At 27.9% G+C, this 72089-nt stretch overlaps 2 protein-coding genes and 1 long non-coding RNA gene across 4 annotated transcripts; 1 reads left to right on the top strand and 2 right to left on the bottom strand.

The window, feature by feature from the left end:
- Positions 1 to 29232: 29232 nt before the first annotated feature.
- LOC136091375 (uncharacterized) lies at positions 29233 to 47856 on the bottom strand. Of its 2 annotated transcripts, none has more exons than XM_065818848.1 (3): positions 47731 to 47856; positions 47403 to 47464; positions 29233 to 31521 (listed from the first exon to the last, which is right to left on the bottom strand). In XM_065818848.1, exons 2-3 carry the CDS (start codon positions 47440 to 47442, stop codon positions 29336 to 29338), a joined length of 2226 nt encoding a protein of 741 aa, XP_065674920.1. In that variant the 5' UTR covers positions 47443 to 47464; positions 47731 to 47856; the 3' UTR covers positions 29233 to 29335. The 2 variants fall into 2 exon arrangements, with proteins under 2 accessions (XP_065674920.1, XP_065674919.1); XM_065818847.1 differs by lacking the exon at positions 47731 to 47856 and adding an exon at positions 47562 to 47716.
- LOC136092254 (uncharacterized) lies at positions 34211 to 35357 on the top strand. The gene is made up of 2 exons (XM_065820058.1): positions 34211 to 34662; positions 34742 to 35357. The coding sequence occupies exon 1, from the start codon at positions 34213 to 34215 to the stop codon at positions 34603 to 34605; it is 393 nt and encodes a 130-aa protein (XP_065676130.1). The 5' UTR covers positions 34211 to 34212; the 3' UTR covers positions 34606 to 34662; positions 34742 to 35357.
- Positions 47857 to 66706: 18850 nt separating the features above from the next.
- LOC136092266 (uncharacterized) lies at positions 66707 to 68439 on the bottom strand. The gene is made up of 3 exons (XR_010644307.1): positions 68311 to 68439; positions 67512 to 67610; positions 66707 to 66859 (listed from the first exon to the last, which is right to left on the bottom strand). It is a non-coding gene; the product is annotated as an uncharacterized LOC136092266 (long non-coding RNA).
- Between the last annotated feature and the right edge of the window lie 3650 nt (positions 68440 to 72089).

The raw sequence follows: 72089 nt of genomic DNA, 5'->3' as shown, positions 1-72089 counted from the left end.
ACACTAATTTTAGCAGATATTCCTGTAAAAAAAGGATTTTACTAAGCAGAAAGATATAAAAGTAAGAAAAAAGTAAGAGAAAAAAGACTAAGCAGAATTGCAAAAAACACTTACTGCTAAAAATTGCAGCCAAAAAAGCTTGTAAAAAGATAACTTTTGTAAGTTTATTTAAGGTGGCAGGTGATGCAACTTTCTTGAGTCATAACTTAACAGGTGGTAAAATGAATGGTACCAGTGGTTTCACAAATTAAACCTTGTTTCAAAACCAAAACAAATTGATTACCAGTGATTAGATTTTAGTCTACTTAAACTTACTTCTAAAAAAAGTTTACTTTCTTATGTTATTAAAATTATTTATAAGATTATAAGACGTGGGATAAGAATTTTTTTATTGTTTTTTCAACGAAAAAGGCCTTCATTTTCTTTTATTTTTCCAACAACTGATAATACTTCTGAAGTGTCACAATAAGATATTCTTAGAAAATAACCTGGACCAATACTACATGGAAGGACTACCAGAGTTCTTCATCATTTTATCTTTCCTGAAGACTTATGATGCTTTTAACGCAGCTTAAGATGATGCTTGTGATAATGTGTTTCTTAAATAAAATTGTTGCTATTTTATATGGTTGAATAAACTTTGTTATCAACACAAAAATAAAAATTTCCTTTCTCAATTATTAAATTGTCTATTTTTTTTTATTTTAAACTAATATAATTACCAAGAATATGCCTACAAGTATAGTGTACAGGGTCTTAACTCCTTCAGCCTCAAAATTATTTGGTCATGCCCCTAATGACTACTATTAATTCATAGCAGTGTTCATTGATTCACTGTGTCCCAGGTAGAGATTCACTGTACCCCAGGCCTGGGGTACAGCCAATCACTTAACACAACTATCTTTACACCTTTCTGTGAGCTGTTAGATAATAAACATTTGGGTTTTAGTGATCGCAAAGCAAATAGAAAAAAATGTATCTCAATCATTTCGCCTTAAAAAAGATAAAATACATATTTTAACTTTTGATCAATGTAAAAATAAATCCAATCCACTGTGCCCCAACTTTCCTTATTCATATTTTATTTGATTTAAAAATTTTTAAAATATTTGTATTCGTATTTTATTGAAATATCTTTGTGAATCCTCAAACTAGGTTGACTAGTCTTTTTTTAGTAAAAACCATTTGTTTTATCTAATTTTTAACTTAAAATTTTAAATTAACTTTTAAAATTAACTTTTAATTTTTAAGTTAAAAATTCATTTTAATAGAAATTAGTTTTTAATTTATTTATTTAGTATTTTAACCTAAACTATTGTATTGAAAAAATCTGCGTTTTTTTTCATAACCTAAAATACAAATTCTTGTGTTTGTATTTAGAAAATGCTGATTACCTATATATTTTTTGAATTTTTTATTTGGAATTTGTATTATGGAAATTGTATATGGAATTAGTTTTTGGAAATTCTATTTGGGAATCTACAATTACAGCATTTGTATTTGTATTTGATCAAATGTACTTGACCCCTATCCTGCCCTAATATGACAACAGTATTCAATATAGGGACAAATAAGAGATTTGTAAAGTGAATAGAATATGGAGTAAGATAATGGTGAGCACGATATAAAGAGATGCAATCTAAAAATAAAACAGATGCTAACTTTGCAATCAATGGTTTCCATGAGAAGTCAGTAGTTAAAGAAAATCCAAGAAAAAGTAAAAAAGAGGACTTAGTAAGAGGGATGCCATTCATTAATATAGAAATGTCAATAGTGTTGTGATAGTTGTTTGCATTAAATAAATGAGTTTTGTTGGAGTTAAAATTCACAAGCCACAAGCTTAGATGTAAGGTTGTCAGGAAGATCATTTATGTAAATAAAATAAAAGCAGTACTAAGGATAAAACCTGGAAGTTCCCCAGAAGATACGGGAAATGAAGAAAAGTGACAGCCTTTGAGGATTACTATTTTATCATAAACTTGCAACACAACAATTTCAAAATTTAAATATAGAACACATTTACATTTACAAAAACAGAATAAATACACATACTCTTTTAAAAAAAAAAAACCTTATGTATTTGCTGAATTCTAGCATAAATTATTTTGCTATAACATTTTAAACATCTACAGTGATCTCGAAGCCATAAATAGTGACTATTAAACAAAATTTCTTAATTAAAAACTAATCATTAAACAAAAATTGATTAAAAAATTAACCAAAATAAATCTTAGTACAATAAAACACAACACGAAAAAATACTAAAACAACAATCATGATCATCTGCATGATCATGACTGTTGATCATGATCATGTAACACAATAAATATTTGATTTACTTAAAGGGATCCCAAACCTCAGACACATGTTGTGTTTATATTAAAGAGGATGATTAAAAAAAAAGTTGGGGCTAAATTTTTTTCATTAAAATAAAAGAACAAATGCATACTAAGAATAATATACGCCGCAATCTACAGACTAGATAATTTATTCATGCCTGCTTTATTCGTAAGAGTTTTAGTATATGACACCAGAATTTTTGTTTGTTTGTTTACATTATCGATCTTTTGCACAAATAAAAAAATCTATAACATCATGTACTAAATTAGGAATGAAACGCGGAAGAATAAACTATAAAGTTTTAGCGGCATATTGCGCTTGATTATTCATTTCTGTCCAGACTAGCTAAACCTCTGAAAATTTTGACATTAATGTAGTGCCAATAAATGCGCGTGTTAAAATTGTTTACAGGGCCTAAGAAATAAGGGGGGAGGACAAAGTGAAGCTTTGAAACTTTCAGCATTTGTGTAGTCCTGATAAACGCATTTTAAAACTTCCACGGCAGGTCCATGGCCAGGGGAACAGGGGACATGCACCACTTATTTTCTGAAAAAATATTTTAAAAATTTATTTCGCATTTTCAATAATGTAAAGATAACTTCGGCATTATTGAAAATGCGAAAACATTGTTCTGCTCTAGATGACCTGAAAATTTTTTTAAAAGGATCGTGTTAGTGAATAATCATTACCATTATATCTTGCTCATTATTGTCAGTTAATTTATCATACTAAGCCAATAAAAAATATCATATGACCCAGTCCCCACTGGTGTCTTGAACGCTTAAAATAACTTAAACATGCAAGTTCACCGGCACTACAGAGATGACAAAAATTTCAGAGCTTCAGCTAGTTTGGAAGGTAGTGAAATTTTAATTGCAATACTCTGCTTCAAAAAATCTATATACTTGCAGATCAAAATCTTTATATTTTTTGAAAGATCAATGAATATAGAATGATGTTTAATATTTATATTTTTAATATCATCAAGGTCACATGGCCTGTTTGAGAATCAAAATCAGGTACATAAAAAATTGGCTAAATTTATTTAAATTGATAAATACAGGTACTTAAAAATAACCTTTTACGTTTTTGATCAATTCGTTGGTTTCACCATCCATGAAAACAGTCAGGTATAAATTTTTAAATATAAAGATTTATTATTTTCAGAGTTATATAACTTGAAACCTCTAAATAAAGGTTGCATTTTTAAGGGGATATAAGGGGTCTGGCCAACATCTGTAAAAAGTAAAATGGTCAAATTTCAAGACCTTCTTGTAGCCAGAGGCTAAAATTCTCTGGTGTAAAAGTAATTCTTATTTTACTAAGTACTACTAACTGTTTATAAAAATCAGCAAAATCTGAGATATAGGGTGACATTTTTAAAGTTCTCTAGGTCATTTGAAATGGGATTACCCTTATGGATTTCTGATTTTTTACTTTTCTTTATTAAAACAGATCAGCTGTTTCTACCATTTAAAAAATATGTTTTAGCCAAACTAAAAGATAATTGAACCCGTCATTTCGAAAAGGACATAAGTCCAAAACTTTTAACAATTAGTTTATGAGTTTGAATTAAAAATTTCTGTATGATTTGTGTTTTTTCTATAAAAAATAAAAAATACATAAGTTATATATGTTCTTTATTTATCTACTTCTATGTTTAGTTTCTTTAGCAACCTAGACATTATTTTAATAAAGATCATATTTTTGTTCATTTTGAAAAGTTTTAGTAAATGGACGTGTGCCCTTTTCGAAATGACAGGCTCAATTCTGAGATAAACTTTAACAAAACTTAGGTAAAAAATAATTCTAGATAAACTAAAAGATAATTACTGAATTTTAATACAAATACATTTATTTGCACTAGCAGAGTTTAAGTTTATCCATTTTCTTTTTTCTCTAATAAATTAAAAGCAATTGTCTGAGCCTTTCTATCTTAATGTGCATTGTAGTTTATTATTTACATTAAAAACTATAAAATTATAAATAATTGTGTCCTAATAATTAAATCCTTTTTTCGAATAAAATAGAAAGGTAGCTCTTATTGCACTCTTTTAACTAAATGGCAGGTAAGCATCTACTTTAATAATAATAATAATAATAATAATAATAATAATAATAATAATAATAATAATAATAATAATAATAGCAGGTAAGCATCTACTTTAACAATAATAATAGCAGTTAAGCATCTATTTTAATAATGAAACTTTATAAAAACATGAAGCATTTTTCATAAGAAACTGATACTGTAGCTAATTATATTAATTTCTAACCACTAAGCAATAGGGTTGGCTATCTTTAGTAAGACTCAAAATCAGGTTTGCGGTTTTATAGTAAACACAGACCTCGAATGCTTTTGTTTGCTATTACGCATGCGACAACAATAACAAATTTTTACCCGACACCAATAGTATCTTCCCCCAAAAAAAGACACATACTGTCTACCAATAGTTAAAAATATTTAAGGTAATTTAAAGAAAGTAAGTGTGATTTTTTTCAATTTATAAAAAATGTAATATTGTATGTAATATTGTAATGTATGTAAAATGTAATAACAAGTAAAATCAGGCGCTACTGCACTTTTGCACCTACCTTTTTTTATTGCTGATTAAGATAGAGAATTTTATGCTGATAAAGAATCGTATAAAAACGAAGGTCTGAAAATCAACAAAAAGTGCTTTAATTCGATGTTAAAATTTAAAAAAATACACTAAAAAACGCTAATATTCGCTATGTTTTCATTTTCGGTTATAATTAAAATCCTTTTCAAATAAAAATATAAAGAAAGTCTGGTTTCTATCAACAATTTAAAGCCAAACTGATTAAAAAATGATGAGCGTATCATTTTCTGATTCATCTCTGGCCTAAAGCAAAATCATTAACGTTTAATCGCGCCAATCCCTATTTGTCTGTCGATGTATGTGAATTTAGTTGTGCCAATCCCTATTTCTCAGTCGATGTATGTACATGTATGTGCAATTGCACCAATGCCAAAAACATTCATTTTAATTATAATTTAATTTTGACGACAACAAAAACCGGGTTGCATAATTAAAAAAAGATTTTCTAGACGATTGATTTCAAAATGTTAACTTTGATGTAACACGAATTTAAAAAATGGCGAATACTAGGGTTTTTTAGTGTATTCTTTAAAACTTCAACATCGAATTAGAGCACTTTCTGTTGATTTTCAGACCTTAGTTTTTATGAGATTCCTAATCTGCATAAAATTCTTTATCATAACTAGCAATAAAAAAAGGGAGGTGCAAAAGTGCGCCTCGCTTTCAGCGCCGTAAAATCAATCAATTAAATGTACCACTTTCATGTTAAAGTTAATAAGGCCAAGAATGCCAGTGGCAAGGGACATTACTCTAGCCCATCCCATTTTGACTTTCATGAACAAACGCGAAGTGTCATAATACGCGAAGTGTCATAAAATTTTTCCAAGGTAATGTTTTCCTAATAAAATTTTTTATTTTGGATGACTATTTATACTCGCGCCGCTCTTTTAAAGTTTAACATTTTTTGAGTTTTTAAGAGCATTTTCAAACAATTGGTGCGAATAGAAATTTACAAATCATCAACTATATAACAACGTCATTGCAAATAACGGAAGGTCTGTTATCTATACCGATTGTGCGCATTTTTATTTCTATTTTTTTTTATAACTAGTGATATTTTAAAAACACAACTTCGTTATAAAATTAAAAAAAAACGTGTTTTTTAAACACGATAGCGTTGAGGCCTAATACACAGCAATTAAAAGTTTGTTAGATGCTTTTAATCTCATACAGTTCACCCATTTTAAGCCCTGGCTGTTTAAAAGGGGTTCGTACAAGATTAGCTAAGTTTCCTAATCGACCATTTTTCTTGTTATTTTCTTGCCTTCATGTCGACGAACTTCATGCAGCCGTAGTCGTAATTAAATTTGTTAAGGCGGAGAATAAAACATTTATATCCTAAAACCATAAAAGGTTAAAAAATAGTAAAGTAAGAGAACTGCAGCGACTATTGTAAACTTGCAGAAAAAAAAACTCATATGGAGCTTTTTCACACGCCTTAATTTTCATGAAATTTAAGTTGCTTTTTTTAAAATCAGTAAGGTTTTTTATTCTAAATAATATAATACTCAAAGGGAACAATAATATGGCTGACTAGATTTCTCTCATCAGGGCATCGGCGTTTTTGACTTGCGACCTTTCTGATTATGCAATTTTCAAAGTAAAACTTATTTTCTTAAGTTTTTATATTTTTGCCTTATTATTTAAGAATAATATTTGTCATAAAGTAAAAAATTGTCTACAAGACTACTGTAGCAACAAGATTATTGGCAGATGTATAGCCATAACGATGTTTGGTGCTAATGTTAGCATCTTTTGATCGAGATTAAAATATATGAATGGTAAAAAGTTCAGGATTTAAAAACAAAGGGAGGTCCGTTACAAAAGATGTAAAAAGCGATAGAATCAAAGCTGAAATACTTCTGAAAGCAGTTTTATTGATAAAGACCAGCATCTAGGTCTTGAGTTGTATATTTCACCAGACTACTGGTTCATTTTTGATACTCGAGGTCATAGTTTGAAAAAATGATTACGGATAAGACTCCCTCAGAATTTTTGGATACAATAAAATCCGAAACTTTTAAAATCTTTTAAAGTTGCCAACAACTCATCAGAACTCAAAGCAAAATCGTAAATCTATTGACCTTAATTAAGAAACTCATTTCTCAAAACAAGAAATATATTTCTTGTTTTTAAATAAAAATTGCAGGGTAAGATATTTATTTTTTAAAACAAGAAACGTATATCTTGTTTTAGGAAAAATATTTCTTACTAAAATTTCAATTTTGCTATGCTTGCAGTAAATTTATTCAAGATAATGTAGTGCGTGTGATCTTTCAGCAATCTGTGTTTCGATGCCTTCTCTTGGCTTTTTTTCGACATAAAGCAAGCGTAAACTACCAAGTTAAATGGGCTTCTGTGATGCGACCATTAAGTCTTCTTAGAGCACCTAAAGTGACAACAGAAAAAATGTGTATATATATTTTTGAATCACATTGATAGGTTTTGATCTAGTTTAGTTTACAACAAAAAAATCGAAAATCCATTACCCAATCTTTTAAGTAAACCAATTTGGATTTGGATTTGTTTAATCCAAGACTCCAGGTACTACTATAGCTACTTTTAACTTGTCCGGTAAGGACAAGTTAAAAGTAGCTAAAGTAGTTCAAATATTTAAAACAGATGAATCAAACTTAATTATTAACTGTAGACCTATATCGGTACTCCCTTCCTTTTCTAAGCTTCTCGGAAGAATAATCTTTATCAGATGTTATGAGTACTTATTACAATATTAAAACCTAAATAAAAAGTAATTCGGTTTCCAAAAACAATGCTCAATTGAACACGCAATCCTAGATTTTGTTAACAATATAAGTGAATCTTTTGATTAAAATACAGTATATTCTAGGCATATTTATAGACCTGTCAAAAGCGTTTGATACTGATCATAATATCATAATAATGATCATAATATCTTAATTAAAAAAATGGAGAGCTATAAGATGAAAAACATAACTTTTGACTGGTTCAATAACTATCAAAGCAACAGACAACAATGTGTTTTTTCAGATAATTTTAAACACTCAAAACTACTAAGAGTTGACTGCAGGATCCCCCGAGGTTCCATTCTTGTACCTCCTCTGATTCTTCTATAGATTAACGATCTAACAAAAGCCTTGGAAAAACATGATGTATGATGCATTTATGTTTGCTGATGACATAAACTTTTTTTATTCCTCGAACTCAATCAAAGACCTTATGAATGTATGAACAAAGAGCTTAAAAGATTAAAGATGTGATTGAAATTAAATAAGTTATTATTAAATACATAAAAAACAAAATATATAATGTTTCATTCCAAAAAACAAAAAACTATTTTTCCCTCACTAAAAATCGTCCATAAAGTACGTACGCTCGGAGAGGGAAGAGGGAGTCAGGAAATGGCGTATATGAGATGGGAGGGCAGTGGTTTAATTATAAAAGAAAGGAGAAAATAAATTAAAAAAAAATCATAAAATTTTAGATAAATAGTTTAAAAGCGTAGGTACTTTTAAGGAGAAAAACGGTATTCAAAAGAGCGTATTACAAAATGCAGGGGAAGGGGGGGGGTGAACGAAAAAAAAGCGTACGTACTTTATGGACGACTCCTAATTGAAAACATTAAAAAAACAGAAATAATTAAATTTCTTGGGATACTTATTGACAAAAGTATATCTTAAAAAGCTCATATAAGTACAATATACACCAAAATATTAAAAAATATTGGGATACTCTGCAATGTTATCCCAACATAATTGGGATACTCTGCAATGTTATCCTATACTCTGCTATGTTGTCCCAACATAATTTTAATCGATTAATTTTTCTTTCATCAAAAGTTATCTTACGTACGCTAATATTACATGGGTAAATACACACAAATCCAGATTGAGTACTATTTTTATAAGTCAAAAGCATGCATCAAGATTAGTTTATAATAACGATAAACTCACTCATGCTGAACCCTTAATAAAAACATTGAATGCACTAAATGTTTACCAAATCAACATCTATCAAAATGTACTATTCATGCTTAAATACAAACTTGGACTATTCCCATTGCATTTTTTAGATAACTTCTTTCAAGTTAGCTCTAATAGATATATAACAAAAGCAACAAGCAACTTCACACTTGCTAAAAGCAGACAAAGTTGTAACGGTTTTTTTTTCCTACCGGGGTCCGTACCTTTATAACACAATAATATCCAAAAATATAGAACTTAAAGTATTAAGTAATCCTGCGAACTTGAAAAATAAATTAAAACACCTCATACTTAATACCAACAATTATATTGACATGTATTAAACTTAACAACAAAATTTATACTAAAATATATTTATGTGTATCACTAAATGCATATCGTTTAACCACTTTTAACTATATATAAATGAAATATGCTTTATTTAACCATTTAAAGAGGTACTCGATGATCGACGAGGATTAACCACTTTTAACTATATATAAATGAAATATGCTTTATTTAACCATTTAAAGAGGACTCGAAGTCTTCATAGACTTCTACGAGATTTTCTTTTACACCAACATGTATATATCTGAATAACAACATGTGTATATCTGAACAACAACAACATTGTTTTAAAACAAATTCTATAAGTTAACATTTGTTATCAATTTAATTGTTAAATATGGCAGTTACCATTAGCGAAATAAGAAATATGTTCTAAGAAATGTTTAATGAGTACATGAAAGACATTGAGTTACTAATAAAACAACAAGAAGAAAACCTTCTTAAACTCATTAGGGCAAATGCAAAGATAACGAGTGACAGAAAACAAAAAACAGCATTAAGTATTATTGACAGTATGGAAAAAATTAAAAGACTCAAAAAGGATATAGTTGATATAAAAGAAAGCTTAAATTTTCACGAAGATTTTATTGAAAAAAAGATTAAAAATAATATTTAATCTATCGAGAAAGAAAGAGTTTCTAAAAATGTAGCACATAAAAATATTGAGATTACCGACCTTAAAAAAAAGGAAAAATTGATAAGAAATTAAAGATCGGTCAGGAAGAAATAATCTTAGGATAGATGGACTGAAAGAAAACGGTTGTGAAACATGGATGCAAAGTGAAACAAAGGTGATCAATTCAAAAACAGTCTATCTAATTTTTATTAAACAAATGTTCTTCCTAATTTCTATCCTACTCTACTGCTAACTACATACTATCCATCTTAACCTTATTTCCTTCAATGCTGGTCTATAACAACTAATACTTGATCTTTTCTAAAATTATTTTCTACTACTTTCTTCATTTCAAAGCTGATTTATTACTAAGGCTGTCAAAATTTGCAAAAATGCTTGCCCGGATACCCGTTGAACGAACGGGCGGTAATATAAAAATAAGGTATATGAACGGGTACCCGGTACCCGGGTACCCGTTCATATACCTTATTTTTTATAAAAATTTTTATAAAACTTAATATGTTTTTAAAAGTAAAGCATAAATAAGAAAGAACAACAACTAGCTTTTACAAAACTTTAATTGGTTATAAATTGATAAAATTTTATTAAAACATTTTATTTATCTACAATAAATTTACAACGCGCACTTAAAAAAACTTCTTTTTATAAAAAATTATTATTATTTTTCGAAAACTTTATACCTTTATAATAAGAAACTGAAAACATTTTAATTTAATGTATAATTTCCTTAACTGAAACTTGGGTTAATTTGAAAGATCTTTGAGATAATTCTACTCTCCATCTTCTACTCTTCATCTTTCATAAAAATTTTTCCTAGAGACATACTAATAATAATAACAAGTTGGAGGAGTTCTGCTTTACGTAAAAGAAAACATTGCACTTTAAGTTAAGAATAAAAGGTGGGTATTCGAATCAGAAACTCAAATAACTTTCCGAACGTTTTTGTTCAATTTTTCAGAAACAGTGATAAAGAAATCGGAACTATTTCTTCAAAATCTTATTTTACATACCAATTTCATATTGTTAAATTGTTTTATTTTAATTAATGATTGAAAACTTAAAAAAAAATTAGAATTGATAATTTGTAAATTGAAACATTTTGTTTTTTTGCATTAACAACGGTTACCCGTCATTTGATAATGCTACCCGGGCAGTAACCAACGGGCGGGTACCCGGTTGCCCGGGTACCTGTTGACAGCTTTATTTATTACTACTAATACTTGCTCTTTCTTAACTTTTTCTCAAATTAATACCACTATTCTATTTCCAACTCTCACTATTATAAATATTGCTATTTTTTATAATTGTTATTATTATTATTGTTGCTATTGTTGTTATTATTACTATTAATATTATTCTTACCAGTATTATTATTATTATTATTATTATTATTATTATTATTATTATTATTATTATTATTATTATTGTTATTATTATTATTATTATTATTAATAGAATTGTTTTCTTTATTGTTAGTATTAATATTGTTTCGATTATTATTACCAATAACTGGAGTTTTTATTATAATTATTGCCTATTATTATTACTGATACTTATAATACTATATTATTTACCATGTGGTTACTGTATATTATTATAATCTACTTCTCTTAATTGCTATATTTTAATTAGATATATAAAAGTCTTTTATTCTAGATAGTTGTATAAAAGTAATTTGAATTTTGTCCTAAATTTATCAAACTTCTTTCTTAATTATTATTCCAAAAGTTTTTCGTTTAAGTATTGTACTGTTTTACGTTTTATGTAAATATTCCATGAAATGTAAAATCTATATCAGAATACATTTGATTTGATTTGATTTGACTTGATCAAACTGTTTGATCAGACTTTAGGGGGTAAAAAATATTAAAATTGAATGAGCGCATCGCTGTGGACACAAAGATGCAAAAAAGCCATGTACAATCATGATAAAACTTTTAGATAACAAAGATAAAGTAGAAGTTTTAAAAAATTCTTTAAAATTGAAGGGTGAAAGTATTTTCATTAATGAAGATTTTTGCTATGAAACTAACGTAATAAGAAAAGACTTGAGAAAAAAAATGAAAACTGAAAGTCAGCTGGGAAACTTTTCATATATATCGTTTGATAAGTTGTACGCGATTTGGTATCAAAAAAACCCTGCCAAGAAAGCAAGAATTAAGCTTTATTGTTTTATTTGCAATTTTGTTTTTATACCAATGTCCTTTTTATTTTCAATTACTATCATTATTATTTTTTTGTTAAACAAAAACAAATAAACAAAAAAATGGCGGGAAACCTAATAGGTAAATTTTTTGATGAAAATTCGGGACGAAAATGACTTTGATAATTTTAATCAACAAATATTTGAAAGTCAATACTATATAGTTTTCGAATCTCTCAATAGATAAAAAGGAAACTTTTTTTTCAATTTCAAACATTAATATTTGAAGTTTAAAAAAAAGTTTGAAAGCTTTTAGTTTTTTTTGGATGAATTAAAACATGATTTTAAAATTATTTGTCTAACGGAAACTTGGTGTAAGTGTTGTGAAACAAATGCGCAATTTGAACCAATTCAATAAAACGCGAGATCGTGTCTTTTTGGGTAGAGATCTAAATATTGACCTTAAAAAACATGCTTCAAATAATAATGTCAAAAATTTTATAAACACTTTCCTACAAAATAATTTAATTCCAACAATAAACAAGCCAACTAGAGTGACTAAAAACTCTTCTATACTTCTTGATAATATAATAACTAATAACTTTCATAATAACCGTCTTTACACAGGAATAATCAAAACTGACTTATCGGATCATTTCCCAACATTCATAGTTACTAATAACATAATAAATAACAACACTCTTTCTAAATTTACCGAATTTAGGCGACAGATCAATGAAAAGTTTGATATTGCAATCAAACAATGCTAACAATAACAATAATACTAATAAACAATGTCATATAATCTATTTCTAAGTCAATTCTGGAAGCAATACGAAATAGCGTTCCCTGAAAAAAAAAAGATTGCGAACACAAAAACAGTTGTGACTTCATGGATGTCTGATAGGTTACTAAAATCTTCAAAAAGAAAACAAAAATTTCATGATAAATACTTAAAAAAAACTTATAAAAACGAAATGACATACCAAAACTAGAAAAATATATTCGAAAAAACAAAAAGAAACTCTAAAAAGCTTTATTATGCAAAGCTTTGAGATAAACCGAGCGGAAACAACAAAAAACCTGGAATTGCAATTAAAGAAGTAATTGGCACAAATAATTAAGTGAGAAACACTCTGCCAAAAAAATAACAATCGATGAAACAAAAATTTATGATAAAACAAGTATTGCAGAAAAAATAAACAGTTTTTTTATTAATGCTGGTCCAAAATAGGCATCAAAAATTCGTCTGAATTCCACTTCATTTGAGTCTTATTTAAAAAATCGTGATGAAGTTATGGATAAACCTAATCTTAAATTAATTGAATTGCGAACCACCTTTTATATTCTTTAAACTAACAAAAGTACTTGATTTGAGAAAATTAACGTTAATGTTGTAAAATCTCTTTATGATATAATCGAACCTCTTTGGTTTCACATTTTTGATCTTTCTTTTAAAACAGGTAATGTCCCGGAAAAAATTAAAAATTGCACGAATAACACTGGTTTATAAAACTGGCGATGACTCTAATATTTCTAATTATAGACCTATATCTATATTACCGTGTTTCTCAAAATTGCATGAAAGAATAATGCACAACAGGCTATTTAATTATTTATCAGAAAACAATATGATGTATTCAAAACAGTTTGGTTTCAAAAAAAAATGTTCCACTGAACATGCAGTGGTTGAAATAGTCAATCAAATAACAAACGCATTATGTACTAACTACTTAACATCAGGAGTTTTAGTTGATCTGTCAAAGGCTTTTGATACTATAAACCATAACATACTAATAAAAAAACTTGAATATTATGGAGTAAAAAATAATAACTTGCTTTGGTTCAAAAGCTATTTGACCAATAGAAAGCAATTCATCCAATATGAGCAAAAACAAACAACTCCATATGTTGTAACTTGTGGTGTCCCCCAGGACTCTATTTTAGAACCCTTATTATTTTTAGTATATATAAATGATATAAGTTTAGCAACAAACTAAATTGTATTGTTTTTGCAGATGACTCCAATTTTTTTTATTTACACAGAGATATTATAACACTTTTTGAAACAGCTAACGAAGAGTTGGGTAAGGTTAATGAATGGTTTATAAGTAATAAACTGTCTCTAAATGTGAATAAAACCAAATTTATTTTATTTCATAACGCAAATAAATTAAAAATTGTTTCCATTAAACTGCCAATCTAATAATTATTAACGCTAACATTAAAACAGAAAATTCAGTTAACTTTTTGGGCGTAATACTAGATGAACATTTACGTTGGAGGGAACATATAAAAAGCATAGAGAAAAAAATATCAAAAAATTTTGCCATTGTATATGGGCTTAACCATTTCTAAATAATAAATCTTTAAAAAGTTTATATTTTTCTTTCATTCATTGTTATTTGATTTATTTTAATACTGCATGGGTTAAGTATAAATCATACAAAATTAAAAAAATTGTACAGTAAACAAAAGCATGCGTGCAGAATATTATTTGGAGCTGATAAAATTGTACCATGCGAGCCTCTTCTGCGTATGCTAGGCGCATTAAACGTTTATAAAACCAACTTACACCAAGTTTTAATGTTCATTTATTTCTCCAAAAATATTTCTATATTGAAAAAGTAGTGCATACTTTTTATACCCGACAAATTTTTCAGATAATAATTACATTGTCCCTAAATATAATTCATAACAAATTACATATTCAATTCAATATCGTAGACCTTATTTGTGGAAAAAGTGGCTCTCGTAAATACGTGCTCTTTAATTAATTTATTTATTTTTTGTTTGTTTTTTTACTTTTTTTCAGTTTTTCTTGTTTACTTAATTATTTCTCTTAACATGAATATTGTTCTTAAAGTATTCCCTTACCTATTGTTATTTATTCTTACATTTATAATTTTCAACAAATAATTTGTAAATTATAAATACGGTTATTGTAAATACGTACGATTGGGGCTCGGTGATAAAACAAAATAATGTCTTTTACTTGCCCCACCAGTTTTTTTTTTTATTTATAAACTTTTAAATTGTAAAAGTTAATAAACGGCGAAACAAACAAACAAACAAAAAATGTATATATCTGAAGTAACCAAAAAAAGCTTAAAGTTTGTCGACTGGAAAAAAGCTCAAAAGTCAACATAATATCACATTACAATAGCAAAAGTGTTAATTTTTCTATCGTAATCAGTGAAAGATAGATACAACATATTTTTTCAATTATTAAGCACAGTGTTTTTTTTGAAACAGGAACACATTATGAAAATATCCTTGAACAAATTAACTGGACTTGACATCAGAATCTTTTTGCGCCAATGCTTTAAAATTGCATTAAATTTAGTCAAAAATCATAAAAAACGTAATTTCGAATAAATGGCGCGAATACTTCTATCAAGAAAACATAAAAATAAAAAAATTTTTATATAAATATAATCTTTAGGCCACTCATTAGCCACTCCGCATAAAAATTGGTTGTCGAATTAAAGATATTGGAATGGCTATTTTACCCCTCCTCCAACTTTTTGTTCTGAAGTTTGTTTGTTTGTTTGTTTCAATATCTTCACTTCCAACCAAATCCGGCACAATGAGAAGGGAGGGGGGGGCGAGTGTAGGTGTAACACCTCTCCCCCCGCTCCCCACATCAATGATTTTTTTGTTCATTTAATCGACAAATTTGACCAATATTAATAGGTCAATCGGCAAATGTAGACCCATCAGACAGGTTAGTCGATAAATTCAGACAGTTAATATTTTTAATTAGCAAAAGTTGTAATGGTAACCGCCTCCCCCCCCCCTCCTCAACCCTCCTCAACATGACACCTACTTGCACGGACCCTGCTTCCAACAAGGCTGCAAGCAACCACTTTTAAAGTTGGAAGTAACTGGAAGAGAAAATATGATATCAATATCAAATAGAACGCTGAATATCACATATAACACAATATCTAATAGAACGCAAATATCAAATAGAACGCTGAAGTAAACGCATGCTTTTTTCACTGCTTTAAGAAAATAAAATAAAAAATCGTTAATAGTATTAATAGATATTTATATAATAATAATTTATACTTATTAAACATGTCTATCACACTTGAAGTTAAAAAATTGATAATAGAAATGTTTATGAAGTTTAAGATCGAAACAGAAGAAATGCTTAAGCAACAAGAAAATACTTTTATCAACATAGTTAGTTCGAACACAAACTTATTAAATGATCGATTTGACAGAGTTGAACTTAACATCCTTCAAAACTCAACCAAAATAGCATCAATTGCAAAGGAAGTAGAAGAAATCAAAGAAAGTTTAAGTTTTCATGAAGATCTTTTCAATAAAAAAATAAAAACCGCCATTGAATGTCTCGCAAAAGAAAATCTGGCAAACATCAAAATACAAAATAACAACCATGAACTTATAAAAATAAATAACAAACTCAGAGAGATTGAGGATAGGTCAAGGCGTAATAAACTAAGAATTGATGGTGTCCCTGAAAATGGCAATGAAAGCTGGGCTGAATGTGAAAAAAAGGTAAAAGAAATATTCAACGACATATTAGGAGTCAAAAATGTAAACATTGAAAGAGCACACAAAGTTGTTCACAACAAACATAGAACAATAATCCTAAAACTTTTGGATTTTAAAGATAAAACTGAGATTTTCAACAACTCTTCCAAATTAAAAGGTAAAAATATTTTCATATATGAAGATTACTGTAACGAAACGAATGTTATACGGAAGACACTAAGTGAAAAATAAAAGTCGAAAGACAAGCTGGCAAATACGCGTATATTTCATACGACAAACTAATTGTAAGGGATTGGAATTTCAAAAAAAGTAATATCTTACCTTTTTAATTTTTTTTTTTTTTAAGTATACAATAAGTTAATCACTAAGTCTTTCTAAAAGATTTTCAAATTGTCGCATACTATTATTTATTGCTAAATCTAAATTATAGCGGAAATGGAAAAAAGTTAATTTATTTGAAACATATATATTACACTTAGACGACGAATCCGATCCGGATATTATTTTAATGAAGTTAATTCTCCTGAATTTGAAACCTCTTATTTTATCCTAGTAACGTGAGAAAAATTTTAAAAGGTGATAATAAAAGATTATCTTAATGCAGTCCACATTAATATACGTAACTTAAAATAGAATTTTGAAAACTTTTTAAATTTAATTAGAGAAGCGAAAATTTCTTTTAATTTAATTTGTTTAACTGAAACTTGGTGTTTACAAGCAGATTTTAAAAATAATTCAAATCTCCATCTCCCAGATTTTGATCTAGTAATTTTAGAACGAAGTACTAATAAGCGAGGAGAAGTTTTATTTTTTGTTAAAAATAACCTTCCGTATAAAGTTCGAAGCTAAATGTGTGTTTCTAACAAAAACAAAGAGATTTTAACAATAGAACTCATCATTAAGCGTTCAAAAAATATACTAATAAGCTGTTGTTACAGGCCACTAGCTGGAAGAATTAAAAACTTTGGCAAATTTTTACTAAAAAAAGTAATAAAGCAAACTGATCTTGAAAAGAAAAAAAATTACTTGATCGAGGATTTCATCATAAACTCCTTTGATTATTATGAAAATCAAAGTTCGAGATAATTTTTTAATGGTTTATTTGAAACTGGAACAATACCTTTAATTAATCACCCGACTGGAATCACAAGTCATTCATCATCATTAATTGATAACATTTTAACAACCGATTTTTTTAAATAGTCTTTTAAAAAAGGAATAATAAAAACCGATGTTTTCGATCACTTCCCGATTTTTTTTTCTATATGTGTTAATTTAAAAAAATAAAAGCAGGGAAAAGTTTTTATAAAAAAACGGCTTATCAATAATAATAATTTAAATTCTTTTAGAGAACAATTATCACTTTTAGATTGGGGTTATTTTAACTTTAATGATAATATTAACATAATCTACGACAACTTTTTCAAAACTTTTCACCAAGTGTTTGATTCCAGTTTTCCTTTAATTGAAATAGTTTTAAGAGATAAAGAAATGTCATCTCCTTGGATTACTAAAGGTCTCAGAAAATCGTCAAAAATTAAGCAGAAGCTTTACATAAAATACCTAAAATCGAAATCTGAAAAACATAAACAAAGTTATAAAACTTATACAAACTTAGTTGAAAAGCTTAGCTAAAATGCAAAAATGCACAAAAAAACTACTATTCAAACTTGATTAATAAATATAAGCACAACTCAAAACGTGTATGGCAAATCATGAAGGAGGTGTCTGGAAAACTTAAACCAAATAAAAATTTACTCCCAAATTTTATACAAATTAATAACAAATTAATAAATGACTCAAATGATATTGCATTTGAATTTAATAAGCTTTTCATCACTATCGGGACAAAATTAGGCGATAGTATTTCATTCATTAAAAATAAGTCTGTTGATGAGTTCAAAACATCAATAAGCTCTAATCTAAATTTTACTGAGTTAACTTTTAATGAATTTGAGGTTGCTTTTAAGTCATTAAAACGTAATAAAGCTACTGGGTATGATGATATTAACACAAATATTGTGATTGATTCCTACGATGTTATAAAAGATATTCTTTATAAAATCTTCAGAGCATCGATTGCACAAGGGTCTTTTCCAGATAAACTAAAAATAGCAAAAGTAACTCCAATCTTTAAGACAGGGGACCGTACAAATATAACAAATTATCGCCCTATTTCAGTTCTTCCAGTTTTTTCAAAAACTTTAGAAAGAATAATGTACAACCTAATCTACTCTTATCTTGTTGAAAATAAAATTCTATACGAAAACCGATTTGGTTTCAAAAAAAATAATTCAACCGAGCATGCCATTCTTCAACTAACGCGCAATGTAATTTATTCTTTTAAAGACTCTTGTTTTACACTAGGAGTGTTTATTGATTTGTCAAAGGCATTTGATACTGTCAATCATCAAATCTTGTTAAAAAAACTAATATCATATGGTATTAAAGATAAAACCCTGTTATGGTTTAAAAGTTATCTTACTAGCCGTAAACAGTTTGTTTACAATAAAGATCCTATATCTCATCTATTAATGAATATAACATGTGGTGTTCCACAAGGATCCATACTAGGTCTACTTATTTTTTTAATATACATAAATGATTTTCATAAATCATCAAACTTAACAACAATAAATTTTGCAGATGACACTATCTTGTTTTTGTCTCATGAAGATATTAATATGCTTTTTACTAATATGACAAATGACCTAAAAAAAGTATCTGTTTGGTTTAAACAAAATAGATTGTCTCTAAATATAGAAAAAACTAAATGGACACTTTTTTATCAACCTTCGAAAAAACAGATTTTATCTTGGAGAATCTATCTTGGAGAAATCATATCGATAATACCTCCAATAAAATCGCCAAATGCATCGGAATTCTCTATAAAGCAAGAAATATATTATATAAACACCAGTTAACACAATTATATTATTCATTTATACATTGTCCTATAAACTACGCGAATATTATATGGGGAAGCACTCATAGAACAAAACTAAAATCTCTTTACTATCTTCAGAAACACGCAGCTCGCGCAATAAATTTTAAAAATCGGTTTTTTCATACGAAACAACTTTTTAAAGAAATGAATATTTTAAATGTATATCAACAAAATGTCTTTAACATTTTATGTTTTATGTTTAAATGTAGAGAAAATTTGTTGCCAAACGTTGTACAAAATCTTAATTGTATGAAACCTAAAAACAAATATAGTCTTCGAATTAATAACAATCCTATTGCCCTTTTTTGCCATAAAAGCAAAGACCAGTTTTTTGTTTTTTATCGAGGTCCTTATCTCTGGAACAAAATAGTCCTACCAAATTTTGATTTTTCAACCCAACTGACTTTTGCTTCATTCAAACAAAAGCTTAAAAGAATTATATTTTTAATTGAAAATATTTTGATTTATTTTTAATTGTTTTTTTGTTTTGTTTTTTTGTTTGTTTGTTTGTTCGTTGTTGTTCTATTTTGTATATTTTATTTATTTTTTAATCTTGGCTTTTTATAAATTTATCTTGGTTTTTACATGTTTTTGCATAAAGTTGTATTATTATTTCACTTAAGACATTGTATTTTTATCAAAAATTAACCATATATTGTAAAGGGCTTCATGACAAGATCCACATGATCTTCTTGAAGTCCTGTCGTTACTAATGTAAAAATTGTAAAATATAATTGGTTATTGTAATATTTTAAAACGGCAAAATATTAAAGAAAAAAAAAAAAGAAAAAAAAAAGATGTTTGTAGAGTAAGATAACGATTGCCTGACAATTTTTTTGGTTCCCTAAAGAAGTCTTTATGGATTTATCACAGATCACCGCGGATGAGCATTTAATTGGAAGTTCACGCCTCCTTCCTAACCGATGTCGCAAAACTTGCCCAGAGTTGGTGTTTGAACCACGGAGCTTTTGTTTTTGAGGCAAGTGCGCGTGATAAGGGCGATAATGCTCAACTAAAAAAAACGACGAATAAGAATTTTTGGAGCACTTAGGAACAGTCACAGTAAAAAGAAAATACTTAATTAAACAATAAGTACCACAAGAATGAATTTCATTAGATGGCACAAGAGACGCTAGCTCTTTAGAGCAGTGTCCATTATAGTATAAATAGAAAAGAGAAAGAGAAGCAACATTAAAATGATGTGATGATGGTTGGAGGTTCGCTGCAAAAGTAGTTCAACTATGTTTACAATGCGCTTTTGCATCATGTCTAGATAAGAAAGGGTATTATCGGAAGATCCGCCCCATTTATGACAACAGTAGTCCAAATAGGGACGAACTTAAGGTTTATTGACACAAAGGATAGAATCCGGTGTAAAAAATTGGAGAGCATGATAAAGAAATGCAACCTTGGTAGATGTTAATTTTGCAATCAATTTGATATATGGTTTCCAAGAGAGATCCAACGTAAGAGTTAATCCTAAAAAAAGAAGGGTAGATGACTCATAGCTATTGTATCCTTGGAAGAAGACCAATGGGACGGTAGTTAGACGAGTAAGATTACTCTCCAGAGTTTTTGAAAATAGAGATAACAGATGCCGTTTTCCAGTAAGCTTTAAAATTATATTTAAGATTATGTCCCTTCCCCTTTTCCTCTTTCTCCCTCCCCCCCCCCTACCTTACCTGAATAAATATAAGTGGAAAATTGCACATAGAATATACGTAGTTATTCACTAAAAGAAGCCCATGTGAAAATTAATATTGTACCTCACGTAGGTTTTATATGTTAAATTCCATATGGAATACAGATGGAAAATCTCATATGGTTTTTGTATTGTTAAATCCAACCTGAATTATAGGTAAAACTACCCCCAGGGTTAAGGTTAGATGAAAATTCCCCAATAGGTCTTTGGTAATAAATCCCACGTAGAATATAGGTTGGAAATACCACATGTTTTAGATATTTAATCACGCATATATTTAATCCGAAATTAATAAAACTAGATCATGGCCGTAGATAAGTAGATAAGGGGCAATAGCCCCCTTCCCCACAAACACTTACATACACGCACACACACACACGCGCTCACATTTTGCTTTTGTTGCGTATCTAATTAACTATATTTATAAGCAATGAAAACTTTATTAAAAACTTTGATTATTAGATGAAAAAGAAAATATTTTGGAATGAAACTAATTATAAAAATAAAAATGCTCCAAAAAATTTCTTTCATAAAAATTAATATTTTATATTAAAAAAAAGAACTCGTTACATGTTGTAGTAACTTTGTAACGTTGTAGTAATTTTGTGCTGAACTCCAAGTTATCTAAGACAAATTTTTTTAATATAAATTTGTATTTTCCTTTTATGTTCCATAATTTTGTAGTTTAATTTCAGTTGCTTTTAAGTTAAAAAAAAGTCTCTCTGTTATTTCAGAAATTGATATTATTAAAATATATATTATTATTAATATATTAAAATATAATTAATACCAATAAAGTATTGTTTGCTAATATTTTTAAATCAGTTTGCAAAAGAGAGCGATAGCCCGCTATCGCTTTCTTTTGCATAAAAACATTTGAATTCGCATTATTTAAAACAATTAAAATATTTTTTAAGCATTTCCTATTTTCTAACTAGATTAAAAAAAGGTAATTGTTGTAACGTTACATATAATACTTTCGATGATTTTCTTCAGTGATGTGTCTTTAAAACGAAAAGTGTTTTGGTGCGGAAGAAAAGGGTCTTAAACAACTAAAGAAAAAATTGAAAGAGATAAATATAAATTGTACTATTACTTCTTTTAATGCAAGAACTCCTTACTCGTCAACTTTTCTTAGCACTACCTCTACTGTTTATACAATTTTTGCTAACTTCGCAACTACCGTCCAACTACGTATCAACTACCGTTACTACTACCAACCGTTACTACTACGTACCAACTACCGTTATCAGATTTAAATTCTAGAAATTTTGACTATAGTTTTATCTGATTCTTTCATTACTTTTTACTTTTATTACTACTTCAACTGTTGCCACTTCATCTCTTGTTTCTATAACGTACATATATTATTTGCTCTTTTGTTGTTTACTTTTCGCCATTGAGTTGATAAAGTAAACCGCATTGGCTCGTTCAATACGTTTCAGGATTTTAGTATCTTCTTCCGTTCTTCAAATACATAAATATATATATGCGTATATATATATATATATATATATATATATATATATATATATATATATATATATATATATAAATATATATATACATATAAATGTATATATATATATATATATATATATATATATATATATATATATATATATATATATATATATATATATATGTATATATATATATACATATATATATATACATATATATATATATATATATATATATATATATATATATATATATATATATATATATATATATATATATATATATTTATATATACATATATACATATATATATATACATATATATATATATATATATATATATATATATATATATATATATATATATATATATATATATAAATATATATATACATATAAATGTATATATATATATATATATATATATATATATATATATACATATATATATATATGTATATATATATATACATATACATATATACATATATATATATATATATATATATATATATATATATATATATATTTTATATATACATATATACATATATATATATACATATATATATATATATATATATATATATATATATATATATATATATATATATATATATATATATATCTATATATCTATAGAGAGATATCTATATATCTATATATATATATATACATATATATATATATATATATATATATGTATATATATATATATATATATCTATATATATCAATATCTATATAAATATATATATATATATATATATATATATATATAAATATATATATATATATATATATATATATATATATATATATATATATATATATATATATATATATATATATATATATATTAGGGTGCAGTGAAATTTTTTTTTTTTTTAATTCATTTTGCCTGGGTGTGCAAAAATTGTCTATTTATATCAGAAATACTCTGTAAAAATTCCAATGCTCTATGAAATTATATTTAGGTGTCCCAAGGTCTTTGAAATTCCCCAAAATCCCCAAAATGTGACCTACCGACTATGGAGTACGGAGCACGGACTACCGAGATAGACTTTTTTTTTTAATTTGTGTGTGTCTGGGTGATATAATAATACTATTATTTATTGCTATATAATTAGCTGCTATAATGCTGCCATCTGGCGAGTGAAAAAAAATTAAATAAAAATAAAACTGCAACAAAAGAGAAGTAGTGTCAATAACTTTTTTTATTTGACTTGATCTGTACCCAAAAATCACACGTTTGCAAAGTGATAAACAAAGCCTTCGAGAGGGAGGGGCAAAGAAGGCAAGTTGACCCGGACTTCAAACTTGGGGCAGCGGGCGATACGTTTATTTTTTTTTTTACAATAAATATAAAAGTTTTTAATGACCGACAATGTGAAATCTGCTCGGTTTTTCTATTTGAGGTTAAAACTTTAGTTCTTAGACTAAAAATTCGCATGAAAAAAAAATGTGGTTGTTGAAGAAGGCGAACGAGACATTTGGTGTCAATATCACAACAAAGTCGCTATTTTTCAAGTAGTATTTGACTGTTAAAGCAATATTAAGACAAATAAACCGCCTGTTCCCAACCAAGACCAGGCCAGTTATGGAGAAAACTCATAAATCGTGTTATGTAGCATTATACCAGCCCATTGCACCAAACGTTCTACGTGGATTGGAAAGTGGCATGCATTCATGTTATCAGCTCCACTAGCTGAGCTCCAGAAGTGAATAAATTCTGAGACAGTTAAATGGAGGACAAATCTTGATGATACACGTGTCCTGTAACACTCACAGTCTGAATATGGCTGGTCTGCACGCAGTTGAATCAGTCATTGAGATCAATATGATCTTTGAAAATGTTGATTCATGGTAAGTATTTTTTAGAGCAAACCTTGCTTGACGGAAGATTCTCACTGAAGTGAAAGGAGTTTTACTGCATAGACTTTCTATGACAAGATGAAGCTCTTGTACCGATTTGACAAAACCACTTGCCTAAAGTGGGCAACTTTCAAAAATGCCCAGGAAAACCTGGATCTGACTAGTTAACAGCTAATTTAAGCATGAGACTTAAATAACAATTATCTTCTTTTGAGTTGGTGTTGCTGTTTATAATTTGGTAAAAAAACCCTTACTGCTGTTAACGACGTTATTCGTCTTCAAAAATATAAAGCATTTTCCATTGATGATAAGCTACGTTTAATTTGACAGCTGCAGAAAAATCTCAAACGGATTAAGGGTTCTTGGTAACAATATATCCGAGAGACTGTAATTGTAGCTGGACCCCTAAGGTTTAAACTGAACTTGCTACTAAATGGAAGCCTAAACTAAAGCGCTTTCACGATGGGGCATCAAGCACAGGCCATTTCTACGGCAGCCAAACAAAAGAGTTCAAAGTGATTGTCTGTTCTAGCAGATTGATTCAACATTTGAAGAAAGCAGGATTTTTGCAATATATTTTCATTCCTCTGGTTAAATAATGACAATCTTTCCGTTTAAAATAAGGCATTAGAACTTACACGGCTTTATCTGAAAAATGTAAACCTAGAGAATCTTATTCAAGAAGTTCGCCGTTTTATCAATCCCCGCAAAACAATTTTTAAGCAAGGAAATCCAATGCAACTATTCAATCGAACCTTTGAGAAGAGGCTTGAACGCTTTTTTTATATATATTTGTATCATGCTCTAGATTTTCAACGCTATTCCTGAGTCAGTTGCTGAGGGTAAACGAACATTTGATAAACTAAAAAATGTTAAAAACTTTCTCCGTTTGACTTCGTTCCAGGATCGTGTGATTAATATTTGATTATTTCAATTGAAGAGTATTTAGCTAAAAAGGTTATTTACAACAAAGTCATCAATGTTTGGACGGCCAGAAAAACTCAAAAGATTTATTTTTAAGCGCTTAATTAACTTTTCCTAAAGATTTCGTTGATTGATTTTTTGTTTATTAGTTTTAAAACTAATGTTTTAATTCTTATATCAATTTTGATAAGCGAACAGTTTCTCAATTCAGAGAATTAATGAAGCAAAAATACAATATGCTGTATCAAAAATTATTAATTACCGCGTTCATGAAACTTTAAATTTTGTAACATTTTTGTTCGGAATAATGACACTGTTTTCCATATTTGACCCGGAAACCATTTGGGCTTTCAAAGGCTCTGCCAATACCCATCACCTTTTACATCAATACTAGGTACTATTTTATTTGTTTATTTTCTTACGTTATTAGCAAATACGGTTGTTGTCCCTGGATCAGGTACACATTTATTAGCTCAACTAGATGCAAATTTAGGACGTGAAACAATTCAAAAAATAATTGTCAGAATGCAAGGTCAAAAAATACGAACATTAATGGATTATGAAGATTACTGTTCAGTTAGATATTATTTCTTATCCCTCATTAATCGAGTTTTACCTGAAAGAATAATGCAGTGCATTGGTGATTAAGCAGACGCTGGAAATTTAACTCATTTAAGGACCGGATCACAAAGAGACTCGACAACTGGACAAAACGCTGGAAGATCTCTCGCTTTTGGTTGGTAACAAGCCTCCAATGAGTCTAAATCCTGTACTCTTCTCAATTTCAAACTCTTCAACTCAAAATACCCGTTTAACCCTTCAAGTTCTGGAGATCAATTAGAATATGAAATTGTTTTTTAGTGACCGCGCGCACAATATCTATTCTACTTATTTATCAGCAACGCCAAAGTCAACGCATCAGCAACGCCACAGTCTTATTAACATTGCTCTTCAATATGAGACCGTTTATAATCCGCAGCTGGGTAGTTAAATTTCCTATGGTAATGTAGGCCGCTTGAAACTCGCCTTTGAGTTAATATTACTCCACTGTCAACTTTAACAAGATGCAACTGAAACTTCATGGCTTTTTAATGTGAAAGTTTTATTTACGTCCTAATATTCTGCCCACTGCCAACCAACTTTTCTCAACAGCCTGAAAAATCAAACCCTGTCATGAATATCACAAAAGTTGATATCCTAATTAATGGACAACCTAAGAGATTTTTTTTTAATGGCACGTTGCTATATAACTTTGTTGAAGATTCATACTGTTGTTTATGCGGTTCTTTGTACAACTTAAGCAAAGAAAAAATATGTTAAATAGCGAAAATGGCTATCAAGCTGTAACACCTAACGGATTTTTAGAAATTCTTTGCAAATGACTTCAGATCTGCAAGCGACCAGCATTTATCAGGAAGTGGTCACAAACTCCGTATGGTAGCTTATGCGCTTGGAAAAAAATCTGCCTACCTAATATAATGTAGGACATGAAAAGTTTTTATTACTTGTAAAAAATACGGATTTGAAAAAGAAAAAAAATGCAAAAGTAAATATTTTCAAAACGTTGATTATGTTCGCAAAAGGCAGACGTAAAAAGTTTTTTTTACTTAAAAAAAATGCGATTTAAAAACGTTTTTTTTACCTATTTTCAATTTAAATGTCAAAAAAAATTTTGTGAGAGGAGAGTATCAGATGCGGGTGAAAAATAGTTTTTATACTTGTAAAAAATTTATATCCATAGAGACCCTTGTTCTTCTATCTGCTCTGGGGATGCTCAATTTACAATGAATGGACCAGCTGGTCGTGGAAAAATGTTCACATATATCTATTGGATTGCTGAAACCATAAGTATATGTTTTAAATCTACTTCAGCTGCATGCACTGACATAGGAATTTCTATTGGCTATGTTATAATCGCTCGGTAATCTATGTGAAAAAAATGTAGTATCAAAAAGTTCATTGACCGACTAGGAAAAATTTTTTAGCCGGTCATCTCTGATAAATTTTTATATCTTTTTTAAGTCGGTAGAGAATTCTCATGGTCCACTTACATATTTGGGCACCAAAAATTTTTTTTAAAAAAACACTGAGGTTTTAAAAAAGAAGCAAAAGTGTTCATATTTCTCAGACCACTTGGTAATAGAAGCACTTTAAATTAGGTTAAAAAAATAACAATAAGTTAAAATATACCAACCTGACAATTAGAACTAATTTTTGGAATATACTGACTCGTTATTAACAAAACTTTTCATTAAAAGATCAAATTTTAAACCACTTTTTGTTTAAACAAAACTACTATGTTTTCCGCAACAACAAAAAAAAATTAGTTCTTTATTTTATTAACTTAAACCTTTGAACGATAGAGGTTTAAATTTATTGAATTTAAATAACAAAAAGATATTTAGTATTGTTAAAATATTAAAACTTTTTACTGTATTTTTTTTTTTTCAAAAAGCAATCAAAATCATTGTTATTTAAGGGCTTTAAATTAGGTAATTTCAAAGAAAAACACTGGGTAATTTGAGCATGTTTATATTAAACAAATCAATTATCCAAAATGAGATGAAATGCAGTTTCAGCTGCGAACAAAAAGAAACTTAAAATTCGAAATGCTGCTGATACCTATGGTATATTGAAATTTGCTCTACTTTGGCATATCATGCTAGTAAGCCAACTCACCAAAAATGTTATCAAAAATGTTATTTCAAACTTCGTGATGATATTTTTTTAACAAAGCAAAAACTTTAACATCCTATTAATTAGATGAAGACCTGTATATAAATTTACGCTAATTGTACTGATTTCTGTATAACCCCATAAAGTCGATTCAAAAAATACAAAGCAACTTTAATTTCACCACTTACATATAAGAAATCTTTAAGTATGCTTATATTACCAAGGTGTTCATATTACCCTAATCTACCCTAAGTTAAAAATGATATTGTCTATATACGGGTCTCTCTCTCTCTCTCTCTCTCTCTCTCTCTCTCTCTCTCTCTCTCTCTCTCTATATATATATATATATATATATATATATATATATATATATACATATATATATACAAACATATATATATGTACATATATATATATATATATATATATATATATATATATATATATATATATATTTATATATATATAAATTAATTAGTAAAAAACACTTATCTAACTTTTATCTTCGACTTGAAGTTTCACCATTGCTGGATCATCAGGAAGAGTTACTGATGATCCAGCAATGGTGAAACTTCAAGTCGAAGATAAAAGTTAGATAAGTGTTTTTTACTAATTAATTATTGCTCTGTTCTTTAAGAACATTGAGCACTCTATTTGTAAAATACACTAACATAATTTACATATATATATATATATATATATATATATATATATATATATATATATATATATATATATATATATATATATATATATATATATATATATATATATATATATATATTAAGAATAAATTTATTATGTCAACAAAATATGTAATAAAACAATGATATTTTTAAAACAAAACAATCTCTAAACAAGACATATTTAACTCTTTCCGCTTTCTAGGGAGTATCTTATTCGTGTAACTAATCTATTAAGATCACAATATTTTTAGTTTTGCTAATTTTTTAAACTATCATAATTTTCTTTAACATCTATATAATTTAAACTAATAAGGAAAGAAGAAATAAAAATTAAAAAAATATTTATAAGAATTAAGAACGGAGTTCTCCAACTGTTAAAGAAAAATGTTTTTCAATTATTGGTACACTTTAGATATATTAACATTAAAATAATAATCAAATTATTAAACAAGTTGATAATCACATAATCAATATCACATAACAACTTGATATTTATTTTATTTATTTTCCCATATCATTCAAAATGTTTGCGATGTTAAGTTTTGTTGTCATTGTATCTGGATGGTTGATACCTAAAAATTCAGTTTGTATTTTATCAACAGAATAATAAATTTCTAAAGCTTCGTTATATTTTCCTATTATGTTAAAACAGATAGCGATAATATTTTTTGTTAACATTGTATATGGATGATTGATACCTAAAATTTCAGTTTGTATTTTATCAACAGAATAATAAATTTCTAAAGCTTCGTTATATTTTCCCATATTGCTCAAACAGTTTGCGATAATATTTTTTGTTAACATTGTATCTGGATGGTTGATACCTAAAATTTCAGTGCGTGTTTTATCAACAGAATAATAAATTTCTAAAGCTTCGTTATATTTTCCAATGCTGTACAAACAACTTGCGATATTATGTTTTGTTGTCATTGTATATGGATGGTTGATACCTAAAATTTTAGTTCGCATTTCATCAACAGAATAATAAATTTCTAAAGATTCGTCATATTTTTCCATATTTTTCAAACAGTTTGCGATATTATTTTTTGTTCTCATTGTATCTTGATGGTTGATACCTAAAATTTCAGTTTGTATTTTATCAACAGAATAATAAATTTCTAAACCTTCGTTATATTTTCCCATATCATTCAAACAGTTCGCGATATTATTTTTTGTTGTCATTGTATCTGGATGGTTGATACCTAAAATTTCAGTTCGTATTTTATCAACAGTATAATAAATTTCTAAAGCTTCGTTATATTTTCTCATATTTTTTAAACAGCTTCCAATATTATTTTTTGTTGTCATTGTATCTGGATGGCTGATACCTAAAATTTCAGTTTGTATTTTATCTACAGAATAATAAATTTCTAAAGCTTCGTTATATTTTCCCATTTTGTTCAAACAGTTTGCGATATTATGTTTTGTATTAAGCGTAAATTTATTATTTTCGCCATAAGTTTCTGTATTGAAACTTTGAATACTTTTTAATATTTCGATTGCTTCTTTAAATAAATATTTTCTTACTAATAATTTTGTAAAAGATGTCGTCATATTATGGAAGGTTTTTGAAAGTTTTTCCCTGTTAGCACGAAACATATAGATAAAATGGAAAACAAAATAGTTTCCGTGATCCATGTGATCTTTTACTTTATTCAATTCAAATCTAAATAAGTTTTCAATTAAACTAAGATAAGTATTTGTAGTTGAATTTCTATTTTGAAAACATTTACACGTCAGCTGTGTCAGTTCGTTCATTGAATATTTTTCATCACCAAAACAGTTTATTAAAGAATAACTCATTAGTAACCCAATGGCTTCATCTATTTCATAGTCTTCGTTTATTTCCATTTGTTTTGAAATTTGGATTATTAACTGTTTACTTATGTTTTGACCATCGCAATGAGATAAACAGTTCAATATTTTAAATGGAAAAGGTTTACTTTTTTCTAATTTTATTAAAACTAAGTTAATTGCTTTTATTACAGACTTTGGTTCTTCCTCGGTTGAAAAGTTATGGTCTAATATTTCATTTGGTTTCGATCGTAATCGATCTACGTATTTTTCTATCGAAATTCTATGAATATTAATATATTTTATTGCCTGAGTAATTGAGAACGGATGATAACCAAGTTCTTTAATTAAGTTTCTAATATTTTTATCGGTATTTTCTTTAATATTATTTTTTACATAAGCGAATGCTTCTTCTAAAGTAAAAACATCAACCAGCATTTTATTTACACTATTCGACCACGTTCTCCATTGGGAGGTAATCAACGTAAATGAATCCGGTTTTCTCGAAATATACATGGTCAGGTTTTTAACACTTTCATCGTCGACATTGTCAAAAATATACAATGTTTTTTTATTTTTATAATGGTTGTGAATTTTTTCAACAATCACTTTTATATTCAAATAATCACCTTTCGAGTCATGAACATCGAATCCTAATATTTGACATTGGTTTCTCATTGAGGTTTTTAACTTTCCAAATGCTGCGTCTATCCAAACAAAGTTTTTGTAGAAGTTATAATAAATTTCGCAATACTTTCTTGCAATTTGTGTCTTTCCAACACCGGACATTCCATATAATACTAAAGTTGAACAGTTTGCTTCATGTAAAAAATGGTGAATTTCATTAAGTAGTTTTTCGCGTGAAAAGAAATTCTCTGAAAAAAGTTGAACACCTAAAAATAAACGCATGGCTAGTTTATAATAACTCTTTTCTCACAATTCAAATAAATTTAAATTCATTTATTTACTAATTTTTTTTTCTATTTGTTTCAAACGCGACGCGTTATTATTACCGTATTAAGTCCAGTTTTAATTAAGTTTTAATATAAAATTAAGTTTTAATATAAAAAAATTATAAATTATACTACTTTTAGAAATGTTTTTGAATAAATTCTCATGTTAAAGTATTTTTATATATTTAGAGAACGTTTTTGTAAACAAAACTTAATATACTTTGTAAACTTAACAACTTGAAAAACATCAAGTAATTACTCTAGAGAATACAACCTAAGGAACGATGTTTTTTTTAGTTCAGGTTTTACTAAATTTAAATTTTCAAGAGAATACAAGCAAAAGAACTTAAATTTTACTAAATTTTAATTTTAAATGAATTTTGGAGTTTAAAATTCATAAAAAACTAACAACATTTTTTTAAAGCTTGTGTTCTACCAACCGTAATACAAATGTTTGGACTTTCATAAAATTCTATTTCTATTTTATGTTTGCTTGTTTATTTCATTACGAATTCTAAAATTTTGTACAAATTAGTTAATAATTAAATGCAATATATATTTTTGAATATTAATTAAGGAAAACTAACCAAAGTATTAGTAGTTTTAATTATCAGGTTGAAGAATGATTGCTTGCCCTGGTTATGATAAAAATTTTTAAAGCTATAGTCATTATTCCTATAAAACTGCTGCAAGAATACTAAAATATGGTTTTTCGATTCACTTTCTGAACATTGTTTATAATCATTTGGAAAGTGAAGTAAAGATAACAGATGCATTAGAATGATGACTATAAGAAATAGTACATCTGAAAAATAAATTTTTTAAATGTAGGGGAGAGTGGGGAGAAGTGGGACGCAGGAGAAGTGGGACACCCCTATAATTTTATTTCGCAGCAGTGCCTAATTACTGTTATTTAATGTAAACGTATAGATTTCATGTGCTCTTTTTAGTAGACATCATTTCCCCTCTCTACGCGCGGTGAAAACCCTTTTTTTTGAAAGTACCCCAAAAAAGTACTTTTCCTGACAGTCTAGTAACTCATGTATGTATTTATTTTTGACTATTGTTGCACTTTTTTTCTATTTTACAGGGAAATGCACTTATCATCTAATATTTAATAATTAAATTTGTATTTCAGCTTTAACTGTGTGGCTGTAATTTTAGTTTTATTTCGTCTTCCCTACATAGGGGTGAAGTGGGACAAAGAAAAAAGCCGCTGTCCCACTTCTCCTTTAAAGTTATGCGTTATTTTATTGCGGAAAATTCTAGAATATTTTAGCTACAATATTTTATAGTTTTCAAAATAAAAATATTGAGACGCTTTATTGAAATATTTAATTTTAGTTTTAGTTCTTATTCAGTTGATTTAAAACAAAATTTGGAAAGAGAGATCTTCATTAAAGATAAATTTGATTTGATTCATCATTATTGTTTGGAGCAAATTTAGAATTCTTTTTACATCAATAGTTTGAAAGCATTTGGAAAGCAAAAGGCATGCAGAAAAGTTTTTTTAATCAATAATAATAGTCTGATATAAGATATAGTAATAACAGTGACCTTAATACCATAAAAAATAAATATTTTTTATAAAACCTAATTTCTTTTAAATTTCAGGTCATGCCTAGAGTTTATAACAGAAAAAGTGAATCTCCACATGTTTCAGAAAACATTTTGAAAGTTGCTGTAGCCGAAGTGGAAAATGGGATAAGCCTTAGAGAAGCAGCATATTCGGCGGGCATTTCTAAGTCTGCACTTCATAGGTGTATAAAAAAAAAGTGTCAATACCCAGCTGCTAATCTTCAACCAAATTATAAACATTCTATGATTTTCTCTGTTGCACAAGAAGAAACACTGAGCACTTATCTAAAGTCATGTTCTGATATGTTATATGGCCTTACACCAGTTTAAGTAAGAGCTCTAGCTTTTGAAATGGCTCAAGCAAACAAAATAAAATGTCCCTTGCGTTGGATAGAGCAAAAAAAGGCTGGTCGAGATTGGCTAACAGGATTTTTAAAAAGAAACCCAAAACTATCTGTTAGAAAACCAGAGGTAACTTCAATTGCAAGAGCATCGGCAATTAATCGGTATACTATTGATATTTTCTTTAACAAATTACAAGAAGGTATATCAGAGTCTAAAGCAACATCATTTAAAATTTTTAATCTTGATGAGACATGTTTTACTACTGTGCAAAAAACTCCTCGTCTCATTGCAAATAACATCTAGAGAAAGAGGTGAATTAGTAACAGTGTGTTGCATTGTCTCCGCAGCTGGTGTAGCAATACCCCCTGTTATTGTTTTTCCAAGAAAATTATTTAGAAACTCACTAATGAGAGTAGCATCAGAAGGTTCTATTGGATTAGCCAATCAATCTGGATGGATGAATGCTGAAATATTTATAGATGTTTTAAAACATTTTGTTAAGTTTGCTCCCCCAACAGCCGATCACAAAGTTTTATTGATTACAGATAATCATGAAAGCCACCTTTCACTACAGTCACTTGAGTATGTAAAAGGAACAATGTTTGTATGATGACTTTGACACCACATACTTCACATAAGACACAACCTTTAGATAGGTCTGTTTTTGGTCTAATGAAAACATATTTTAATGCAGCTGCCAATAGCTGGATGCTTAGCAATCCAAGGCAAGCCATTACAATTTATGAGATGGCCAGTCTCATTCGACAAGCATGGGAAAAATCTTCCACACCAACAAATATTATGTCAGGATTTTGTGTGAATGGAATTTGGCCTTATGATAGACATGTATATGGGGATGATATTTTTTTACCATCAGTTGTAACAGATAGAGATGTGCCTCAAGAACCATGCAGTGAAGGCTCGTGTGAGAAATCGACTACAACTGCTATTCCTTCAGATATCTCAGGTTTGGATGTGCAACATGAAGCAGTTGTTACAGATAGAGATGTGCCTCAAGAACCATGCAACGAAGGTTCATGCGAGAAATATAATACAAGTGCTATTCTTTCAGATATATCAGGTTTGGGTGTGCAACATTAAGCAGTAAAAGAAAACTTAATTGTATTTTCTCCTGAGATTGTACGAGGTTATCCAAAGGTAATTTAAACTTAATATTCTTAGTTTAGGTTTTCTTTAAATTCTATAATTATATAATACTATAATTTATATTTTGCAGGCACCTTCTCGTAAGATTTTAAGACGTGGACGTAAAAAGGAAAAGTGTATGATAGCCACATCAACACCAGAGATTTTAAGAATAAAAAATGAAGTATTAAACAAACAAAAAGGTAAAAAAATTGTCCTTCTAAAATCCAAAAATGTGAGGAAAAACATTTTATGGAAATCGAACAGTGACCTTGATGTAGATTTCAACAAAATAACAAATGATGTTTCTGCTAATTGTTACTCACTAGAGTTTGAAGAAGAATTGGAAACAGTTTCTTTTAGCGTTATTCAAAATGTGAGTGTCAGTGATTATGTTCTTTGCGAGGTTTGTAGTAAAAACACCATTTCTTATTATGTAGGCATAGTGCAGAAAGAAATAGACTAAAATTTTGATGTTGAGGTCAGCTTCCTGAAATGCCAGAATAAAAAAACTTCTAAATTTGTCAAACCTAGAATTAATGACATTCGTAGTGTGAATATTGATGATATAAAAGCAGTCCTGCCTCAACCGCTTGCTGGAACAACATCAAGAACAAAAGCTGAAATCATTTTCCAAGTGAACTTTGGCATCTTAAATGTAAAATAACTTTTATCTTTTTTTAACAAAGAAATTTTAATTCTAAAAATGTAATCTTAAGTTGATTGAAAAAGGCATTGATAATTTGATTTTTTTTCTATTTTTTATCTCTCCAAGGGGGCCATTTCAGTCGAGGAGGCTACGCATTTTTAAATATTTTTTTTTTATTGTGGTTACAACCCTCTCTCAACCCTTTAACTCGGAAACACAAACCTTTACAAACAAGGCCCGCTGCGCGAAGAAACTAAGTTGAGCGTGGTACTTCCAGAGGCGTCAGGGTGGCCACATCTCCTCTAAAATCCTCTAATGTCCTTTTTTTCAAAAACCTCCTCTAAAATCCTTAATTATCCTCTAAGAAGTTAAAAATGTGATCAAATCTCCTCTTTAACTCCTCTTTTTTATTTTTTTATTTCTTGATGGTAGTATAATGTTCAAAATTCATGGTCTGCAAAACTGGGTAACATCTGAAATAAGGATTGGGTCGTAAAAAATTATTTTTAGCGAATCCGTGTCATCTAACATAAAAAATGACATTGTTGACCCTTGTCCAAACCCCAGTTATGTGGAAACATGGACGTTAAACCTGTATAAAAAATCCTCTATTTTTATTCAAAATTTTGTAGTTTTGCGAGAAAGTCCTCTAAATTAAATGCAAAGTCTCCTCTAAAATCCTCTAATATCCTCTTTTTCTTATAAAAATTTTATGTGGCCACCCCGGAAGTGGTGGGAGTCAAACCTCTCTTTTACAAGCCAAGCGCTCTACCATTACTCCTCTGCCGCGTTTTATTTAAACTAAACTTAACTTTAAAATCAAAGTTTGCTCAAATTAATATTTAACTAGATTTGGAGTTGTTTTTATATAGTCCCACATCTCCCCCAAATATCCCGCTTCTCCCGCACACTTGTCCCACTTGTCCCACACTTGTCCCACTTTACCCCAGTAGCAGGGTTCCTTTTAAACCAAGAAATATATACTTTATTAAAACATTCTGTCAATCTTAGGGGGTGGATTCGGTGCCCCAAAAACTGCTTTATTTGTTAAGACTAGTTTGGTTCAGTTCATACATCAAATAAAAAAGATATTGCAATTACCCTGAAAAAAAAAATTCGTGTCCCACTTCTCCCCGCTCTCCCCTACCTACTTCTTATAGTCATAAGTGATCATGTACCCAGCAAACATTTTCCGTTTTTTCGGTGTTAAAACTAGGTCAATATTTTGAAGCCATTTTTTTAAAGTTCAACATATTTTTCACGTCAAATTTTAGATGTTGATTAATTAACCTAATTTTAACCCAGGGTCGTGCACAGGATTTAGAGGCCCCGAGCATTCATAATTTGCCCCCCCCTCCCCCTCCAAAAAAAGGAAAAGCCTGCTCAAATTTTTTTATTATTTTAGCAAATATTTCTTGAATGGCTGCAAACAGTGAGTCCACCAATCACAGAATCAAAAATGTCATATAAAACCGTTCCTCGAAATGTTGCCTCTTATCCTCATTCTGATTCCGTAATATAGTTATCATACTCAATTGACTCCCCAACAAAACCTTTGCGTTTCACTTTTTGTTGAATATTTGAAGAAAGCTCATTTATTTATTAGCATGTACGGTTCTATTTAAACCTTATCTGAACGTTGATGAAAAAAGTTGTCGCTAATTTTATCACTAGCTCTACACGTACGTATAGAATGTAGAGAAAGTTGAGAACGCGCGTGTTTTCTACTTTAAAATTAGTTAACTATATTTCTATTAATTTTTTGATGTCGTTTTAACATATTTTAAACATTTCTTTATTTCTATGATAATTTTTCAACTATAGTTGAAAGTTAACAATTGTTACAAACGTTAACACCAAAACAACTTTAAGGTGTTAGACATAAGACATTGTTTGCAGGCATTGATCAAAAGTATATCAAGTGTAGCTATAACTAGAGTCAACTTTCTTCAATTTATTATTATTTCGGTTTTTGAATATACTTTTTAAGGAAAATAATAGAATAATCTGAATAATAAACTGGTTTTAGTCCAGCCGTTTTAAAATTGAAACTAAGCAATTGAGGCTAATCAATGTTGTCTTTGTTATGAGATTATTTAAGTTGAAAATAATAATAATAATAAAAACATTACTTAAAAAGTAAAATGTGTTACTTAAAAGTAAAAGTTTTTACTGGTTCACAAGCTATTTTAAAAATTATTTTAAAATTAATACTATTTCATTGGCTCACAAGAATTATTTTTAAATACTTACAAGTTATAGTAAGAATGTCATAAAGTTCAAAACCTATTTTTTAAGCCGAATACGTATTCGAAACATTTCGCATCGTAATTTGAGATCAACTGAGAGATAAAAAAAAAGCAAATCCTGATTAGCAATAATTGCTAATTTGGATTTGCAAAAAGACAAAAGTCCTTTAATCAAATTTTTAAGAAACTCAAAACACTCCCCCGGAAAATCTTTTTTATATTTTAACTATTTAAATGCGATCTTTTATTAACGATGATTTCTAATGTTGGACTAAAAGTCATCATGCAAGAACCTGTAACAGGTATTTAAATAAGAAAAACAATAAAATCTGTTTTCTTGAATATTCAATCTTGGTTTATTCTTCGATGTTGCTTAGACTTATTTTAAACATTTTTTTAATTTTATGATCATTTTTCAATTATTTATTAACGTTAATACAAGACCTGCGTTTAGATAATATATACTAGAGACTGTTTGCAGGCCGGACCAAGATCTTAGTCGTAAGCCGAGAACCAAGAGGCCGTATGACCATTTTTCGTGTTTCAAAGTCTATTTTTTAAATTTAATTTGTAAAGACTTTCTGCCAGAATTTCCGACTAATTTTTGAAATATTTTTAAAAGTCGTATCATTCTTGCGACTAGATTTACTGAACACATACTACATTGATTGTTGAATATTTATTGATAATAAACAGAAAAAACACAAAATGTGAACATACGGCCTCTTGGTTCTCGGCTGACGAAGTGAACTTCTATAGTCAACATGTTAAATTGTTTATTATTATTTTGTTTTTTATATATGTTTTATGCAAAGTAGTAGTTTGTTAAATAAGACGCTTCTTTTAGTCCAGCCCGGGTGCTTTAAAATCCTGGCTATGTTAAGTTAAATATGTTACGGAAGTATTTGAGCTGAAAAAACAAAATAGTTTACTTAGAAAGTAAAATGTTTTACATTTTAAGTGAAGAAATCCAATTTTTGTGCGTTTTATCTCAAGTTTTTTCCTCGGTTTATAAACCATTTTTTAATGAATACAATAAATGCAATGCTCAATCAAATATTATAAGAAAACGATCAATTTTTAATTTAGAAAATGTCAGGTAATCTCTTTGTTAAAGTTTTTTGCCGATTTCATGTTTTGTGGATGAAGATATATTTTTAATTTTCAAAACTGCTTGTTGATTAGCTCGGTTGAGAGAATTTCTTATTTTATAATCAACTGCAGGGTCGAAAATAGTAAAAATTTATTATTAATTATAAGTTACACGGACAATACATGAACCGTAAGTTCATGATTAACTACCAAAGCTAGTTCGTATAGCAGCATTGAAGCAACCACGAAAAATGATGTGCTATGGTAACTGTTTTAAATACCGGTCTAAATTAGTTTTTAACTTTTTCACTGATGTAGTATTTACGACATTGTCTGGCTAGGCATTCCATGCATTTGCTACGCGGTTGGTAAAAAAGTAATATCGGACCTGACAGTTTTTGCCGATTTGACGATGGTACCGGATGCGATGTCTATAGCAGGGGGAATGTTAACTGGATTAATGCACCAGTTAACTAACTCAATATTATTCTCTAATTTAAATTTTTGAATAAGATCCAATTGTTTTCTTCGTTCGCATAGAGAAGTGAGACCAAGTTTGATAGACCTTGATTGATAGTCAAAAGGCTTCATTTCTTGAGGTACTTTTGTAACACGCCGTTGAATGCTTTTAATTATAGAAATGTCCTTTTCTAAATAAGGACACCAAGCAGTAATGGGGAATTCTAGAAGTGGACGTATATAAGCTGTATATAGCTTTTTCCAGAGTTGTGCATCTCTACTTATGAAGCAATGTTTTAGGATACCAAGCATTTTGTTAGCCTTGGCTCCAGCAATAGAATTATGGTAATTTTGCTTTAGGTCATTGGAAATAAAAACATCACGGCCTCTTTCTGATTAGGTTGATTCAAGTTAAATTCTGTTGAGACTGTTGTTTGAGCTTCGGTCATCAATTAAGTATAGGTGTGGAACGGATTTGGATTAGTAGAAATGCATTATTTTACATTTCCTAATATTTATTTTCATGAGCCATTCTCGAACCAAATTAACAATGTTGTCAATGTCAGCTTGCAGAAAAAGTTTTTGTTCTTTACTACTGACCACACTAAGGATTTTTGTGTCGTCTGCATACATTTTGCATATATTTTTGTTACTAATTTGTTCTGGTAAATCATTAATGAAGATAGTAAAAAGCATTGGACCATAAACTTAGCCTTGAGAAACGCCACTAGTAGCTTTTTTCCATTTCGATGTTACATTACCAAGTTGGACACTTTGAGTGCGATTTGAAAGAAACGCTTTAATCCAGTTTAAAATTTTACCTTCATTTCCATAGGATTTTAGCTTTTGTAGCAGTCTAGTGAGAGAAACTTTGTCAAACGCTAAGGCGTTTGACAAAGTTACTCACGCTAGACTTATTTTTATTCCTTTCCCTTTTTGATGCGTATACGCATCAAAAAAAAGTATGGAAATAGTATGAAAAATAGTAAAAAAAAAAAGTAAAAATAGTCACACAAAAAAAGTCAATAAAAAAAGAAAAGATTAATAAAGACAATAATAAACAAAAAAAAGTCATCAAATAAAAAACTATAGTTTTCTATTTCTAGATTTTATTAATAAATTTTAAACAATTTTAAAACTAATTTTACATTTAAAACAAGGTGCTTACTAAAATTTAGTATGACTACTGTTATATAAATTTTAAATATTTATTTAAATAAATTTTGAATATTTTATTTAACTTCAAATATGATCTTCCAGATCAAAAATTTATCAAAGAATGAGTAAAAAAATAATTTTTTTTTTTTTTTTTTTTTTTTTAGTATTGTATTTGCTGATTGAAAATAATTTACACTCGTAATTTATAAAAACAAATATTTACATGACTGGGGCTTGAAGAAGACAAAATTTATCTTATCATTAAGCCCCCCCCCAAAAAAATGCATATTCATCAAATAAAATGTTTTAACAAAATGCAAAAAATAAAATATATAACGTTTAAAATATTTAGTAATTCAAAGAGTATTTATATTTAAGAACTGATTAGTAAAATAAGATGATATATAAGTATTAATATTACAAAAAGAGTTTACAATAACTTTTTTTAATAAAAATTGAAATTATAAAATTTTACAATATTTTTAGTAATTAGTATTTCAAATAATAAAACTTAAAAAAATCGTTTGTAAATTCAAAACTTATAAGATAAGAAATACATTTACAATAGCAGACTATTGTTTAGAATATTAAATATAATATCAAAGAGTAATTAGTAGGTTAATTTTTGTTTTTGTTTGCTAGTTTAAAAAGCTTTTTAGAAGAACTTTAATTCATTTTCATGTATCATCAGTAATTGCTTAAGTTTTGTTTTAAACTGGTTTAAAGAATAATTAGATTTCAGCTCATTATTTAATATTGTATTCCACAGCTTAGGACCTCGGTTAGCAATTGAGAATTTGGTTGCTGAATAATGTGTTTTAGATTGAATGTAATTGTTTTTTGAAAATCTGGTAGGGTATATGTGGTTTATTTTTTCAAAAAGTGAATTAAATAACATTGGTGATATTTTTTATCAAGTTTAAACATGAAGATAAAAATATGGTAAAGGTTTAGTTTATATACATTTAGAATATTAGGTTTATTAAATAATGTTTGAGTGTGAGAGAAACGGTCTACGTTTGTAATTATCCTTATAGCCTGTTTTTGTTTACTAAACAGTTTTTTTACTTTTGTTGCGTTTGTGCTGCACCAAGCAACGTTTGCATAATTTAAGTAGCAATGAATTAAAGAAAAATATAAGTTTTTTAAACAAGATAGATTTAAAAACTGCTTGGCTTTATACAAAACACCTATATTTTTTGATATTTTATTTTCAATTAGACCTATGTGGTCCCTCCAGGTTAAATTTTCATCCAGAACCACACCTAAAAATTTTATTGATTGCTCTCTTTTTAATAATGCGTTATCAATAAAAAGATCAGGAAGTTTTGATGGAATATCTTGTTTTTTATGAAGACGATGGAACAAAGTGTATTTGGATTTATTGATGTTCAAAGATAGTTTGTTTGATTTGAACCATTGGGTTAATTTTTCAAGTTCTTTGTTTACTGTTTGAAATAATTTACTGATATCTTTACTAGAATAAAACAAGTTTGTATCATCTGCAAACAAAATTAAGTTTAAAATGTTAGAAAATTTATATAAGTCGTTAATATAAACGAGAAATAAAAGTGGTCCTAAAATTGATCCTTGAGGAACACCACAGGTGATTGACTTATATTCCGTTTTTCCGCTATCATATGAAATAAACTGCTTTCTATTAGACAAGTAACTATCAAACCAGGACAAATTAGTATTTATTATACCATAACTTTTCAGTTTGGATAGAAGGATTTGATGATTGACAGTGTCAAAAGCTTTACTTAAATCGATAAATACACCTAGGGTATACTTGTCTTCATCAAACCCTTTAAATATATCATGAACAAGGTGAGTGATTGCATGATCAGTTGAATGACCAGATTTAAATCCAAACTGTTTATGAAAAAGAATATTATTAACATTTAAAAAGGAATATAGTCTATTATACATAACCCGCTCTAATATTTTAGAAAAACAAGAAAGAATTGAGATTGGTCTATAATTCGTAACATCGGAAGGATCACCTGATTTTAACACTGGAATGACTTTTGCAATTTTTAGGTTATCTGGAAAAACGCCTTGTTTTAGAGATAAATTAAAAATATGTAGTAATGGAATTGTAATTTGTTTTATTGATTTGATAATGACATTACTACTTATATCATCAAATCCTAAACTTTTATTGGGTTTTAATAAAGAGACTGCGTCTAGTAATTCTTTTTCTGTAAGTTTATAATTAGACATAACATTAAGGTTGGTTGAGGTTAAGTACGAACTAAAGTGTGATTGAGTAGTTGCTATATTAGACGATAAAGTAGGACCTATATTTACAAAAAACTGGTTAAGTGTTTCAGCGACTAAGGATTTATTTACAATTTGTTTGTTATTAAATTTAAGATTTAGAGGAAGTAAATTTCTGTATAAGCTTTTTTTTCCAATTACCTCCTTAATAATATGCCAAGTTTTTTTAGAATCATTTTTGTGCTTTATTAATTGTTCAGAATAGTAACGTTTCTTTGAGCGTTTTAAAATTGACTCAAATAGCCGTTTATAGTTTTTATAGGTAGTTTCATTTTTAAGAGTTCTTTTTTTAAGAAACTTGTTATATAAGCGTTGTTTTTTTTTTGAAGATTTAAGAATGCCCTTCGTGATCCAAGGGTTTAAAAGTGTTTTTGTTTTGATTACTTTAGTAACTTCTGGGAATGCCTTGTTATAAAGATTAAGAAACTCTGTTAGAAAAATATCATACGCTTTATTGGCGTTTAGATTTAGTTTTAGGGTGTCCCAGTTAACACAGGATAGAAGCTTATAAAAATGACTAATAGAAGTGTCGGTTATTAAACGTGTTTTAATTATTTTTTCCCGTTCATTTTGGGCATTATATATGCATTTTTGCGATAGGATAAAAATCGGAAAGTGATCAGACACGTCAGTTGTAAATATTCCTGTTCTTATATTTTCATTTATAAATTCATTTGTTATAATTTGATCCAGGGATGTTGAACTTTCCTTAGTTATTCGCGTTGGTTTATTGATTAGTGGAATATAGCTATTTTGAAAAATGGTGTTAAAAAAGTTTTTAATATATATATTATTTTCATAATCTAATATATTGAGATTGATATCACCAATAAAATATACAGCTTTATTCATAGACGATTTATTTTTAATTATTTTTTTAATGTGGTTTTCAAATACCTTAATGCTTCCTGAAGGCGGTCTGTATAAACCATGAATGACGATATTTTTTGAGGTTTTGTTAATAATTTCAATACATAACGATTCGTAATCGTTAGTAGTTGAACTTAAATTTGGTTTAACTTTGAATAATATTGAGTTTTTTATGTATATACACAAACCCCCACCTTCCTTATTAGATGCTCTAACTTGATGAATTACTTTATAATTAGGTAATTGAAAATTAGAATTGTTTTCAATGTTTTTATCTTTACACCATGTCTCACTTAGACAAATTATTTGAAATTTAATGCCAATTTTATATAAAAGTTGTTTTAATGACTCAAAATTTTTTTGAATACTTCTAATATTAATATGAAGCATTGAAAAATAGTTATCCTCCATTCCATTAGCAATTTTTTTAGAATTTGGGTCATAATATAAAGGGTTAATATTTTTAATTATTTCATCATTATTATAAAAATTAATATCAGGATCCGAATAGTTGTTTAATAGTATTGACTTTTTTGATACAAATGAATTAAAATTTATGTTTGTTAAAACAGTTTCATCAGCCATTTTAAATCAGAAATAACTTAAGGCAATATTAAAATTCAAAAAGTAATATAAAATGATTGCCCCATTTACATTGAGATTATTTTCAAAAATGTTTATTATTATTTTTTCCGTATCATCCCAACTTTCGTTGTCATTTTCTTTAACTCCTTCAATTCGAAGATTATTTCGCCTTTGTCGATCTTCCAGCTGTCTAAATTTATTTTTTTCATTCTCACCTATATTTGCATTCGATGACTTTTTTTTTTCCAACTCGCTCATTTTTTTGTCATTGCAATCTTGATAAAACGTTAGACTTTCCTCAATGTCTTTTTGTGTTTTTTCAAACTTTATCAACTGCTTGTTAGTTTTATTTTGATCAGCATTTCGGTTTACGTTATCTTTTTTTAACATTTCACAAGTTTCCTTTAATGTACTAATTTCTTTCAGCATTTATAGCAATTATTATATGGGACAAGCCTAAGAATATCGGCAAAGACTGGGTGATTTATCTTAGGTAAATCAGGCGAGGAGCCCCTAGGTAAGTACGTTTTTATCGTATGTATAGCTCAGGGCTGGATTAAGAATATGGTCAACGGATATAATCATTGTATGATTATTCTATTTCTCTTTTGTTATTCAATGCAATTTTTGACGTTTGTTTTAATTTTAATAAACGCGTAAAGTAAAAACATTTATCAAAAACATTTATCAAAATATCTTCTACCGTCTGTTTCCTTTCAGCAGGCTAAGCAGCTTTCTGATGAACATGCTGATGGGGAAACCGACTGTTGAAGATATTTAGAAATATTTTTACTTATCTAAGTATTAGGATCTGAATAACAATTATAAGATCTTGAGCTTTATAAATATAAAAATCAAAAACTTATTAAGCATAAACAAGCAAAATGAAGACAAGTGTAGTATATTTAAAAATAAATTATTAAAACCCTAGTTGTATAACAACTTTCATAATATTAAAAATATCTGAGTATATATCAAGTTAAAAATCCTTTTTTTTTAAGGTTGAGTTTAAAAACGTGAAAGGTATTTAGATCAAAAATCCACAAAACAGTATTATTCCATAGATGTTGTCCACTATAAGCATTGAATAATTGAAAAGTTTTTATTTGACAAAATGGATCAAATTGTCGAAAAGCAATATTTCTCATATCGTAGTTGTTGTAATGTTTCAGGTATTATAAAAAAATAGTAGGGGAAAGTTTTTTTTCTATATATATAGAACATACCCTGAAAATCTGAGATTTAATTCTGAAAAAATATCCAATCAAAATTCTTTTAACTAATGATTGTGTATAAGGTTCTCATAACCCCAAAAACTGAAATCAAAGTCTGAAATACAACAGTGTTATTTTAATTTGAATATTTCGTGCAGAAAGTTAAACTTGACCGTAATTTAATAATAGATACACCACTTAAAAATGCATTTTACAAGTTTTTATTTATTAAATTGATAGTTAATCACACCAAATTTTGCATAGGCAAATATAAAAGCTTATCTGGAGTTTTAATCAATTTTTTTGAGTATAGAGTATTTACTCAGCACATCCCTATCACATACTTATTGTTTACGTCAATGCAAAAAATATTTTATTTCCGCGCGCCAAAAAAATTTTTTCCATCATGTCTACTTTTGCTAAATACCATAAACACTGCAGAAGTTCCGTTTGCTTAATCTATGTGAAAAAACAGACACCCTGAAAATTTGAAACCCTAATGCTGATGGTAAATCCCACCAGAATCCTTTGAAGTGGTGATACTGTATACCATAAAGTATCCATAATAACATTTCAAAAATTTGTAATAAAATCCAACAGAGTTATTAAAGTTTTTCTACAACTGACATTTATCTCAAGTTATAACAACTTATGACTTCTCGCAAAAAATGTTATTTCACTCAAAATGGGCCAAATGTTAAAAAGAAATACACAGAATTGATTTCTGAATTATTTTATCATTCTTTTTTCTTATTAACAAACATATTGGCAAAAAAAAAACACTTCTTATTTGAATTTTTTGCATCTTAGTCCAGTTCCGCGCAGTTGGTTCACACTTTTTTGCTGTTGTAATTAACAACACAGTTTAGGAACTAATGAGAGTTGTCGGGATGAGAAGCATCTTTTTTGTATCTTTGCCAATTACTTTTGAAACAAGAATGTAAAGCTTCTATGGTTTTTTACCATACTGTCCCAGGCTAATTTTTTTCACCTTGATAAATTGTTGAACATGATGAAAAACAGCATAAATCTTTGGAGCGACAAAAACCTGGAGCTTCAGAAACCTGGATTTGAAATCTTCGTTTTTCAAAATATAATCAGTTGAAAGAGTACGGCCAAAACAAAGAATTGAGAGAGCAATTGCCAAGAAGCTAAGAAAGCAATGGATATGGGAAAAGAAAGATTTTATTACATCAATTGGCAATCTTCTGAGCTTGCAGCAAGTCTAGGGATTTTATAATTAAGTAGTCTCCTAATGCCTTACCAATGTCAGCAAGTTTTTGCTGAAAGTTGGTATCAGCTAGCCTTACTGGGGTAATCTGGTTGAAAGCAAATCCAAGTTTCCTCAAATCGGTATCTGAAAGTCCCGTGTTATCTTGGATTGAAACCATATTTTAAACACTCAAAGGACCAAAAAAAAGTTTCTGGGAAGCTAAAGACCCTAAAATTTACATTATAAATTCAAATTATCTTATTTAAATTTTGATCCAAACTGTTTCTCTTGGTGATGCATCTTTGCCTAAAATCACATTAGAGATGCAATCTGTTCTGCAACTATTGGGTCTGCCAATACAAGTTCTCTGAGGTTTACATGACGATGTCCCTGTTTGCAATGATGAGGTTGTTTACGAGCAAGCACAGATAACCAAGTTGTGCTTATCTGTGCTTATTTTTGATTAAAAAGTAAACCAGATCTGGGGCTTGGATCTGATTTATTTTTTAAACTAAACCCAGTTGTTTTATTTTCTAAACCTCTAATTACGTAAATACAACCATAAAGTTTTTATAATAAAAGTTTATTAATTATAAATTTAATAAATGTTTATAAAATTATTTTATCGTTTTTTTATGTTTTTGCACTATTTCTTTATTTCAATTCTATTAAGTTTACAAAATTGTTGTTTTTCCCCATGTATTTAAAGCATAAAACGTTATAAGTATTGAGTTCGTAAATATTAGTTTTTTTATCTTTATTATTTATATTTTTAAATATTAGTTTTAATAATGGTTCGGAATGAGTAAAACAATCTGCAAAAATAATGAAGCGGTTCGCATGTTTCTGACGGCAGTAAAAGTAAATTTACGTTAAGTAGCGCTTTGTTTCATTTTTCAGCGCTTTCCAAAACTATACTTTGATAGTTTATATAACTATCAAAGAAAGAATTAAAAAATGGACATTTATATAAAAATTACCTTCAAAAGAACTAATTTTATCTCCTTGATTTGGTTCCATTTAAACATGTACAGTCGTTATTCTAAAATGTTATAATAAATGTATTAATGAATATTTTAAAATTAGTAAAAATTAAGAAACATTCAAAAAAGTATATATATATCAAATCTGATTATTACATGGTATTAAACAAAATGAAAGATCCTCCGTTTTTAATCTTCACAAACAATAATGTGCGAAAAAAAACTTTATTTCTACATATACATACGCAAAATTTTCAACATTCGAGTTTATTTGAAACAAACGTTTTCAACTTTAAAAAATGAAACTGTATGAAGTATTTAATACCTGAAAACAAACCATTGTTTATTTAGATGTTTTTATTTGTTGAAAATACAAAGTATGTTTGATTTTTCATTAAATAATGATGAACATTTTTACTATTAAATGTAAAAAACTCATCATATGAAATATGACACTTCAATTAAATGTTATGTAAGTCACATTGCACCTTCTCACGTGAAAATGATTTATTAAATTGGGGCTTTCAGTTTCTTATTGACCTTATGTAAAAGAATATGGTACAACTCTTCTATACATGTTGTTTTTTTTCAATTACCCAACTAGTGATTACAGTATATGCCTTGAATCGCGTGAATTCAAAAATAGAGAAAAAGAGAACGAGAAAAAACTTCTGCAAATGCCTTTGTGGTTTAAATACACTTAAAATCACAAGTCTTAAACAAAAAAGAAACCTAACTGGCTGTTGCGTTTGTGATTTAATATAAAACTGGACTAAGGACTTTATTGTTATTAGTTAGTACGCTTTCCACTTTAAATAACTTAAATTTAAATCTTTAATAAAATTTTTAACATATTTTCAGTAAGTAAAATACTTGTTCAATTTATGATATCTTTATTCTTTTTTTGTTGATAAAAAACATATTTATTTATAGAAGTATTTAAAAAAAACCATTTATGGTTTAAAATGTAATTTTAAAGTATACATATTTCATTTACATATAACAAAAGCAATCGCTAGAGCTAGAAAAAGGCAAGTTTAGTTTTATTATCGTTCACTATTTAAAACATCTTTCACAAAAACGTAACATATAATTATATATATATCATGACAACATTTATGAAAAAAGTAAAAAAAAAACTTAAATTAAAAAAGTTTAATATCGCTAAATTGTTTATAAAATAAATAGCATTTAACATCATCACAAGGTGATATTAAAACAGCAGATAACGCTGTTGAAATGGCATATAAAGATGATGAGACAACATTTAAAAAGCAAGCAAAGTTGAAACAGCGTAAGAAGTTTGCTTGATTACGAAACGGCATCTTTAGTTAAGGCGGATGACGATATGGTAAATGTTTTATTGTTTTGCGTCGAAGTAATCATAGAAACTGCTAAAAGCTTTAAGTTACTTTATTTATGATATAATGAAATTTTAATAGTTTTAAATTTATTAAACTATGAAACTACAAATTTTTATAACATTTTTATTTATATCTTATGACATTTTATTAGTTTTTTAAACAGTAGTAGCTAGTTTTTTTTCGTCAATTAGCTCACATTTTACAATGTTATCTTTAAGATCTAAAAAATGTATATGAATACAATCTGACTTGGGCAAGTAGAAAACAAAATGTTTTATTATCAAGCTCCTTCGTGAAATAGAGAAATATATTATTTGACAAGTTCTAATATTATACAAAAGAGTGAATCTAAAAAATTTAAAAAGAATCAAAAATACTAAAAAGTTAAAATAATTGAAAAGTTAAAATCGTTATTTTTACATATTTATATGTAACGTAATATAAATTAAATATAAAATTAACGCATTGTAATACGTAAATATAAAAATTTACAAATCGATATATACGTATACATATTCAATACAATACGTAATATATATTTTTATATATTTAAATATTAATAGAAATTTAAATTTAAGAAGATTCAAAGCATTTTCAAGATTTAAATTTATCTATTTATATATTTTATACAAAGTTGAAACAGACAGACAAAAACAATTAGAACGATATATAATAAATAAAATTATTTTTTTTTTTTAAAGAAAAATAAATGGGTGTATGCTTTGTTTAAATTTAGTTAGTGTTTTTTTATGGTTCTTTTAAATGTATCAATACATTTTATTTTTTTTATACTTTCGTTAAGAAAAGAATTCCACAAGCGTGGTCCCCGACATGTAATTGAGAAGTCAGGTTTTTTAGTGATGTTACTTGTCCGCAGGAATAAAAATTAAATGGAGGGGCAGTGCTGGATTAAGGGGCCCTGAAAGAGTTTTAAGGACTTTGTTGTTTTTTTTCTTTTAGTCATTTCTTTAGTCAGTTTTTTCAATATTATAAATTTGAAAAATGAATGTAGAGAAAAGGGGGGAGGGGGAGGGCAAATGTCCCTGCTGTCCTCCCCCCCCTCCCCTGGTTGCTACGGGCCCGTGTTAGTGGAATGCATTAATTACTTATTGAATATCTTGTTTCGTATTTATGATTAATTAGAGAAAATTTGTATGAAGTTTTATAAATGTAAGGTAAATATATATAACTTCCCGGTGTTAACAATTTTTTGGATGTAACACCTACTGTTCATCAAATTTATTTGATTTTAACAAAGCACCCAGTCTTTGCAATTTTTTTAACTAATGTAAATTTTTTCCAACATAAATTTAGTAAGTAAAATTTAGTAAGTAAAATTTAGTGAGTAAAATTTAGTAAGTAAAATTTAGTGAGTAAAATTTAGTAATTTTTTTTTTCATAAATTATCAATCTCGTAGTCCTAACCATAGAAAGTTGGGCTTTACGATCCTTTAAGAATAAATGGGTTTTTTTTTTATATTTTGGCTTGTTTACATTATTCATCATTTACAAAAACAAACAAACAAGGCTTCTGAAATAAGATCATAATGGTCTTATTATCAGAATCTTTTACAAGTTTAAAACTTTTTTAAATCAAGACATGAATATAAATTGCAATAAATCATTTTACGACTTCAAAATATATATCTTAAAAAGATACCAAATGTTATATGTAATCAAAAAGTAGGTTGTTATTGTTACAAACTATAAACGCGCAAATATCATATAAATTAAATATATAAACATATGTTTAAAGTAAATACAGTAAACAGGGTCATCCCGAAATGATTTTTAGAGGAGGAGGAGGGGGGGGGGGGTAATGTGTAAGTTTTTTGCCGACTAAAGCCAAAACAAAAAAATTTCAACTAACCTATCTGGGAAAAAAAAAAGGTTCTAGTTGACCGACATTTTTGTTCTCGTTTGCCCACAACTTTGCCGACTCTAGTGTCAAATTTGCCGACTAATAAAATTCGTAGGGGGGGCCAAGACAACCCCCTACGCCCCTCCTCGGGACGGCCCTGACAATAAATACGTCTCTTTATAATATGAATGAAAAAATTAAATTTTACAATTAAAATGACAAATAAGTGATTATTATAAAAGTATTTAAATACATCATCAATAAATAAAACTTTTAAGTTGTTTTTTTGACGTCATTTCTTTAGTCATTTAGTTTTTTTAGTACTTCACCGAGCTATACTTGCATAATTTATAATTATTTGCATAATTTATATGGCTGTAAATAAATGAGCAATAAAGTTAGGTTAAGATTTTTTTGTTTGGATATAATCTGCAATTATTAAACACTCAGGTAATTTTAGATGATTTTAAACAAATAAAATCAAAATGTGGTTTCCATGTTAAGTTGTTGTCGAGAACCACTCCTAAAAATTTTATAACAAAATATATTTTAACTTCGATTTCATCGATAAACTTTTTTGTGCAAATTTTGGGGGTAAAAAGCGTTTTTTACAGGTTTTAATGTTCTTCCTGAAAATCTTACGTTTAAAATGGCTCTCTTTCCTGAAGACTTAACTTTATACTCCTGTCTTTACAAAAAGTCTACTCTTTTCAACCCCTTAGAATAAGCAGTCGATCTTGAATCGAATTTCACTTCTGTAACAAAACTCAGTTAATTACGTCAAACAACTATCGCGTTATTGTTGATAATGAATTGCAACCCTTTCTATTAGCCTTTTTCATTATGTTTTGTTAGAACCATGTTTATGTTTTGTTATTACCATGTTTTTAGTTAAACCCTTAAAACTTTTTAATATATAGAATATGTTAAGGATTCCGAGCTTGTATTCATTGTTCAAAGCAATAATCTATTATCCAGAGCTCTGGTGTTCTGAAAATCTCTGGCTTCCTCACAATAAATATGATAATTTTTTTTTGTTAATATTGCATTTTTCCATCTCTAAACGGATATACCCTCTATAGGGTATTTTTTACTTTGTTTTTATTTTTCAAATATCGAATTTCTAGGGCGTCAATGCCCTAGAAAACCTAACGGTCTTGTCACAGAGCTCAGAGGAGCGTTTAACTAGAACGTTCACACCTCCTTTTCTTACCAATAACGCGAAAACATGCCCAGAGCTCGCTTTAAACTTTGAATTTTTTGCTTTAAAATCTAGAAATTTTTAACTACTTACTTTAACCACCACGACACGATTCTTATTTTGTTATAATTTTTTTTGCTTTGTGTTTTTTTTTTTCTTTTTATCTTTATAATAATTATCTTTATGGTTTCATATAACAATTTTATGGTCATTTACTATTTTCTATAACTGACAAAACTTGAGTTTTCTTGGGTATACCACTTTTACCTAGACTGCAGCAAAAGGGTGGTTCGGCATTTCAGTTTAATTTCAGAAGCTCTGAAATAGCATCTAGCAAAAGGCATTTTTGAGGATAGATTTACATATTTGCTCGGTTAGTAACCAAACTAACATTGCTTTAGTTACAAAATAATATTTTTTAAATAGTTACAGCATAAAATTATTTTTCAAAAAGTATTATCAAAATATTGTATTTGTATTTTCATTAAGAAAAAATGATCTCGCAAAACAAAATAGAAAACTGATTATGTACTAAGTACTGTATTTAAAACAGATTTTTTTTAAATATTATTGTTAAAAGAAAAAGTAGCAAACATTTTTTCGGTGTTTTTTTAAGTTCTCATCTCCTCAGGCTCCGACATTCCCAAAACTTGTATGGGTTCGTCTATTCTTATAATGCTAATTGCTTTTTTTTTTTTTTTTTTAATAAACTCTTTTATTTACTTTGAAGCTATGGATATAGAAGTTTTATTTACTTTGAAGCTATGGATATAGAAGCACAAGCTATGGATATAGAAGTTGAAATATTAACAGCTCACGCCAATCAAGACTTGGATAAAATTGAAGGTTTATTGTGCATTGCTCTAAAGCTCCTAATGTAAACAGAATGAAACTAAATCCAATGCTTTATCTTAATCTTATTTACTTAGCAAAACTTGAACTATTTTTTTTAATAAGCTTGTTGTAAAGGTGCATTTTAAAGTGCATTGAGACATGTAATTTTTAAAGAAAGGAAAATAAAACTTTCAAAAAGTAATCAGTTTTATTTTCAACTGTGTTTCTGTTGCGAGTGTAATTGAATACATTAATACTTTTATAAACGTTTTAGGTATTATTTTTGCACAATTAGATTATTGGTGAAACAATTCAACAAGTTCCATTAAATAAGAGTGTGTGTTGTTGCAGTTAGTAACTATCGTGTTGGTAGTTGGCGTTTTTGGAGTTGATAAATGTGTTTTTGTTGGCTTTACACTGTATAATTGAAAACTAGCTTTAATACATAATGCGTTAAAAGAAGTTTTCAATTCAATGTATTAACAGTAGGATTAGTTTTTGTGATTATAAACTGTTTAATTACCTCTTTTTGCTGTGTTAGATTAGTCTCACAAATAGCAAGTCAGGTAAGTTTTGCAAAAGATAAGAACTCCTAATTTTTTTCAAGAGCCTAGAACCATTAAAATAGGTTTAAGAGCACTGACCTTATTAGAAGATAGGAAGACGGAAGAATTGCATATTTTCATTAGAAATTAAAAAACAGGAAACGTTGCACAGCCACTAACAAAGAAGCACTAGTAGATACTGATAAGTATAATCAGGTGAATAAAAAATTTATTCAAAACACAGGTTTACATCTACGCCAGCCTAATCATGAACGTTTTTGAGGTAGGTCAACAGAGATAATCTACCCATTTCTAAAGTCTTTGTTAGGAGGTCTTCTTCAAGACAATAGCCATATGAAGTTAATATCTGCTAAAGACGAGTGTTTTTGTTAAGACACTTTTTCTAGTTTTTGCTTAACCAAGAGCACATTGGCAAAGGTGTTTTAAGTCAGAGTTAACTTCTATTTACCTTTGGCAAGAATGGTCAAATCCAAAAGTCATTAGGACACAGAGTAGAAAGTATTTTGATTACTAAAATAAGTTTTCAAGTGTTTATATCAATATTTATTTGTTAAAGAATTTAAAACATATTATTTTTTAATTTAGTTTCACTCCCAACAAAACATGCAAGAAGCCAAAATTACTTAAAAACAAAAAATAGAATATAATAGCAAGAAAATGGTTGACAGAAGGCTTAAAAAGTGACAAATACAGTAAAAAATAAGACTTTACTAAATCGAGTCTTGAGAGAATAAGTTCAGGTTGACGGAACTAAAGATGATAGCTTCTATGAGAAGCAACCATGATAGCATTTGTAGAAAATAGAAAGAGATGCAGCTTTACGACGATTGGAGAGAGCTAAACCTTGGAAAATATGTCCGGTCCTACTACTTTTAGGTCCAAATACGTTTTTGGACCTTGTATAGAAGAAAAAAAAGATATTTAGAAAAATCACCCCAAATATGACAACGGTGTTCCATACAGAGGCAAATAAGAGATTTTTAGAGGTAGAGAATGTAATAAAGAGTGTGATGATGGCAAGTATGATAAAAAGAAGCAACCTGAACAGATTTAGAAATCTCGGCCAATTTAGCAAACCTTAGCTAATTTAGCAATTATTTGTATATACAATTTCCATGTAAGGTTAGTAGTGAACAGTAATCCAAGTAGACATAAAGGCTTGTTGAAAGGGTAGGCATTCTTCAATAAAGGAATGTCTACAGTTTTGCGATAGTTATTTGCAGTAGTTAACTGAGTTTTGCTGGAGTTTTAACAGCCACTGCGTGCCTCAATATGTTACAGAAAGGAGATCAGATTCAAGATCGGCTGCCTGTTCCAAGCGTCCTAAAAGAGAACCTCTTTTATAGAGATAGGAGTATAAAGTTCAGTCATCAGCATGTAGAGACACTTCGGATTTAAGGTTATCAGGAAGATCATTGATGTAGATAAGAAACATAACAGGATTAATAGATAGAGGTAGAACCTTGAGGTAACCCAGAAATTACTGGAAATGATGAAGAGTGTTGGTATTTGAGAATGATTTTAAAAAAAAGGTTACAAATAAACGATTTGATAATGTCAAAAACTTTCCAACATACACCATATAAAGCAAGTTTATTAAGAAAACCAGTATGCTTAATATAATTAAAAGTTTATTCTTAGCTTTGCTGCCTCCATCTAATGCACAGTAAAATCTTTCAGCCAGTGAGAAGATCGAACACCATTTTAATTGTCTGACAGTTAGTTATTTCACTCAAGATTAACGTTAAAAAATTCTGATTAAAGACTCAAAGACCTTGCTAATAACAAATAGAAAACTGATCGGACAAAAGTTTGAGGCGTCAGAATGTTTACAGGATTTTTTAAAAACTGGAACCACAAAAGTGAGTTTCAGGCAGGAAGGAAAATAAAACTCAGTCAAGTGCTTATTAAATAGTTTAGAGAAAATTGAAGAAACTTCTGGAGAACACTTTTAAAAGACCAAAACAGGAATGTTGTTGAGCAAATTACTAAAAAACTAAAAAAGTTCGCAGTAAAGTTTAATTAAGATAAGACTTCAGCAAAAAAAGCTGGAGTGGTTTGAAGGTATAACAATGGGTTATTTGGTTGATTTAAGCGGATTAACTGGATTGGGAGGGAGAGTACGGTCATAAGATTCAAGAGTCAAATTAGAAGAAAGATTCTTTGTTAAATATTTCAGCTTCATCATTCATCAAAAAGAACTTAATTATTAGTTAAATTAAAGTTATTCCATTGCCTGACCTTCGTATCATTCCAGCTTCTGTACCTAAAGTGATTTCTTCTTTAGACTTTTCTTCAACTTGTGGTAGGAAAACATCACTATCATAGTCTTGCGGAAGTATTCTCCGGAGCTGTCGTCTATACTTTCAAAACTATTTAACAAGAGCTTATCAATGTCTTATTTTCCAGCCTGCTGGAATGTGGCATCTGTTATCAGATCATAACTATCATAACTAATTTAATAACCAAAGTTTTTGAGTCTTTAATTAATTAACCTCTCATCTGGAGTCTAATAACTTACTTCCTGATCATTATTACGTATTTCGACTATCTTGTCCTACTGCTGATTTGTTAACGTTTGTAACTGATATGTTTTATCTTTTCATTAGATAGATGTGGAGAGGCTGAGGCTATTGTTCTCGACATTTCTAAACCTTTTGATAAAGTTTGACATGTGGTGTATACAATACGGTGTATTAGGTAACATTTTTAAGATGATTATTTTCTTTCTTACCAATTTTCTTCGATAGACAACACTCCTGTTCATATCCTGTAACATCAGGGGTTCTTCAAGGTTCTATCCTTGGCCTTATCATTTTTTTAGTTTACATTGCCAGACACCCAGAAGTTCTCACAACTAAGGTGGCGTTGTTCGTTGATAATACTGCCATTTATTCTTGTCTTCAATAAATGCTAGCACTTTCTGTTTGCTTGGAGGGAACATTTGAGCTTAAAAATATATCTCACTTCTACTACAGCATGGGGCTCTCAGTGGTTAATGAACTCTAACTCTGATAAAACTCAGCTTATTTTATCTAATCGAAATAATAAATAGTTATAAATAATTTAATTATAATTAAAAAACCTTTTCAAGATCTTCTAGTTAAAAAAAAACTGACTTTTTTTACTCAGAAGATCTTGAAAAAAGCTTTTTTTTTAATTTGATCTTGAAAATAAGTTTTTTTTAACTTAGAAAATCCAAATTATTACAATTAATTATTTCAATAATTTAAATCTTTCTATGATTATGAACGGTTATGAACTTGATGAGTCATCTAACCTTTATCTTCCAGGATTAACTCTTACTTCCGATCTTTCTTGAAAACCATATTCCAAATGAATTTCAAAACTAGTATCTGCTAAGTATCTCTTTATCGTGCTCGCCACTTTCTTACTCAGGATTCTATTTTTTATCTCTATAATTCTTAAACCCGTCCTTGTATGGAATACTGTTGCCATATCTGTGGCGATCATACAATAATGCCGCATTTATAAGTGGAGAGAGTAAAATAAAATTATGGAAGGAATCCTAGTCAGATTTAAAGTAGTCGAAGGTGCGATGATAGGGTGAGTTCAAAAAAGGAGTATGAGATAAAAGATTAACAGGGATTATTTTATTGTCAGAATCACCTAAGGAGAAAAAGAAGAAACTGAACACAAGCTATGGTCAGAGACAAGACACCGACCAAGTAGAGAAGGTAGGTGATTAGGGTTGTCTTGCAAACAAGTCAAAAAGTTAACTGAGAAAAAGACTTTAAAATGCTGATGTTATAGATTTTGGAGCCAGTAGGGTCATTGGTCAAAGTTGGGCTAAGCTATTCAGTGTGATGATCATTGAAATCTCCAATAACAAAAAGTTTGACATAGGAGTAAAAAGAAAGGGCAATTTGATCATAAATTACATCTGAAAAAGTGCATTCTTGAAAAGAAAGAGAAATATAAAGAACAAAGAAAGGTAAGAATGAAGTTGTTCTAAGCGTAAACATACAAAAGAATGGTCAAAGGATTCAAACCCAATATCATGACAATTAGGTGCAGAGATGCGTATGTATACCCCCAAGCTAAAAATGTGACTACTGGAGTCTTTACTAACCAAAGGGTTGTATCCATCAGCATTGAGATTTGATGAAGGATAAGCAGAGCTTAAATAAGTCTCACTAAGAGCAAGTAAGTCTAATGAATTTTGCAAGAGATAAGATTATACTGATTGAAGATTGCTTTGCAGACCACAAATATTTGTAAAAGATATGTTGAAACAGTTAGGTGGTGAGTATGGTTTTTTATGTTTAATATTTTGTATTACTTTTTGCCGGATTAGAGTTTAAAGAAAATTTGAATCATTCAATGAGAATCTTAAACAATGAGTTATGCAGTTGCCTCAATCCTGCTAAATAACCTAAAGTTGGGTTAAGATTTATACTTTAAGAGTTAAAATTAGGTCTTAGGATTGGGCTATAACTATGGTGCGTATTGATGTGGATCCTTATGCTCCCTCGACAATGCGCGCAAAAAGCATTGACAGCAACACCATCCATGCGCAACATGACAATGTCAATACTCTAATATTTAACAGCTCTTGATTGAAATAGCCTCTCTAAGAGTTACTACAGAGTTTGAAAAACCTTACTACCAGTCGGCCTCGAAACTATTAAACTGAGTTTTAGAACTGCGCGCTCCTAAGGAGATAACAAGGAAAGTTGAATAGCCACTACGAAAGAAGCACAACAAAAATCTATGAGTAGAGTCAAGAAGATCCAATAATCATTATCTTAGATGAGAAAAAATGTACCACAGTTTCACATCTACGTCAACAAATAGATGAAGAAAGGGTTAGAGGCTGGTCAACAGGATTGTTCTGTTAATCTAAAATATTTGCCTAGGTGGCCTTCTAAAAGACAGTACCTGGATGCAGTTAACATTTTTTTAAGAGGTATTTTTATGGAGACACCACCTCTAGCCTTTAATCATTCAAGACCTCCAAAATAGAAAATTTTCATCAGCCGTAGTTTTTCATAGAGATTTTAAACAGAACAAAAACATTTATAAAGCAACTACAGGTAAGGAGACACCGCGCCAGTGGTTCAGGTAGAACAAAGTCAAAGATGAAGTAACATACGGGTAAATGAACACCCAGAGGCAGACAGAGACTCCATGATGCCCGGGACATACTATAAAAAAATTTACTGGATGACCCCAATACCATTCTCTAACCATAATCAAAATAAAAAATAATAAGAGTATTTACAAAATCTTTAAAAAACTATTTATTCAAGACAGTTCACGAATCAAATAATTTGAAAAAACAAAGAAAAAACATTTTTGGACTTGGTATCAGGATTTTCTTACGATATACCTAACTTTTAGGGCTTTTCTAGCAGCAAAGTTAAAAACTACAACATCATAATTAGCTTTCTTTTCAAGATCTGCTTTGATTAGGATAAGACATTCTTTAAGACTATTCTGCTACATGGTAGCTCTTAGAAAGTTCTTGAAGAGAGTTTACTGGAAAAGTAAAAAAGATACGAAGACAGATGCATATCTGGGGGATATTTCCTTCAAATCTCTTTGCATAAAGGCTGTTCAGAAGAACTTAGGACCGATCATTGGTTTTTAGATGGTGTTGAACAGACAAAAAGTGGCGGAACTCAACAATAAACTTGTCTTCACCAAGATCATATGGATACAGAAGAACAAGATCTTTAATTTTTTGACTTTTCAAAAGCGTTAGAATGAATAGATCATGAAATCCTACCTAAAAAATGGAAAATTATAGACTAAAAAATGAATAGCAAAACAGTGTTTTAAAAGATACCTGTATAGCAGACAACAGTGTGTTACTACATATGATAATTACCCCATTAAATTAAAATTAACATGCAGTGTTCCCTAAAGTTCTATTTTTTCTCCTATTTTGTTCCTAATTTATATAAACATCCAAATGTTTCAAGCAAGCTTGTATTTATTATGTTTGCAAACGATACAAATTAATTTTACTCTTCGACGAACATCAAGGGTTTGTACGATAATGTAAACATAGAACTCCAAAAATTAAATATATGGTTTAAAACAAATAAGTTATCCCTAAACACAGAAAAAATATAATACTCTTTATTTAATTTAAATAGGCAAAGAAAAATACCACCAAATATTCTATCCTCTCTAAAAACAAAAAATGTAATCATTAAGGGAACTCATGAAACTAAATTTTGAGGAGTTATAATTAATAAAAACTTATCTTGGAAAGCTCACATAAATCCTTTAAACACTAAAATATCAAACATCATAGGTCTTCTATAGAAGGCAAGACCAATTTTATTGCAAAGTAATTTAAAACTTATATATTTCTTTTTTATCCTTAGCTACCTCATATATGGGAATATAGCTCGGGCAAGTGCGCACATAACCAAATTGAAAGTTTTATATCGACGTCAGAAACATGCTATAAGTTTAATAATCTACCATAAACACAAATTTAGGTATGTTGAATTTAAAGTAATGAATGTGTTTAATATTTATCAAATTAACATTTATAAAAATATATTGTTTATGATAAAATTTAAATTAGGTCAAGTACAATATCATTTTATAAATAACTTTTTTACGAATAACGTTAATAAATATAACACAAGAGAAACAGGAAATTATTACACCATTCAAAAAAACAAAACTTATCCGATTCTGAATTTCATATTGTGGTCCCTATTTATACTAGTAACTAAAAATAAATGAATTTAAAATTCAGATAATCAAAATTTTTTAAAAACAAAGTTAAAAAAACGATACTAAATTTAAACAAATACTCTGAATTTTTTAACAGGGTATAAATTAAATAACATACTCTATTCGAATGTCATTAACTCTACCTTTCATAATTATTCGAATGTCATTAACTCTACCGTTCATAATTATTCGAATGTCATTAACTCTACCGTTCATAATTATTCGAATGTCATTAACTCTACCGTTCATAATTATTCGAATGTCATTAACTCTACCGTTCATAATTATTCGAATGTCATTAACTCTACCGTTCATAATTACTCGAATGTCATTAACTCTACCGTTCATAATTATTCGAATGTCATTAACTTTTTTAAGAAATGCTATTTTTCAGTTAACTACTTTTTATGTTTATTTTCAAATAATTTAAAAGTTTTTATGTATTAAATAATTTAAAAGTATTTTCGTTAAAATGCTTTGATTAAAAATCATAAAAATAATAAAAATGCTAAAGCAGGCAAAACTACATAAAAAATAGTCCATCAATGACTGTAAACGCGGACCGACGTGTCAATGTTTTTAATTTTTAGTTTCAAGATAAGATTGATTGTCTGGAAAAGAAAATCTTTGAAATTATGATAAAATAGTGTGTATAATTGACTGTAAAACATGGTGGACGTACAGTTTTGGTTTGAAGGCCACAGGTGACTTTGTGAAAATAGAGGGAGCAATGACAAAAGTAATTTACTTGTACACTTAAAAAATTACACTACACCTTCGGAAAGGTGGGTTAACGAGAAGCTATTTATTTTTTCGGAAGAAAATGACTTGAAGCTTAAATCTGAAACGTATTTTTCAAAAAGCTTGTTTAAGTTATTTCACTGAGTTCGAGAACGATCAAGTATTAAATATAATGGTTAAGCCTCCCCAATCATGCAACCTCTCTCCTATTAAATTATTATGAAAGAGATTAAATGTAATGTCAAAAACTAATGCCAAATAATGCATAAGATGTAGATAAAACTTATTAGTTTGTGGCATAAAATTGACTTCAACAAATTGAATAAGTCGTTAAGTACAATGCCAAGAATATATATGGCGTGTAATGTCGCTAAGAGTGATTGAAAGGCAAGTAAATTATAAAAATTTTTTGTTTACCTAATCTAAAGGAAGATAACATATAACTCAGGTGAACTTTGCTTTCAGTTTCTCTCCCGATACTAAGTAAAACAATAATATCTTATTTTTTTATATTAATATATCAATATCATATTAATGATATTATTATTTCGAAAAGTACGACTATTCGAATAATTATGGACGGTAATGAATATATCGACAAGAAAAAAAATTGATTCGTATATTATCTACATGACTTTAACCTTTTTTAAACAATACATTAAAAAAGTTATTTTCGCAAAAAAACTTATCGATTTTTTTTCTTAAGAAACTCATTTATCGTGCTGCATCTTGCTTTGCTTAATTCTTATTTTATATTGAGTTTATTTTAATTTTAAGTATATTAAAGTATAGTTGTATTTAATATATATTTAAGTTTAACATAATTATAATATATGCCAAACACAATGTAAGGGCTTTGCGATAAGATCATTACAACCTACTTGAAGTCCTGCCCGTATTATTTAAATAATATTTGTAAGTTTCATTATATATTTTGAAGCACGAAACTTGTAAAAATTACACCTTTAATTTACAAAAATTGAAAATGTATGTACAGCAAAATAAATGAATGAATATACAGCAAAATATAAAAGAAAAAGGAAATTAAATTCTTGACAGTTTGTTAAGTCCGAATTGATATCAGACGCAGATTAGATGAAGGAAAATAATCTACATTGCTGTTTCAGAGAATGAATTCACACTGTAATCTGATAGATGAATGTATCTAATCCAGAGTTGAATCAACTTCAAATGCTTTTGATGCATTTCAATAATGAGACGTGTTGCTAGGTTTTGTTCTCCTTTTTCTTTTTTCAACAAAACTTTCGAAACCAAGGGTAGCAGCGACTACTTTTGACTCGTCCGAAATGGCATCCCAGGAGGAACGAATTCGTATTAAATCTTTAGGTTTCATCTTGTTATCCAAATTGATGCTGCGGGATTAAAGAAAGAAAGAAAAATAAATCAATTTGCAATCCAGATAATCAAAATTTTTTGAAAACAAAGTTAAAAATCTGATATTGAACTTAAACAAATACCCTCAATTTTGCGAACGGTTTATAAATTAAATTACATATATGTCAACCACAAAGTAAACTGACTATTTTATCTGTATTATCTCAATGACTTTCAAATTTTTCAAAGAATACATTAAAAAAGTTATTTTTTCCAAACCAAGCACATTTTTTTTTTTTTCTTAACGGTTTTAGTTATTATGCTGCATCTTGTTTTGTTTAATTATTTTATCTTGAGTTTATTTAATTTAAAAAATATTAAAGTAAAGTTATATTATATATTTATATTTAAACAGCATAACATGAAACAGGTTGCACAGGATTGCATTTTATCAGTAGCAGGATGATCTAACGTCAAAGACATCAAAAGGAGGAGCAATTAAATATTAAAACTTATTTAGATTTAACCTATAACTCTTTTCTTGTACAATTATTTAGGGTAGATTAGGGTATTATGAGCACCTTAAGCAAAAATTGGAATAATTTCAAAAATAATTAAGCTGGATCCAAAATTTTTGCGAATAAACAATATTTTGGGATCCCTTCTCAAGATCCACTTAGATATTTGGGCACCCGAAATTTTTTCTTAAAAACACAGAGGTTTTAAAAAAGTCACAAAAATGCTCATATTACCCAGACCACTTGGTAATATGAGCACTTTAAATTAGCTCACAAAAAAACATTAATTTTGTAAAAAAAATACCAACCTGACAATTAGAACTAATTTTCGGAATATAATGATTCGTTATTAACAAAACTTATCATTAAAAAATCAAATTTTAAGCCACTTTTGTTGAAACAATACTACTATGTTTTCCGCAAGAAAAAAAGAAAAAAAATTAGTTCGTTTTTTTTTCAATTTTATCAACTCAACCTTTGAACGATAAAAATTCAACTTTTTTGGATTTAAATTACAGAAAAATATTTATTATTGTTAAAATATTAAAAAGTTATACTATATTTTATTTTTATTCAAAAAACCAATTAAAACCACTACTTTTTTAGGACTTTAAACTAGGTAATTTCAATGAAAATCACTGGGTTATTTGAGCATGCTCATATTACACAAAAATGGCATCTTTAAATAAAGTCATAACAAAATATTTCTATGCATTCTTTTTCAAACCAAAAAGGATTGGATTTTTAGCTAACATATTTTTCTTTATGAAAAAATTAATTTCATTATTTTAGCACCAAAATTTCGCGCCACAGATGCATTCATGCGTGACGATATTATTTTAAAAACGCAAAAAATTTAACAGCGTTTTAATTAGATAATACCCGCTAATTATTGCATATAGATTTACGCTAATTGTACTGATTCCTGTAATCACCACATGAAGTCGATTCAAAAAATACATAGCAACTTTAACTTTACTGCTTACATCTAAGAAATCTTTAAGTATGCTCATATTACCATGGTGCTCATATTACCCTAATCTACCCTAATGCGCATGTATTTTAGCCCATTCTATTTGTTTTAAAGTTTTAATCAATTGTTTTGAAAATGTTATCAAGAGTTTTATATTTTTTATTTTGAAAGGATTTTAAAAATCTGATATAAAAATAATTTCTTTACAACTATATCAATTTTAAAAATAATTATTTTTTAAAATATTTCCACGGAAGTTTTATACGCTCCAATAGGCAACTGACGGTAATAGTTTATTATTCCAATGTAATATCAAATGGGAAGGGTTTTTAAAAATATACACTTCAATTTTATTAACTAATTTACCTCATCGATTTAATCGATTATCGATTATCGATTATCGATTATCGATTTAAGCTCAGCAAACAATAGGTAGAGGTACAAAAGTTTTTGAAACTTGTTTGTTGAATAGAGAACTATTTTCAATCTCAAGTAGAAATAAGTGTCTGATCAAGAGATTTCACTTTAGAATAGGGCATAATATTTTAATACAAGGTGAATCTTTATTGCTAAATGCTGATAAGCCATAATAAGGAGCCAACGAATGTTAAACGGCAAGCAAGAAATCAATAATCAATTTGCACAACAAATTTATTCTATATAAAAATCCAAATTTCAACAAACGGAATTGCAACTGCCTGAAAAAAAAACACATGTCATATAAAGGTATAAACACACGCTTACATTTTTAGTACCTTTAACACAGTTTAATTCTAGTATCTTTATACAGTAATTGCTTGAAAAATAAAATGGTATAACAAACAATTGTCACTTCACATAACCTTGGTGGTAATTCAATAGAAAAAACCATTTATTGGCATAAATGAAACTCCCTTCAAACTTAGACATGATACATTTAAAATCTTTCAGTTTCTCAAAATATAAATACCATACCAATACTAATAACACAACCTTAATTTTTCTTTCTTACAAATAAAATTACATATTTTTTATGATAACCATTTAATGCTAAATGCAGTCAACAGTCAAAAATATGGTTTTTCTCGTGAAATAACAACTTCGTTTAAGTAAAAAATTCGTCAGAAAAATCCAATCCTTTAGTTTGTGATTTTCCAGCAGAAATTTATTCCCATGAAATTTTTACTCTTTAGGATTTTTACTCTGCAAAACCATTCTTTAGGGTAAGTATAATAGGCATCCCCCAGCTATATTGTTTAGGCGGGGGTACTTTTTATGATGGACCACGTAAAATTGGTTGTTGATTTTAACTTATCCTTTGTACTACATAGGTATTTTGAAATTACCCTAATCTACCCTATTGGTTCAACAGAGTTCGTTTGGAAAATTAGATAGGGTATATTAGGGTAATACGAGCTCCTTGGTAATATGAGCATTATTCTGTAATTTAAATTCAAAAAGATTGAATTTTTATCGTTCAAAGGCTTAAGTTGATAAAATTGAAATAATAACGAGCTAATTTTTTTTTTTTTCTTGCAGAAAACATGGTAGTATTGTTTCAATAAAAAGTGGCTAAAAATTTCATCTTTTAATTATAAGTTTTGTTAATAACAAATCATTATATTCCGAAAATTAGTTCTAATTGTCAGGTTGGTATTTTTTTTACAAAATTAATGTTTTTTTGTGAGCTTATTTAAAGTGTTCATGTTACCAAGTCTGATCTGGGTAATGTGAGCATTTTTGTTACTTTTTTAAAACCTCTGTGTTTTTAAGAAAAAATTTCGGATGACCAAATATCTAAGTAGATCATGAGAAGGGATCCCTAAATATTGTTTATTCGCAAAAACTTTGGATTCAGCTTAATTATTTTTGAAATTATTCCAATTTTTACTTAAGGTGCTCATATTACCCTAATCTACCCTATATGTTTTGTCGGGTGTATTTGATAATAATGCAATGCACTTATAAATTACATTTGTTTATTTTTGCCGTTGGGTTCATCGAAACATTTTTATTGTTGTTATTATTTATAAATTTGGCAATGTTGCTTGTGCAGCTGTAAATGACTTTTGTTGTGTTACGGTTAAACAGTTAATGGAGCCAATTTGGTTATAGAAAGTGCTTGTCAATTAACGGTACCCAGTAGGCACAGCGACGTGACAAAAACGTGAATTTCACGTTATTTTGGCACGTGACAATTAGGTGACTTTTTGGTCCCCATGAAATGACCAATTCACGTGATTTATGGACGTGTTTTTCACGTTACTTTTGGCACGTGATATTTAGGTGACTTTTTGGTCTGCATAAACTGTCCAAAAGAGGTGCTTTTTACGTTAATTTTGGCACGTAATATTTAAGCAATAATTATGCTTTATAATTACAATTATAAGTGATTGGAATCGTGTCAAGAAAAAAAACTCATCTTCGAGGAAATATTTAATACGTATTAAACTACATGGTTTTATTAATCAGTATATTAGTTCTTGACATAAAAATTTTTAATTTGTAATAAAAGCTGCACTTTTGTTAAAATATCCTCCTTATATCCAATAAGTAATAAGTACAAAGTCGTAGATCTGCAACTTACAAAGAGCACGCTTCAATCCACAAAGAGCACACTTCAAACTTATATATTTATTCTCCCATAAAAGCACGCTTCAAACATAATCTAACGAATCAGTCGATGTTTTCTTCTGTAAGAGCACGCATCAAACTTTATCTAATGAATCAGATTTAGATGAAAAGAAACGAATAAAATCTTAAATAATTATATGATTATTTCATAATTATCTTAAATCACAATCTTATAAAACAAATCTTAATTTGAGAGTTTTTTTGAGAGTTGCTAACTACTTTTGGCAACAAGATTTTCTAGTGTGTTATTTTTTTTCTTTTATCTAAATCATTAAATAATTTTAAGAAAACAATACTACATACAGTGTAAAAAAATAAAAGTCATTTGCCTTCTAATTTTATACTCTTATTGCTAAAAAAGTAAATAAGTATTTAATAAAAAAAGATGTAACAAAAAAGTCGACAGATGATTAAAAAAAAGAAGTACAAAATAAAAAATACAAGTTTAAAAAAATATTTTTTATCTATATATATCCATATCTAATATCTATCTATAGATTTATCTATATCTATATCTATATATAAAGTTAATAACTGATGGGCGTGATTAGAAAAAGACCTGTACTCACCTTATGTGATAACATCTAAGTACTATGTGATAACATGATAATTTATTTTCTTTGTTTTCCATCTTCTTATATTTGCATCTGTTTCTGCATTAACTTGTTCATACATTAACTCACTAGATGCAAAGGTGACACCCCACAAAGTTGCTTTAAATGAGTAATCTACAAAGTTTTGAACAGTATGAAATGTCATTTTAGAATGCACACAAAAATTAAAACAATTTATAAAAATGTAATAGTTATCACATAACCACACAGCATTATAGTGGGGATTTTATATCATGATTTTCCTTACCCATGGTCAGATTTTCACCTTGAGGCTCCTTTTGCTGTGGAAACATTCACCACGGCTAAGTAGCCTTATCTACCCCTAATTATATATAATATATTAAGTATAAAACTAAAAATATGTATAATAAAGTATTGACAAATTAGGTCACCAATAAATACAGAGTGCTGAAAATTTAACTCAGAATCAAGTTGCATTCTCCAACAAGATATGAATTAAATCAAATTCTTACTACAAAGTGCGATCACAAAAGAAGGCAAAGAGAGGGAAAAGTGAAATTTCTCAAACTTTAAAAGTTAAAAGGTTATTGGGTCTTACTACAGAATGATATTCCCAGGCAATAATATAACAATACCATTGGGTCTTCCTAGTCAATAATATTTTATGCAGAACTTATCATTTGTCATGTAGCTTAATAAATTTAATATTAAATAAGTTATAATAAATTATTTATTATCAAATTAATTACATCGACAAATTTGACAGTCTAAAATAATATACAATATGGTAAAAAAAAAAGTATACCTTGTAGTAGGGTTTGATCTTTTGCGTGTTGCAATATGAGAATTATCTGCCATAACGTTACACAATTTTGAACTAAGCTTTATAATATATTTATTAAACCTAAACTGATAAAACTTAGTTATAAGATAATATAATATGTTTGGATAAAATATTATATGTGACATTTTATTTTTGTCAAAAATACATTGCGACGTTATAAGATATCTTACGCCCTACTTTTTTAATTAATTATTATAAAATTCCAATGCAAAATAATTACATTATTATAAAAGTAAAATAAAAATTTATTACAAAAATGAATATATAAACTACATATTTCATGTAATCATTATATTTAAAATATCCGGAAAATTGTTTACGGAAAATATCCTGAAAAAATTCAGAATATTTTTCCCCTAATTTTTCCCTTAATTTTGCATTAAGCCAAGTTGTTTCTCAATTTTTTAAAAACTTTTCCTAATTTTTGTATGAATGATGAATAAAAACAAATAGATGAATAATATATACTTGTTTTATGTTGTAATATAAGTTGTATGTATGGAACTTGTAATATAAGTTGTATGTATGGAAAACTTTTCGGATATTTGGAAAAAGATAAATTTCAGAAAAATATCTGGTATTCCGGCAATATCCCGAATAAGATAATCCCTGAAATTAAATTATAAAAAAATAGTAAATTAAATAAAGAATATCTTTCCAAGTTTCTAATCACAGGTTTTTATTATGAATAAAAAAAGTTTCAAAATAAACAATATTTTGGCAACGTAACTTTCACGTTATAATCAAGTAAAATTGTCACCTGGACAAGGTCACCTAAAATATACATGATTGAAACGTGAAGAAGGAAACGGGGTAAGAGCACGCATCAAACTTTATCCAATGAATAAGTTGATATTTTCTCCAATAATAGCTCACAACACCAAATTTAGCTAAAAAGAAACAAATAAAAACTTAAATAATAATATGATTATTAAATGATCATCTTAAATAACAAATTTTTAACACAAATCTTACATGGTAAGTCACCAACTGTTTTGGCAACAAGATTTTCTGGTGTTGCTATTTCTTTGATCTAAATCATTAAACAATTTTTAAAAAAGCAATGCTATACTTGAGAGAAACTTGCTTTACATATCGGAAGGTCGTCAACATTGAAAGATAAGTAAAATGCACTTTCAAATACAATAGCATCATAATCATCTTTTTGTGGGGAAAACATCGAACAAATCCGCATCAATAACCTGTTTTATATTGTACATAATAACAATAGTAATAAAAGTCATACAATATATATAATAATAATTTCATATAACTCGAATATATATATTAATCATATAATATTTAAATAATATAAAAAAAGGAAATAACTAAGTATTAACCTTTTTTAACAAGTAAAGCACGAGATCAAGATGTCATATATTATAAAAAGATAAAGTATTAAGTAATAATACATACATATATCAATAATAAATAACATAACGCATTTATTATTTGATATTATCTTGGATAAATTCTTTAACCTTGTTGATAAAAACCAAATAATACTTCTTCGAGTAAACAAGTCAACTCCTAACTTAAAAAAAACTTTGTTTGATGTGGTCTATGAGACTGAGGAAAATCAAGTATGGACTTTTCTATTGCTTGTTGACCTTGAAAAAGGAAAGGTTATAGTTTTGCAAAAAGCCTATTTTACAATTTATTTGAAATTTTAAAATTACTAGTTATATATATTATTAGTAATATTTTATTAGAAATATATTACATATATTATAAATTATATAATATTATTATAAATTAGTCGTATATATTAATCTATAATATTTATATCTATAACGTTTATAGTTGTTATAACGTATCATATATAGTTATTTTATATCATTAGTAATATTATATTATAAATATATATTATGTGAAATTTTAAAATTACTAGTTATATATATTATTAGTAATATTTTATTAGAAATATATTACATATATTATAAATTATATAATATTATAATAAATTAGTCGTATATATTAATCTATATTTATATCTATATTGTTTACAGTTATTATAACATAACATATATAGTTATTATATATATTATTAATATTATTATAGTAGAAATATATTATAAATTGTAACATATTATTATAAATTAGTTGTATATATTAATCTATATTATTTATATTGTTTAAATATATATATATGTATATATATATTTATATATACATATATATATATTTAGATAAATATATATATATATATATATATATATATATATATATATATATATATATATATATATATATACATATATATATATATATATATATATATATATATATATATATATATATATATATATATATATATATATATCATATATGTATAAATATATATCGTTTATATTGATCTATAATATTTATAATACCGTATCTATAATATTTAAGAAAATATAAAATTGGGCAACCTTGTGTTTTATTTTTTCACAATTTAATGTTGTAATAGAGTTATGACTATATTAATGTGTAATGTGTCTATGACTATATTAATGTATATATATTTTTCTGTATAATATTTTTTTTAAAGATTAGTTGAGAACTGAAAGTTGTTTTATTTGTATATTGTTTAATAATAACAGATAGATTGCCTAAAGTCGTTGCATAAAATTTTTACGCAATTATGATGGTTAAAAAAAATGTTAAAAAAAAACTAAAATAAAAAAAAGCTTTTTTTTGTCTAAAAAAATGTCAAATTAGGTAGTATAAAAATGCAAATTTCTTGACAACCAGAAATGCTACAAAATTGGTTAAACCCATTTTAAAACAAGATTAACATTTTGAATGCAATAAAATTAAAATTAACATTTTAGCTTAATTATATTACGAGATCATAAAATGGACTGAGATGCCTATTATACGTATATTATGTATAATATATATAAAACACATATGTTTATATATATATATATATATATATATATATATATATATATATATATATATATAAATTTATACATGATACACATATAACACATGTATATATACATATATATTGTACATAAGTATATATAAATATGCTTCATATATATTATATAAATATACAACTTACATAAACTTATCTTCATCATAAAATTTTGTTTTAAATTTATATATATATATGTATATAAATATATAAACTGTATATATATATATATATATATATATATATATATATATATATATATATATATATATATATATATAAAGATATATATATATATATATATATATATATATATATATATATATATATATATATATATATATATATATATATATATATATATATTTATACATACATACATACATACAATTTATTTAGTTCTAAATTTTTTTCGTTTTAGTTTTAGTTTTAGTTCGTTTTTAGATCAATGTTATGTCATACTCAAAAAATACCTAGCTAAAATAAAACAAGGAGCATTTTCTAATTGTGTTAACTTCTAAACCCTATTAGACCCTTTTAGAGCTTACTTTGAGTTCTGTTCTAAAATTTTTGTCAAAATAGATATAAATTTAATAATTTTTTAGAACGAGATTGAGGCACGTTTCTATTTTAGGGGATAGTTAACAAATTAGGTAATCTATTATTAGCTCCCCCCCTCCAACCCTGTAATCAAGCAAAACTATTTAGTAGACTGCACAACGCACCCACTCTCTTTCCCCAAACAAAAAAAAGTTTATTTCATAACTAACTTACTCTAACAATTTAAGCATTAAATAACTTGTAAATTTTAGATTTTGAATAACGAGAAAAACAAAAAAAACCTTTTACACTTATACTTGCTGATGTAATTATACCTAGCCCCCCTTCCATCCCCTCTTCCCCCAAAAAACCCTATAACTTTTACTATAAACAGAGATATTATTACTGGTAACCCCATCCCTATCCTTTGTTATATAATATGTGAATCATCCTTTAGCTGAATCCTCTGTAGATTTTTCAGAAGGTAATATATTATCTCACTTATTTCAGACAACTAATGTCTCTAATAATTTTACCTAGCAGTCAATTAGTTAGCAAATACCAAATCTTTGCTAAGAAGATCTACAACTAAAGCAATATTCAAAATTTTCTGCTAGATTATAATCAGCTTCACTAGTCCAGTAAGCAATGACATACAAAGGGCTATTTTTTCTTTTCATTTTTTCAATTTTTCCGTTGTAAATAGTTGCCTGACAAGTATCATCATCACTCCAAGTGTGAAAAATCTTTCGACCAATTACTTTACCTTCTAAAATATCTAGAATATCTTGTTTGGTCAATGGATCAAGCTCAGGAAATTCTACACCAAGATTTTGTCTAGTTAGATTTTTCACTTTTTTCTCTAACTTTTTTCTATCTGAAATTTTTTTTTTTACTTATGTTTTAATTTGCTCTATTTATCATTTCTTTTCGCAATTCTAAGTACTGACTACAATTTTGCTGTCTTTTCTTTCTTCCAAATAAAATTGCAAAGTTTATAATTTGTTCCTGTTCAGTTTCATTGTATGAATCAATAAAAGCAAGAATATTTTTTTTTTGTGCTCGTATTCGAAATGACAAATAGCACAAAG

The sequence above is a fragment of the Hydra vulgaris genome, chromosome 15, assembly GCF_038396675.1.
Source record: "Hydra vulgaris chromosome 15, alternate assembly HydraT2T_AEP".
Classification (NCBI taxonomy): Eukaryota; Metazoa; Cnidaria; class Hydrozoa; order Anthoathecata; family Hydridae; genus Hydra; species Hydra vulgaris.
This window is presented reverse-complemented; position numbering and strand designations above follow the sequence as displayed.

Coding starts and splice junctions, on each gene's coding strand:
- LOC136091375 (XM_065818848.1), bottom strand. CDS start 47,442: ATGGAACCAAATCAAGGAGATAAAATTAGTTCTTTTGAAG. Junction 31,522..47,402: donor TAAAATTAGTTCTTTTGAAG/GTAATTTTTATA, acceptor GTTTATTTTTAG/GTGTTCAACTTTTTTCAGAG.
- LOC136092254 (XM_065820058.1), top strand. CDS start 34,213: ATGCTTAGCAATCCAAGGCAAGCCATTACAATTTATGAGATGGCCAGT.